General features: G+C 40.4%; 1 protein-coding gene across 1 annotated transcript; it reads right to left on the bottom strand.

Annotated features, from left to right (window-relative positions):
• Positions 1-35,647: 35,647 nt before the first annotated feature.
• LOC124613058 (39S ribosomal protein L16, mitochondrial) lies at positions 35,648-66,655 on the bottom strand. Its single transcript, XM_047141644.1, has 6 exons — positions 66,495-66,655; positions 66,317-66,388; positions 57,709-57,866; positions 57,481-57,612; positions 57,267-57,377; positions 35,648-35,918 (listed from the first exon to the last, which is right to left on the bottom strand). The coding sequence occupies exons 1-6, from the start codon at positions 66,526-66,528 to the stop codon at positions 35,703-35,705; spliced, it is 723 nt and encodes a 240-aa protein (XP_046997600.1). The 5' UTR covers positions 66,529-66,655; the 3' UTR covers positions 35,648-35,702.
• Between the last annotated feature and the right edge of the window lie 5,434 nt (positions 66,656-72,089).

Genomic DNA, 72,089 nt, shown 5'->3' with positions numbered 1-72,089 from the left:
AAATGGGAGCTCTGATACATCCGGCTAAAAGTGGAATATGATGGTTTGTCAGCTGTATTTACTACGCGGAATTTCTTATTCTTGTAGGAACAACGATAGCCCACACTATTTTTGATTGAGAACGAAATTGCTGTCACTACATTATTTCGCTAATGCATTAGTATACCTTAATAACGATCTCGTTCCTTGTATCAACAGTAGTTCCAACAGCTTCAATAGCTCATCAGTTTATCAGGATCTTTTGTTAAGAATAACTAATGCAATGCATGGCGACTTCATTCCAGTACAAAATTTTAATACAGCTGTAACTTTAGTGGCTAGTTTCGTGACAGCAACAATGTTTAATCCTTCTCATGTTTCTCCCTGGATCAGACACTGCATGTCGTTTAATATAAATGCCGACCATTAGAAGGCCACTCAGTAATTACATTTCCACGTGACCAACTGAGGGCTCTGTTACCCATCCTCGTAACTCTTTTTAAGTTTCCAAATACGTTCAGTCACTATTAGCACGAGAATTTGACCACTGGAACTACTAAAAGAAAAAATTAAACTGTCCTAAGTGTCCAAATATATGTTGTGTGAATTTCGCAGCTGAGCAGCCGACCCAGGCGGAGACCTGCTCCTGCATTTGGCGTAACTGCCTGATGATAGCTCTATGGAGTGGCCGCAAATAAGAAGAAACTGGCGTGGAACGCCACGAAAAATCCCACGCTCCAGAACGCTTCCCCGCAATACGCAGCAAGAGTTCCAGTTCAACTTCCTGCAATCCCGAATTCACGAACTCCCTAGCATGACTCTCCCGTTCTTTAGTGCGGTACCTCAGTGCCAGGGGCCCACATACATCGGATAACCCCACGCACTAAAGGCTATTCTCTTCCTTCCATGCTCTCTTACACCGCTTATTACACTTCGCGCTGATAGGCTGTCGGGACCACCACCAACCTCCTTCTTATGTAGGCACACAAAAAATTGTGTTTGCACAAAAAGGAAAAAATGCTTTTTCAGAAGAAGTAAAATTGTCGATCGACTCAGAACCTGTTCCACATAAAGTATCCTTATGCAGGGAAGATGGCCAGTCCTTCCCGCATGTCCCCTCCAGTGACTCACACCAAAGCTACAGCACAAGAGGCGGGGATGCCAACTGTTCCCGTAGTCATCATCATCCCACTCGCCACCCATAAATAAGAGATGACTCGGCTCGAAAAAGGCGTCACTGCGTTGGGAGGTGGGAGACGAGGTACTGCGGAATTAAAGCTGTGAGGACGGGTTCTGAATCGTGCTGGGCTAGCTCAGATGGTAGAGCACTTGCCCGTGAAAGGCAAAGATCCCGAGTTCGAGTCTCGGTCCGGCACACAGTTTTAATCTGCCAGGAAGTTTCATATCAGCGCACACTCCGCTGCAGGGTGAAAATTTCATTCTGGAATCCTAGAATTAACTGATAAAACCTAAGACTTACCATCACTGTGTGGTAAAAGTTCGAAATTTTTTATTGTGTCCATAGATTTCGAATTTTAACCAAGAGACCTTTGTAAATATTGGGATGTACCTATACCGACCGGTAAAAATGTATTCATTAAAAGAAATCAGCTTAGAAATTCATTGAAAGAGTTTCTATTTATTTTAAATCTATGTATTTTAAACATTGTTGCATTCCAATGTGATTATAATGAGCAATATTCCATATTAGTGAAAAATGTTGTAAAAATGTTACCTCGTGAATGTTAATTTTTGTTACAACAAGACTGACTACTGTGGCATTTCGAATTACATAACATGAAAAATGATTTACACAAGCATTTTTTTAGTTGAGCACTTTTTTAAGCAATTGCACTATGTGAACCCTTGCCCTCCAACAAAATATTGTTTGGCAACCACTTCCCATAGACTAATTTCTTCTCTTGCTACTTCTTCAACATTGTTAAAATTTTCCTTGCACAATGCAAATTGGTTCCTAGTGTACAATGACTTCAGTTTACCAGCTTTGGAACCAAGTTGATAAAATTCATCATCCTGAATGGTTATCACTACTGCTATTATAGATTTTGCATCAATTTTTGCCCTGTCTGCATCTGATACTTTAATTCTCACATTCTGTCCAACTGAAGGTTTTGGAATTTTGTTACATGAGGCTGCTTTCATTTTCTTTGCCTGCAATTGAAGTCCTTCTTCGGCAGCTTCTCAGATTGGTCTCACTTTATTAACACTGTTGGAACTTGTCAGCATCTAGTCACAACCATCAGCTGGTGCCGGTGTCTTGTTGTTAACTGTCGTCAAATCCTGTGTGTCTGGTGCTTCCTCACCTGCTGCAACCGCACTTTCTACCTCCGTTCCTTCTGTTCCATTATTTCATTCACTGGCATCAATTCCTGAGCCGTAATTTTCAATTTCTTGTGAGTCAGTGGAAGTGGTATTCGACATTGTTCCCAATCCTTCTTCAGTGTTTATATTTATTATTAAATTACGTGTAACAACTGAGGGTGCAATGCCCAATTTTATTGGAACCCCAAACATGGCTTCATATGGTGAACATCTGATCCCTTCATGATAAGCCCTATTTTTCATTGCTTGCACAAACCTCAGCCCTTCGGATCATTTTCAAGTTTCCTTTGTTTCCACCAAGCCGACAACATATTTTCGATATCTTGATTGGCTCTTTCGACTGATCCCTGACACTACCTGTGCCTCAGCTCCCAAGGACTATCTTCATATCACTCCACAACTGACAAACTTTGAATGAGTTGGTTACCAAACTCTCGGCCATTATCAGAATGAAGGATATTAGGGCACCAAAGGTGGTAAAAATGTCCAATACATGGTATTCTACTTCATTAGCCCTTTTCGAAGTTAGTGTGCGGAAGGTAACAAATTTTATCAAATGATCTTCTTACACAATTATGAACTTCGTTGTCTGAGTTTGTGTGCATGTCAATTAAGTCAATTTGGCATTGTGAATTCAGTTCACTGTGAATGATAGGTTTCACTACAACACCTATTTTCAGTGTTTTTTGCTTTTTCTGATATGCCTAACATAATCTCAAATAAGTAATGATTGATGCAACAGTCACATTTTTGTACTTATGATTCTGTTCCAGAATCATGTGCGTTCGGCCGCCATGGCCTGTAGCAATGTGGGTCTCATGTAGTACGTTAAACAGTTCATAAAAATGAGCGTAATAATGAATTTCTTCTTTTCCAGCAGACTCTGATGCTATGAGTTTCTCTTCACCTCTGATGTTGAGAACACCATATCGCTTCAAATGTATGCAGTGAACAGATTTTTTTACTGGCAAAGATTTGTGTATTTTTCACATCACTTAACAGAATATTATATTGCTCAGCATTTACATAAAAATTGTCCTCCTTCTTATTCACTTCAAAGTTCATAAAATCTGTTACGCATAACATCACTCCTCTGATGCAAAGCTGCAGAAGAAACACCACTTACATGAGTCGCAAAGATGATGTACGCACAATGCTTGACGCTGACTGAAACTATGTAGTGTTGGGCAGACTGAGAACTCATAATCGCCAACAAGGAAACTTATCTGAACACAAAATTGGCAACAGTGAAACTTGTCCGAAACTGCACGATGGAGGCGGGAGTTTTCGATCCAGCTATTGCCATTTTAAATTGCTAAATACTGACAGAAAAGTGTGACGAGATACAGAAATTACAGAAAGGAGGAAAATATGATTTGATGTATAAAGAAGCGTTGCATTTGACATTCAGGGAAAAGAGAAACAACAATGTATTAAAGGAAGTAGAGGCCGCAGAAGGTACAATGGTGAGTGAACACAAAGAAATAATGAGAAGATGGAAAGAATGACTATACGCTGCAGACAGCCCACAGAGTGAAGAAGACCTTGGGATCGGAGAAGAAGGTAAAGTTGCAGATGATGACAGAGGAAATGCAATACTAACTAGTGAGATGCAAGAATCTATGAAGGAGATAAAAAATGGAAAGGCAATGGAAATTGATGAGATTCCTGCAGAACTGGAGAAGGAAGGGAAAGGGAGGGAGTTGATTGAATGGTCTAATCAAATATACATGACAGGAAAATGGCCAAAGGACTTTACAGAAAGTATCTTAATACCTATAGAAAAGAAACAGAACAGCAAAAAGTGTGAGGAATGTAGAACAGTGAGCCTGATATCGCATTCAGCCAAAGTCTTGCTGAGGACGCTCAACAGAACACTACATGGAAAGCTGAATTGCGTAACAGGAGATGAACAATTTGATTTCAGGTGAAGAATATGAACTAGAGATGTCTTTGTGCTTCTGAGAGTGATAGGAGAGAGGTACATGTAGAAGAAAAGGAAGGAGCATGTTGTGTTCATTGATCTTGAGAAGGCTTTTGACTGTGGTAGATGGGACAAACTGATGGAAATCCTAAGGAACATGACGTTGACTGGAGGTGAGATGAGTGAAGAAATTGAACTGGGAAGTGGTTGTAACGGAACTGATATGATGGTAGGCTGCCAGTAATTTGGAGCCCGCACGTCGGAAACGGGCGCGCTGGTATGAGACTACCAGAGTGCACAACCTGATGCCATCTATTGGCGAAACCAGGAATTAGCGCGAGTTGACATCAGCGGGAACTAGCGGAAACGCACCACCACGCTATCTGTCAGACAATGCACCAAGTTCTCGAACTCAAATGTATTCTTTTTCTTGTTAATTGTAAGTTATTACTGTATAATTTAAGGTTGTTAGCCGCTAGTAGTAAATCATTATGACTGGTATGAATTCCAGGGTAATAAATGCAAAATTTCTTAAACACTAAATGATTTCGATAAAAATCTGGTAGGGGAAGGCCCCCACTCTTGGTGATACGAGCGTCGCTCGTGGTAGCTGGAGACACAGGGACTGAACAATACAATGGCCTGGGTAGTGTTGACGTGATCGGTCGTGTGTAAATGTGCTCACGCAAAAGTGATTATGCAACGGCGAAGAGGCGAATATCGTCGCCGTTTGTGGAGTAAAACGTGACGAATGTTTATCGAAGTCGCGTCTATGCCACTGGGGCTGATTGTAAGAGCTCCTGCACCCAGATTTTATGGCGAACGTGCAGTAGCTTATATGAGTGCTACGGCTCGTAGTTCCAGCCGCCATTAAGGGCATGAGGCGTGAAGAGTTGCATTATGCACATACATCTCACCACCAGCACCGGCACGTCTACCCAAGGCAAGACTGCTTGTAATTGTTCATTCGAACTTCATTGAAATGTAAAAGGAGAATACCAGTTGTTCTTTTTATGCAAGTACAGAGGACAGAATACAGTTACGAGTAAAATTACAACGCATGTTGTTCATTGTAAAGTGTAGTAACCTCAAACATAGTACAGTGAAATCAGACTGAGGCCACCGTCGCCTCTTTCATTTACAATTCTTTTTGTTGTAGAATACTTTAGCGTATAAGAATGTTGAAAAGAGCAATGGTAACACCAGACTGAATCGCCATTTTATAGTTAACTTAAATTTTTCTGATTAACTTTTTAAGTAACGTCACTTAAGTAATTCTATATCAATTGTTCAAAGAGTAATATCCAAAATCATTAAATAAAGTTGGATAGAATTTTGTTAAAACAAGTTGCATAAATAGTCTTGGTAGTAATTACCAAGTCAACACACAGAAACTGAAAGAGTATTTGCTTTGTTGAATCACCTTGAATGATCAGTAATAGTAATATTCAAAATTAAGTTTAAATTCAACTCAAGCCATTTCACTTTGAATCGAGCCAAAAATTGATTTATTCTTTTGCTCCTTCAGAGCTGGCGACTGTAGTTATAAGTATTTCAGGAGGATTCGGCGGTAAGTCTGCTGCTCTCGTCGTGCTGATAGGATTATCCACTGCTGCTAGCAGTGATGATTGGATACATAAGGTCACAAGCAAGTTAAGTGGGTCAGGTAGGCAGTGTTACCGTGTGAACTGTAGGTCACTGTAGGCCGTGGATCGAACCAGTTTAATCATCACAGCTGTTTGGGGAATAGTGCGGTTAGTAGTGTGCTTTAATCATTAGGTAATACTGTTGAGTAACGGTCAAAATGTACACGCAAGTGAATTTAATAGCTTAGAAGGGTCCAAGTAGCTAATAGTTAATGTTGTGCAATGACGAGGGTAGGAGCGGAGTAAAAGCGAACTCAGCGTGTGGCAGCTGTGCTGTATTCAAATATTAACAACTTTAATTCACTACTACCTCTTATCATTAGGACTGAGCTATTTACTGTTAAAATACGTAGCAGTAAGCGCAAAGGTGTGACAGCTACTAGTCCGTATTGGTGATATACATAGGGAATTAGGAAGTAGGTCATTCCATCAGGGGAGGGGGTTAAAACAACCGAGTCAGTTGAGAACATACCCCATTTACTGACGGAAGGATTTGGCGGTTCGGTCGCAAGGTGTAAGACATGGTTGTTGTTTATCACCAACACTGTTCAATATATATCTGGAGGAAATTATTAGTGAAAGTTTTGATGGAAGGAGAGGAGTTAGTACAGGGCATTGGAGAGTGGAGTGCATAAGTTTTGCGGATGACATGGTTGTGATGGCAGAGTGTGCAAGAGGGATGGAACAAATGTTAGACGATCTAAACACAAAATTAGAAGAATGTGGAATGAAGATTAACAAGAAGAAAACGAAAAACATGGTAATTGCAAGAAAGGGGAGAAAATACTGTATGAAAATAGGGGGAGAGGCAATAGAGAAAGTAAATAACTCGAATTACTTGGGAAGTGTAATAATGGATGGATGATGTGCGTTGCTCAACAGAAAGTACGAAAAGAAGTGCAATGGCAAAAGAAGGATTCAAAAGGAAACAGAAATTACTTTGTGGACCACTAAACAAAGATCTGAGGAAAAGACTTGGCAAATTTTACATCTGGAGCGTTGCACTATATGGTGCGGAGACCTGGACTTAAGGAAGGAAGATGAAAGAAGAATGGAGGTACTAGAAATGTGGATGTGGAGAAGAACGGAAAAAGTGAAATGGCAAGAGTGAGTAAGAAATGAAGAAGTACTAAGAAGAGTTGGAGAAGAAAGAAACATGCTGAAAGTTATCAGAAAGAGAAAACGGAACTGGATTGGACACTGTTTGAGGAGAGACTGTTTATTGAAGGAAGGAATAGAAGGAATGGTGGAAGGAAAAGAGTGAAAACAGGAAGAAGAAAAAGAAGATATCAGATGCTGGACAATATCAGAGGAGGCAAATATTCAGAAATAAAGAGACTGGCTATGGACAGACAAAAGTGGAAGTGGCTTAAACGATGACATGACTTGCCATAAGGTAGAATACCATACTACTACTACTACTACTACTACTACTACTACTGGTAAATCCTAAGATTTACCAATGTCTCTTGGTAAAAGTTCAAAATCTATACATATAATGAGAAATTTCGGACTTTTTACCACACCGTGATGGTAAATCTTAGGTTTCACCAGTTAATTCTATGATTTACCAATTATCTTATTTTTACAGTAACACATACATTGACAAAGAATTGAAAAAATGAAGGTACTCACTCACTGTAAAGTCAAGCCACTGAGCAGCGACAGGGTCAAATAGCTACCAAACTTTCGGACATTCATTCCGTGGAGCTAACAAAGACTTTTAAGCATGGGTTAAAGATGGAGCATAGAACTACCCCAATCACTGACCTGAATATTGCTGAAAATGTCGAACTATTTTTTTTTTTTTCAACTGAAAATTCATTCCTGTGGCAGCTATCACTCATATTACCAACCAAAAGTGAGAATGATGTACTCATAGGCGTTTCTGTTTAGTAGGAAGGCATTATACTTCCATGAGTTTTCTGATATCTGTATGGTTAACAGGAGGTCGTTAGATCAAAGGTAGAGAAATGTTTTGCAGCTTCAAATGGGGCAAGCAGATCTTTGACCATTTCAGGCATTCAGTCTCTGTCATGGAGATATTATTCATGTGGTTCATATTCTGCCATCTGCCAACCCTATTGACAGAATTGCTTTGTCACACTCACTGGTGGCCTGGATTATTACTTCCCATTCCCTTGTCTGGTCAATCTCCATTTGTGCTGCTCTCCTCTTCACTTCCTTGAAGTAAAAGCATTCATGTAGTATCATTTTCCTGTGGCACATGTAATTCATTAGTCACTGTGGCATTCCTTAACTACTGCAATAAAATTCCTGTCACCTGATCCTGTTGTTCTTTGCTTAAGTAGCTCCCGACTAGGGTCTTCTCATAGACCAGATCATTGACCTCTTACCTGTTGCATCCGTATGGATATCTCCCTAATGACAACTCCTGTCAGGATCCCCATCACCAACAACATAAGCCTTTCACAGAAAGGCAGCGGCACCTTACTTCCTTTACTTGCCACATGAACAGCCCTGCCTCACTGTTGATAACACATCAGATCGTATCGCCAGTCTGTGCTGAGAATCTGCATCACTCTCAGACCTGAGACCACTAGTGGCGGTTGGTGCCATTCAAGCTGATTGGGTATGAAGTGTAAAAGGACTAGTTTTATGTCGGGTAATGACCTTCCTCTGTTCGCTTTTTGAACTCTTTAACTTCAGTTAATGATTTTTCCTAACTGCAGTGATGATAAAATAAAAATGAGATTTATCCTCTCCTGTAGGTGGGTATAATAATACTTGGTCACTGGGCCGGAACAACTGCTCCTGTGTTGGTCATATTCTCTGTTGGCTCCCCAAAACACCATCAGAATACAAGGACATTTGCATACCCTCCCTTTAATTTTATCTTCCAAAGCCAGAGGCTCTTCTAATGGATTTGTGCACAGTTTATTTCTCTTCCTTGCATGGTGGAGATTGGTCGAAGGCAAAGATCTTGGTTGATAGAGTGAGAAGCTGTAGTTTATGTTTCTGCTGATTGAAATCTGTGTTCACCATGGGTCGTGTGTTCCAAGTTTTATGCTTGGAGCTTGGCCTATTGAATCACAACAACCATTTAGATCTGTGATTTAACTTCAGTTGCCATCTGTATCGGTATGAACCTGAACTTCACGGGCCATGGACTCCTTAACAAGACATCTTTTAGCTATGCTACATTCCAAACCACATGGAACTCATCTGTTGCCCACAGAAGTTCCAACACATGACTGATCACTCTAAATGGATGCCACACCGAATCTGGCATGCATCTGTTTACAAAGGATGTTCGAAAAATATTGAACCTCTTTCATTCCTGCATAAACCAATGAAGTGAGGGAGTAATGTGATGAGAGTAATACTTTCCCACCAGCAGAAAGTGTCAGTTGTCTTGTGAGTGAGAACATGAAGTGCAGAATGCTCATAGGATTCTAATAGGTTGTAAAATGACACAACAAATTGAGCGGTGCTGCTCTAACAAATTTCCCCAAAGACTTGGCAATATTCAAGTGGAAACAATTTGCAAGATTCAACAAGTTGATGCCATTAGCAACTCACATATGAGAGAGTGGTACAACACAACAAAGATGGCTGCACATCAATGGACATGACATATGTCATGGACCAAGTGCAGACTGTGGTCATGGAAGACAGTTGTATCTCTGTACGAGAACTTATGAATGAGATAGGTGTGAGCATTGAATCAGCGCTTTCAATTTTGACTAACGATTTGTGCATAAGAAGCAAGTCCATGAAATTTGTGACAATGATGCAGAAATAATGTAACCTGGAAATTTTGCAGGATGTGCTGCACCACGCAAACAGTAACTCCAACTTTCTGAACACCATGATCACAGGCAATCATTCCCAGAGGCCTAAAAAGTCACAGCAGGCCTGCTGCAATCTCCAGGTCATATTGACAGTTCCTTCAACTGATGGGGTAGTACACTGCAAGTATGCACAAGGCCAAACCATCACAAGATAATGCTACCAGGTCTTTTCTTGTTTTTGTGATGCTGTACAGCAAAATTTTGGCAGCCCCATCATGATTATGTACTGACTCATTCTGCACATATGATTCAGAGTACCCTCACCAAATACAACATTAATCAGGTCCCTGCCCCCCCCCCCCCCCTCAATTGGACTAGTGTGACTTTTGGTCAGTTCCCAAAAAGACTACATTGAAACGGTTTTGGGGTCCTGCACCTTCAAATCGGGAAATGTATATCTGCCAACCAAAGTGTCAGTTCTTTGAACACCACTTATATTATGGACACTAAATTCTTCTGTGCCATTTGGGTTTTATGTTGATGGGGAGCAGATATTTCTAATTTGAAAAATCTTTGCAGTGTTCCAAACTTCAGATGTTTAAGGGGCACAGGCGTTTAGATAAAGTTTCACTGTTACACTGTGCTCCAGTATTGTGACAAAAAATCAATATACAATGCTCTATGTGTCCAACAACATTGTCTAATAACCGTAGCTTTCCCCCTGATAAGAGGTGCCAGCCAAATAAGCCGATTTGTTGGGCCTTGGTTGTCTGAAACAAGGCCAAAAATAATTGACAAAATCTGTCGTGTGAATCTGTGAACTGAAACCTCTGTCTTTCTCACATGGGGGGTTATATTTACACTTAGTGCTGAAAACACTTGAATGGATATGCCAGCATGTATTGTAATAGTCATTCTCTCATCATTTGGCATTTGGCCAGAGGGCTTACTACTGCCATCAGCTTACTTCACTGTGCAAGTGCGCCTTCTTCTCTGGCATTGGCACACAAAATCATTTAGTCAGCCTACCTGTTATGTGGTTGTAACCATCACCTGTTTGAATTTCAGCCAGTGTGACCTCCTCTTCAACCTGTTGAGCAATGCTGCCGTCTAAAGACTCAGCAGGAAACTGACTTGATGCTGCTTGTACTGTTATCTACACTTTGCAAAATTGACACAGAAGGTTCTAACTGTCCCTGAAGAGCAGTCTCTAGTATAGAAAATTATGTGCGTACTAAGGACATGCTGTTCCTTGATTCTCAATAATCTTATTGTGTACATCACTTTCTACTGAAACGACTGCACTTTCTGTTTTTATTTGTGGTGATGCTAGTTGGCTGTCAGTTTCAAAAGATATTAACTTTTCTACTTGACACACAGTCTGACTGCACATCTCCCAGCTGACTGATTAGTAAAACAAAAGGAGACTCCTGGGCTGCTGTGGGGTAATCCCACTTGTACACCATGTTGTGTTGACCATTTGAGCGACAGTGTGGAAGCATCAGTTTGTGAGATGTGTATACTAGACACATGACTCCTTTTGGGAACCCAGCATCATTGAGTTTGTGAATGAGACCGTTGTGCCACAGACTATTGAAGGCCTTTCAGATGTCCAGGAACACAACCCGTGTTGCTTTGATGTTTTGTAGCTGTGTGTGATACCTTCCACTACACGAAGGAGTTGTGTTGTTGAGTTGTGATTCCTGATCTGAATCGCTCTGGCCTCAGCGTGTTTTTGGTGGTTCGGCGTCTAGTGAGATGTTTAAGAATTACCTTGTCAACAATCTTGCTGAGAGAGTATAGCAGGCTGATGGATCGGTAATTTTGTGTGAGGAAGTGGTCTTTCCCTGGCTTCCTGAACGTGAAATCCTTGGCCACCTTCCAATAACCAGGGAAGTTTTGGTGTCACAGGATGACATTCACACTGTGTTAGGTACTCAATAGCTTTATTCATGAACTTTTGGAGGACACGGTTTTGAATGCCATTGGGACCAGCAGTTTTTCTTGCTGTGGTATGCAAATAGTTCGTGAGACGGTTTCTCCTTGAGATCAGCCGCAGGATTTCTGGGGGTGAGGCCGCTGAGAATTGTTGTGGTGTGATTGCTAGAATGGGTTCAGCTATTGTGCCTAACTGCTAAGGTGAGGGCTTCAAGAGCTTCATAAATTTGTGTCGTTTGTATAATTTAGTATGTCTCTGGGATATGACTGTCAAGTGTTTCCTTGAACAGTGCCCAATTTACATGCTTGTAGTTCAGTGTGCTGCGTTGTTCATTGTACTGAACTGTGTCTTCCATGTGAAGCGTAACAGGTGTCTAGTTTGAGTCCAGTGTATTTACAACTTCAGCATTGAGTGTGACTGTGACGCCGTTGATGAGGGCCATATCTGTCACATGTTGTCTGTGTGCCCTCTGATAGAATATGAGCATCGGCTCGGCTGGTGATTATGTGACATAGGTTTGGCCTAGTGCGTGTCAATACAGTTTTCTGCCGTTGGCATTTCGTATGTGCGAGTACAAGTCAGTGTGTTTAGTGTTGACACCGCCAGCAGCTGTTACTTGTGGTGTTGTGTTGAGTATTGTGCTGATGCCAGGAGGATTGAATACCAATATCAGTGTAGTGTTCACTCTATTGAACTTGACCCTGATGGCCATGGCCTCAAATCTTTCAAGTACAGGGAGCTTGCTGTGTATGTGTTTATGTCTTTGTGTATGATGATCTCTGTTTCACCTGCAGCTGCACCATTCGGTTGGTCGGTCGGTCGGTCGGTCGGTCTGTCTGTATGTATGTTTCATTGTTGGTTTGTTTGTTTTGGCGTGGAAGAGTTCCCCTTCTTGTTGTTCGTTTTCCTTTTTCTTCCTTTCCTTCGATTTTTTTGCTCCTGTGTGTGAGCATCTTCTGTAATTGCGCGAGTCCCCCCTGTGGGTCCGGGGGTTAGAATAGGCCCACGATAGTCCTGCCTCTCGTAAGGGGTGACTAAAAGGTGTCTCAGATATTTTGGCCTTAATGTATAGGGTTTAGCCTTCATATTTCAAAATTTTCCTGAGGAGTGGGCCAACTGGAGAAGGACGCCTTACATAGTGCCTTGTGTCCATCGTGCGCTGAGATCTTTAGCCCCCTTTCTCATCGTCACATTGCAGTCCTGCTCATTCTCCATCTCTTGGGCGAGGATACATTCCTGGGTGTGATTTCCGCCATGCACTATGCAGTGTCGCTTTCTGCGCCAACTACGACCATGGACTTCTTTGCACCTGATATTCATCACTGTAGCCAGTTGGACTGTCCAACAAAATGTGGACCACCGTCAAAGCTGAACCACAGCTGCAGAGAGGTGGGTCCTCATGGCGCAATAAATAACCATGCGTCAGCCAGGTGTGGCCAATGTGTAGCCGGCAGAGTACAACAGAGTCCTTGTGACAGTCCTGCAAGGAGGAACGCCACACACCAGTAGTCTCCTTGACGACCTGAAGTGTGTTGCATGAAGTCAGGGTGTGCCATTCATCACTCCAAGTACCAAGTACCTTCTGCCACAAAACTGACTGGAGGTCACACTCCAAAAGGCCAATCTCCAGGCCCTGGGCACTGATAGCTTGTTTGGCCAGCCTGTCAACACGTTCATTACCCGGGATACCATGACCCGGGGTCCATACAAAAACCATGGAGCAACCGCAATGGGTAAGAGTATGGATGGACTCCTGGATAGCCATCACCAGACAAGAGCAAGGAAAACACTGGTTGACAGCTCGTAAACAACTCAGGGAGTCACTACAGATGAAGGACTAACCTGAGCAGGAGCGGATATACTATAGGGCACGAGTGATGGCTACCAGCTCTGCAGTGAAAACACTGCAGCTAGACGACAACGAGCATTGTTCAGAATGATGCCCAAGAGTAATAGCATAACCAACTTGACCGGCAACCATTGAACTATCGGTATAGAACACGTCAGAGCCGTGAAATGCGGCAGATATGGAAAGAAAATGACGGCGGATGGCCTCACAAGGGACTGTGTCCTTCAGGCCCTGTGCCAAATCCAGCCAAAGGCATGGGCGGGGCACACACCATGGGGGTATATGTATATAGGTCCAGAAAAGAGGTGGGAGAGGGACAAACTCAAGCCCAGAGAGAAAAGCCTGGACGCGAAATGCAATCGTACACCCTGACCAGGACCGCCGTTCTAGAAGATGGACGACCCAGTTGGGGAACGGGACATGGTAATTTGGATGCCCAGGCAAGCTACAAACATGAGCAGCACAAGCGACCAGTAGTCACTGGCATCAGATCCGCAATGGAGGGACACCAGCCTCCACAAGTAGGCTGTTTACAGGGCTTGTGAGGAAACCACCAGTTGTGAGTCGGATCCTGCAGTGAAGTATGGGTCAAGCAACCGCAATGCGGAAGGCGATGCCAAACCATAAGCCAGGCTCCCATAATTGAGACACGACTGAATCAACGCTTGATATAGTCGTAGACGGGTAGACTGATTGGCACCCCAGCTTGTGTGACTCAAGCAACAAAGAGCGTTAAGATGGCGCCAGCACGTTTGTTTAAGCTGCCAAATATGAGGGAGCCAAATGAACTGGGTATAAAAACGCAAGCCCAAAAACCGATGTGTCTCCACCACGGCAAGATGTTTGCCGTCAAGATAAAGCTGCAGCTCAGGGTGAACAGAGCGACATCGGCAGAAATGCATGATGCAAGTCTTGGCAGCTGAGAACTGGTAGCCGTGTGCGACGGCCCAAGACTGTGGCCTGTGGGTAGCACCCTTTAGTTGCCATTCAACAACTGCAATGCCAGTGGAGCTACAGCACAGGCAAAAGTCATCAGCATACAAAGATACTGATACAGTCATTCCCATAGCTGCAGCTAGTCCATTGGTAGCAACTAAAAGGAGGCAGACACTCAAGACAGACTGTTGTGGGACCCCAGTCTCCTGGACTCGGGAGGAATATTGGGAGGAACCAACTTGCATGCGGAAGGAACGAAGCCATAGAAAATTTTGAATAAAAATCGGAAGCTGGCCCCTAAGACTCCACCCATGAAGCATGGTGAGGATGTGATGTCGCCATTCCATATTGTACACCTTCTACAAGTCAAAAAAGACGGCAACCAGATGCTGACAGCAGGCAAAAGCCGTACAGATGGCAGACTCCAGGCAGACCATAGTATCGGTGGCATTGTGGCTCTTACAGAAACCACCCTGACATGGAGCCAGAAGGCCCTGAGACTCATCAAGTAGCCAACTGAACCTCTGGCTCACCATACGTTTGAGCAACTTGCACAGAACGTTGATGAGGCTAATGGGGTGGTAGCTGTCCTCCTCCAGTGGATTCTTGGCAGGCTTCAACACTGGTATGATAATGCTTTCCTGCCAGTGAGACGGGAACTCACCCTCAACCCAGATATGGTTGAAAAGGTCTAGGGGGTGTCACTGGCAGTCCACCGAGAGGTGTGTGAGCATCTGATAGTGGATGCGATCCGGCCTGGGAGCTGTATCAGGGCAAGCGACTAGGGCACTTTGGAATTTTCACTCACTGAATGGAACATTGTACAATTCGGGGTGGGGCATATGGAATGAAAGGTTCCGACATTCCAACCACTCTTTCAGGGATTAGAAGGCCAGCAGATAATGTGTGGAAGCAGAACTATGAGCATAATGCTCCGCTAAGAGTTCTGCAACCATGTCGTCAGTACAGACTGCTCTATTAAGAGAAATACCAGGTACACTGACGGGGGTCTGGCGCCCCTACTTTTCTTTCAGACACAACTCACACCTATTCCCATTTAGACCTCTCTCTATGTACTACCCAATTTGCACGTCGGTTTGAGTGGTACGCTCTTTAAGTTATGTATTCGAGTGACCACTTCCCTTGTGTTATCCATCTCCTGCATCATACTCCATCTCCATGCTCAACTAGTTGGAACATCTCCAAAGCAGACTGGGGGCTCTTCTCTTCCAGGGCGACATTTCAGGATCAAAACTTCGCAAGCTGCGATAGTCAGGTCGCACACCTCACGGAAGTCAGTCTCACTGCTGCTGAATATTCCATTCCTCATACTACTTCTTCTCCATGTTGCGTACCGGTCCCCTAGTGGACCGCAGCATGTAGACACACTATACGTGCTTGGCGATGTGCTTTACGCAGTTTAAACACCACCCTACGATGGCGAATTGTATTAATTATAAACGATTATGTGCGCAGTGTCGTCGTGTTATTAAAGAAAGCAAGAAAGCCAGCTGGGCTGCTTTCACAAGCTCCTTCAACAGTTTTACTCCTTCTTCTGTTGTCTGGGGTAGCCTGCGTCGGCTATCTGGCACTAAGGTTCACCCACCAGTTTCTATCTTGACAGTCGTGAATGATGTCCTTGTGGCCCCTGAGGATGTCTCTAATGCCTTCGGCCGATTTTTCGCTTTCGAGCTCCGCTCATTACCACCCTGCCTTCCTCCCCCAAAAACAGGCAGAGGAGGCAAGGCCACCTAACTTCCGCTCCTCGAATCATGAAAGTTATAATGCCTCATTCACCATGTGGGAACCTGACCGGTCACGGTCCTCCGCTCTGGGGCCTGATTCTATTCATATTCAGATGCTGAAGAATCTTTCTCCTGCGGGTAAAGGTTTTCTTCTTCGTACTTATAATCGCATCTGGATTGAGGGTCATGTTCCCACATACTGGCACGAATCTATTGTTGTCCTGATTCCTAAGCCGGGGAAGGACAAGCACTTGCCTTCCAGTTATCGACCCATTTCCCTTACCAGCTGTGTCTGTAAGGTGATGGAACGAATGGTTAACTCTCGTTTGGTTTGGCTGCTCGAATCTCGACACCTATTTACCAATGTACAATGTGGATTTCGTAGGCGCCGCTCTGCTGTTGACCATCTGGTTACCTTGTCGACCTCCATTATGAATAACTTCTTGCGGAAGCACAGTGGCTGTGTTGTTTGATTTGGAGAGTGCTTATGACACCTGTTGGAGGGTGGCCATTCTCCGCACCCTGCATACATGAGGCCTTCACGGTCACCTCCCTCTTTCTATTCGTGCATTTTTAATGGATCGAAAGTTCAGGGTATGTGTGGGTTCTGTCCTGTCCGACGCCTTTCACCAGAAGAATGCGGTGCCACAGGGCTCAGTTTTGAGCGTCGCTCTCTTTGCCATAGCGATCAATCCAGTAATGGATTGCCTCCCAGCTGATGTATCAGGCTCCCTTTTCGTGGACGATTTTACCATCTACTGCAGCGCACATCATACATGTTTCCTAGAGTGCTGTCTGCAGTGTTGTCTTGACGGTCTTTACTCCTGGAGTGTCGCCAATGGCTTCCGTTTTTCTGCCGAGAAGACGGTCTGTATTAACTTCTGACGCTACAAAGAGTTTTTACCACCGTCCTTACATCTCAGTCCCATTGCTCTCCCAATCGTGGAGACAACAAAATTTTTAGGTCTTACATTTGACAGGAAACTTAGCTGATCTCCACATGTCATATTTGGCTGCCCATTGTACCTGTTCCCTAAATGGCCTCCGTGTTCTCAGCGGTACGTCGTGGGGAGCGGATCGAACCGTCCTACTTCGCCTATATCGGTCGATCATCCGCTCAAAGCTGGGTTATGGGAGCTTTGTGTACTCCTCTGCACAGCCATCCATCTTACACCGCCTCAACTCTATACAACGTCGGGGGTTATGTCTTGCAATCGGAGCGTTCTATACTAGTCCCGTCGAGAGTCTTCATGCTGAAGCTGGTGAATTGCCACTAATCTACTGGCGCGATATACTGCTTTGTCAGTATGCCTGTCAGCTATTATTAATGCCCGACCACCCGTCTTATCGCTCCTTTTTTGACAACTCTCTCGACCATCAATACGGGTTGTATGTATCTGCCCTGCTACCCCCTGGAGTTTTCTTTCGTCGCCTCCTTCAGCAACTTGATTTTCCACTCCCTGCAACCTTTACAGTGGGCGAGAACCAAACGCCACCTTGGCTTCAGGCTCAGGTTCGCGTTCACCTACACCTCAGCTCACTCCCACAGGAGGTTACCCTAGCTTTGGTATACCGCTCGCAGTTTGTAGAACTTCGTTCGAAGTTCATTAATACACTCTTCATTTATACAGATGGCTCTAAGACCAATGACGGTGTCGGGTGTTCCTTTTTTATAAGGGCACACAGTTCCAAATACCGACTCCATGGCCATTGTTCGGTCTTCACAGCTGAGTATTTCCCCTCTATCAGGCTGTTCTTTACATCCGCTGGCACCGACATTCTGCTTGTGTCATCTGCTCTGATTCCCTGAGTGCCATCCAGAGCCTCCATGATCCGTAGACAGTTCACCCTTTCGTGCACCGGATCCAACGCTCTTTTCAGCAGCTGGCGGACGACAGTTCTCCGGTTACCTTTATGTGGGTTCCTGGCCATGTCGGTATCCCTGGGAACGAAGCTGCAGATGCTGCGGCCAAGGCTGCGGTCCTCCAGCCTCAGACAGCTTCTTGTTGTGGGCCTTCATCTGATTTTAGCAGGGTCATTTGTCAGCGCATTTTATCACTGTGGCATGCCAGTTGGTCTACACTTACTGAAAACAAGCTTCTGGCCTTGAAACCTCTCTCCACGGTTTGGACGACCTCTTCACGCCCTTCTCGGCAGGAGGAGGACGTTTCGGCCCGGTTACGGATTGGACACTGCCGGTTCAGCCACCACCATCTGCTGACGGTTGCGCCGGCGCCATTCTGCCCTTGTGAGCAATTACTGACGGTACGCCACATTTTAACGTCCTGTCCAAATTTTAATACACTGTACATTGATCTTGGCCTGCCATGTACTCTGGATGAAATTTTAGCGGATGACCCAGGAGCAGTTGCTCGCGTTCGTTTTATCCACTTGACAAACCTGTCTAAGAACATTTGATTATGCTGTTTTCTTTTAATCCCTTGCCTGTTAATGTGCCTTTTATAGTGTTGTCCTTTTTAGTTGCTGTTTTGCTGGAGAGCAATGCAGAAGAAAGGGTGAAGGCTGAGAAGTTGTCAGGTCTCGGCAAGGTGGTGGAAGAAACTGCTGCAATTCCACTGCAGGATAATAGGATCGTGAGGCTGGGAAAGCCTAGAACATTCAATGAGGCGGTTTACACCTCAGGGTCACCTGCTGCAACCGACTTATTGCCTGAGCAGTCTGTATTCATAATTTAGTCTGGGCGCTAATGACCACTGTAGTTGTGTGCCCTAAAACCACAAAAAAAACTACCGCACAAGTCATCATGCATGCCAGTGGATGGATGGTAGAAGGCCAGGGCTGCAGAATGAAAGGTCGATGGCTGAGTACATGCCATGTGCCAGATTGAAATGTGTGGAGGCACCGTTATTTAAGAGAGAAATGTCGAGGTGTGGCAACACTTCCTCAATGACAGTGCCTCGGCCTGTTGCCACCAATCCACCCCCATAACCCTATGAGCGTCAAAGTCGCCCAGTAACAGAAAAGGTGGCAGCAGTTGGGCTATTAGCGCATCCAATACATGCTGTGGGACATCACCATCTGGTGGAAGATAGAGACTGCAGACAGTAACAGCCTGAGTCATCCACACCCTAACAGCAACAGCCTCTAAATGTGTTTGAAGAGGGACACGCTGTAAAGAAAGTTAAGGGCATAGATGCAGACTCCACCAGATACCCTCTCATAAGCTGCCCAATTCTTATAATAACCCCAATAGCCACAGAGGAGGGTGGTTCATATCGCCAGAAACCAAGTTTTCTGGAGAGCAATGCAGAAGAAAGGGTGAAGGCTGAGAAGTTGTCAGGTCTCGGCAAGGTGGTGGAAGAAACTGCTGCAATTCCACTGCAGGATAATAGGATCGTGAGGCTGGGAAAGCCTAGAACATTCAATGAGGCGGTTTACACCTCAGGGTCACCTGCTGCAACCGACTTATTGCCTGAGCAGTCTGTATTTATTATGTCTGAGGTTCTGGTGAGATCTAAGTCCTCGGCGGATGCCAGAATCTTCACCTCATCCTCAGATGCAGAGCTTGTATGGAATGGTGGTGTGGGTGCCACGGCAGTGCCTTGGCTCTTGGGGTTCTTTAGCTTTTTTGGTTTCTCTCACTGCCCCTTAGGTTTGTCCCACTGGGAGGTCTTCACTGATTCAGTCTCAGGGACTGAGGAGGACAATGAAGCCCTACAACCAGCTACCTGTGGTTGCTTCAGGCACTGGTGGGTGTCAGCTGTACCACTGGTAAGAAACTGGGAAGGGAGTGACCCAAGGGACCCCTTCCTAGTGAGAGCAGCCGAAGAAGTAGTACGCTTCCTCAGCTTAGAAGTGGGGATGGGGTCCCCAATGATTACGGGGTCACTGCTCCTGAAGTAGGTGGTGCAGGAGCAACAGGGAGGTAAGTGTCCCCCACGGTCAAGGGGACAGGTGTAGCCTTACAGCTCAAAGAGCCGACTGGAATTTGCTGAACTGATGGGGCTATCACTGTTGTCGTAGCAGTGGTGTAAGAGGAAGACATTCACACAGGATGGAGTCGTTCGAATTTCCTCTTAGCCTCAGTGTAGGTCAGTCGGTCCAGAGTCTTGTACTCCTGATTTTTCTTAGTTTCTGTTAAATCCTGCAGTCTGGCTAACAACGTGAATGATGCTCTCCGCAGTTGACACAGATGGGAGGTGGGGCACATGGAGTATTGAGATGTGATGGGCGTCCGCAATCTCGACATGTGAGGCCGGAAGTACAGCGGCAAGACATATGGCGAAACTTCCAGCGCTTAAAGCACCACACCGAGGGGAGGGATATAGGGCTTGACGTCACAGCAGTAAACCATCATCTTGATCTTCTCAGGCAATGTATCACCCTCGAAGGCCAAGATAAGGCACTGGTGGCAACCTGATTATCCCTCGGACCCCGATGAACGCGCTGGATGTAATGAACACCTCACCACTCCAAAATGGCATGCAGCTCGTCATCAGACTGCAAAAGAAGGTCCCTGTGGAATATAATGCCCTGGACCATATTTTAGCTTTTATGGGGCGTGATGGTAACAGAAAAATCCCCCAACCTGTCACAAGCGAGTAATGCCCATGACTGGGCAGAGGATGCTGTTTTTATCAAAACTGCCCCAGAGCGCATTTTGGACGAGCCCTCCACCTCCACAAACTTGTCCTCTAAATGCTCTACAAAAAACTGAGGCTTCATCGTCATGAAAGACTCCCCATCAGCTCTCGTACAAACCACTCCCAATCAGCTCTCGTACGAACCAGGTACAGGGGCGAATAAGTCTCGCTGCCATCCTTAGCCTTTTGCTCATCCCGTGGTGTTGCCAGGGAGGGGACTGATTTCAGGTCGTACTTCTGTGCGTTGCATGGAGCCCAGGAACGCATAGAGGCTGCTGGTGGCTGGCCACCAGCAAGAGACGATTTACCACACTTCATTGCATGTCATCCGCCCTGATGCCACCGACTTTGACCAAGGGCTCTCCCCACGGGTGCCACCCAGCCTCAGCAAGGGCCACCTGGCAAGATGGCCATTGCCGGGAGTCCCGATGCCCCAGGGTGACAGGCACCTACTCCTTGGCATACATGGGGAGTTAATGGCGCAGGCATAAGCAGAGCGATCCCTGTGTTGTCAGGGGGCTACAACCAACAGGGTACATGGTGGGCCCACCACAACAGACTGGCTACAGTGCTGAATATCAGGTGCAAAGAAGCCCATGGTCGTCGTTGGCGCAGAAAGTGACACTGCATAGTGCATGGTGGAAATCACACCCAGGAATGTATCCTTGCCCAAGAGATGGAGAATGAGCGGGACTGCAATGTAACAACAAGAAAGGGAGCTAAAGATCTCAATGCACTACAGACACAATGCAGTATGTAAGGCGCCCTTCCCCAGTTGGCTCGCTCTTCAGGAAAATTTTGAAATATGGAGGTCAAACCCTACAGGGGACCATCACATTAAGGCCAAAACATGTAAGACTCCTTTTAATCACCTCTTACGAGAGGCAGGAATATCGCGGGCCTATTCTAACCCCCAGACCCGCAGGGGGGACTCACGCAATTACAGAAGATGCACCCACAAAGGGGCAAAAATTCGGAGGAAAGGAAGCAAAGAAAAACGAACAACAAGAAGGGGAACTCTTCCACATCGAAACAAACAAACCAACAATGAAACATACAGACAGACAGACAGACAGACAGACAGACAGACCGACCGACCGATCATCGTACACAAAGACATAAACACATAAACATCGAGCTCCCTGTACTTGAAAGATTAGAGACCGCGGCCAACAGGTTCAAGTTCAGTGGAGTGAACACTACACTGATATTGGTATACAATCCTCCTGGCAACATCATAACATGATATCAGCACAATACTCAACACAGCACCATAAGTAATAGCTGCTGGTGGTGTCAACACCAAACACATTGACTTGTACTCACACATACAAAATGCCAACAGCAGAAAACTGTATCGACACGCACTAGGCCAAAACTACGTCCCACTAGCACCAGCCGAGCCAATGCTCATATTCTATCAGAGGGCACACAGACCACATGTGACAGATGTGACCCTCATCAAGGGCATCACATTCACACTCAATGCTGAAGTTGTAAACACGCTGGTCTCAAACCACGCACCTGATACACTTCACATGGAAGAGACAATTCAGTACAATGAACAACACAGCACACTGAACTACAAGCATGTAAATTGGGCACTGTTCAAGGAAACACTTGACAGTCATATCCCAGAGACTCACTAATTATGCAAACGACACAAATTTATGAAGCTCTTGAAGCCCTCACCTTAGCAGTTAGACACAATAGCTGAAGCCATTCTAGCAATCACACCACAACAATTCTCAGCAGCCTCACCCCCAGAAATCCTGGGGCTGATCTCAAGGAGAAACCGTCTCACGAACTATTTGCATACCACAGCAAGAAAAGCTGCTGGTCCCAATGGCATTCAAAACCGTGTCCTCCAAAAGTTCATGAATAAAGCTATTGAGTACCTAACACAGTGCGAATGTCATCCTGTGACACCAAAACTTCCCTGGTTGTTGGAAGGTGGCCAAGGATTTCACGTTCAGGAAGCCAGGGAAAGACCACTTCCTCACACAAAATTACCGATCCATCAGCCTGCTATACTCTCTCAGCAAGGTTGTTGACAAGGTAATTCTTAAACGTCTCACTAGACACCGAATCACCAAAAACACGCTGAGGCCAGAGCAATTTTGATTCAGGAATCACCACTCAACAACACAACTCCTTTGTGTAGTGGAACATATCACACACAGATACAAAACCATCAAAGCAACACGGGTTGTGTTCCTGGACATCTGAAAGGCCTTCAATAGTCTGTGGCACAACGGTCAACACAACATGGTATACAAGTGGGATTACCCCACAGCAGCCCAGGAGTCTCCTTTTGGTTTACTAATCAGTCAGCTGGGAGATGTGCAGTCAGACTGTGTGTCAAGTAGAAAAGTTAATATCTTTTGAAACTGACAGCCAACTAGCATCACCACAAATAAAAACAGAAAGTGCAGTCATTTCATCAGTAAGTGATGTACACAATAAGATTATTGAGAATTTAGGAACAGCATGTCCTTAGTACGCACATAATTTTCTATACTAGAGACTGCTCTTCAGGGACAGTTAGAACCTTCTGTGTCAATTTTGCAAAGTGTAGATAACAGTACAAGCAGCGTCAAGTCAGTTTCCTGCTGAGTCTTTAGACGGTAGCATTGCTCAACAGGTTGAAGAGGAGGTCACACTGGCTGAAATTCAAACAGGTGATGGTTACAACCACATAACAGGTAGGCTGACTAAATGATTTTGTGTGCCAATGCCAGAGAAGAAGGCGCACTTGCACAGTGAAGTAAGTTGAAGGCAGTAGTGAGCCCTCTGGCCAAATGGCAAATGATGTGAGAATGACTATTACAATACATACTGGCATATCCAGCACTAAGTGTAAATATAACCCCACATGTGAGAAAGACAGAGGTTTCAGTTCACAGATTCACACAACAGATTTTGTCAATTATTTTTGGCCTTGTTTCAGACAACCAAGCTGAATAAGGCCTAACAAATCGGCTTATTTGGCTGGCACCTCTTATCAGAGGGCTACTGTTATTGGACAATTTTGTTGGACACATAGAGCATTGTATATTGATTTTTTTGTCACAATACTGGAGCACAGTGTAACAGTGAAACTTTATCTAAACACCCAAGCCCCTTAAACATATGAAGTTTGGAACACTGCAAGGATTTTTCAAATCAGAAATATCTGCTCCCCATCAACATAAAACCCAAATGGCACAAAAGAATTTAGTGTCCATAATATAGTTATACAAGTACGATTGAGGGTTGGGGGGGGGGGGGGGGTGGGGGGTGGAGGGTGGGGGGCAGGGACCTGATTAATGTTGTATTTGGTGAGGGTACTCTGAATCATATGTGCAGAATGAGTCAGTACATAATCATGATGGGGCTGCCAAAATTTTGCTGTACAGCATCACAAAAACAAGAAAAGACCTGGTAGCATTATCTTGTGATGGTTTGGCCTTGTGCATACTTGCAGTGTACTACCCCATCAGTTGAAGGAACTGTCAATATGACCTGGAGATTGCAGCAGGCCTGCTGTGACTTTTTAGGCCTCTGGGAATGATTGCCTGTGATCATGGTGTTCAGAAAGTTGGAGTTACTGTTTGCGTGGTGCAGCACATCCTGCAAAATTTCCAGGTTACATTATTTCTGCATCATTGTCACAAATTTCATGGACTTGCTCCTTATGCACAAATCGTTAGTCAAAATTGAAAGCGCTGATTCAATGCTCACACCTATCTCATTCATAAGTTCTCGTACAGAGATACAACTGTCTTCCATGACCACAGTCTGCACTTGGTCCATGACATATGTCATGTCCATTGATGTGCAGCCATCTTTGTTGTGTTGTACCACTCTCTCATATGTGAGTTGCTAATGGCATCAACTTGTTGAATCTTGCAAATTGTTTCCACTTGAATATTGCCAAGTCTTTGGGGAAATTTGTTAGAGCAGCACTGCTCAATTTGTTGTGTCATTTTACAACCTATTAGAATCCTATGAGCATTCTGCACTTCATGTTCTCACTCACAAGACAACTGACACTTTCTGCTGGTGGGAAAGTATTACTCTCATCACATTACTCCCTCACTTCATTGGTTTATGCAGGAAAGAAAGAGGTTCAATATTTTTCGAACACCCTTTGTAAACAGATGCATGCCAGATTGGGTATGGCATCCATTTAGAGTGATTAGTCATGTGTTGGAACTTCTGTGGGCAACAGATGAGTTCCATGTGGTTTGGAATGTAGCATAGGGAAAAGATGTCTTGTTAAGGAGTCCATGGCCCGTGAAGTTCAGGTTCATACCGATACAGATGGCAACTGAAGTTAAATCACAGATCTAAATGGTTGTTGTGATTCAACAGGCCAAGCTCCAAGCATAAAACTTGGAACACACGACCCATAGTGAACACTAGTCCTTTTACACTTCATACCCAATCAGCTTGAATGGCACCAACCGCCACTAGTGGTCTCAGGTCTGAGAGTGATGCAGATTCTCAGCACAGACTGGCGATACGATCTGATGTGTTATCAACAGTGAGGCAGGGCTGTTCATGTGGCAAGCAAAGGAAGTAAGGTGCTGCTGCCTTTCTGTAAAAGGCTCATGTTGTTGGTGATGGGGATCCTGACAGGAGTTGTCATTAGGGAGATATCCATATGGATGCAATAGGTAAGAGGTCAATGATCTGGTCTATGAGAAGACCTCAGATGGGAGCTACTTAAGCAAAGAACAACAGGATCAGGTGACAGGAATTTTATTGCAGTAATTAAGGAACACCACACTGACTAATGAATTACATGTGCCACAGGAAAATGATACTACATGAATGCTTTTACTTCAAGGAAGCGAAGAGGAAAGCAGCACAAATGGAGATTGACCAGATAAGGGAATGGGAAGTAATAATCCAGGCCACCAGTGAGTGTGACAATGCAATTCTGTCAGTAGGGTTGGCAGAATATGAACCACATGAATAATATCTCCATGACAGAGACTGAATGCCTGAAATGGTCAAATATCTGCTTGCCCCATTTGAAGCTGCAAAACATTTCTCTACCTTTGATCTAATGACCTCCTGTTAACCATACAGCTATCAGAAAAATCATGGAAGTATAATGCCTTCCTACTAAACAGAAACGCCTATGAGTACATCATTCTCACTTTTGGTTGGTAATATGAGTGATAGCTGCCACAGGAATGAATTTTCAGTTGAAAAAAAAAAATAGTTCGACGTTTTCAGCAATATTCAGGTCAGTGATTGGGGTAGTTCTATGCTCCATCTTTAACCCATGCTTAAAAGTCTTTGTTAGCTCCACGGAATGAATGTCCGAAAGTTTGGTAGCTATTTGACCTTGTCGCTGCTCAGTGCCTTGACTTTACAGTGAGTGAGTACCTTCAACTTTTCAATTGTTTGTCAATGTATGTGTTACCATTAAAATAAGATAATTGGTAAATCATAGAATTAACTGACGAAACCTAAGATTTACCATCACGGTGTGGTAAAAAGTCCAAAATTTCTCATTATATGTATAGATTTTGAACTTTTACCAAGAGACATTAGTAAATCTTAGGATTTACCAGTAGTAGTAGTAGTAGTAGTAGTATGGTATTCTACCTTACGGCAAGTCATGTCATCGTTTAAGCCACTTCCACTTTTGTCTGTCCATAGCCAGTCTCTTTATTTCTGAATATTTGTCTCCTCTGATATTGTCCAGCATCTGATATCTTCTTTTTCTTCTTCCTGTTTTCACTCTTTTCCTTCCACCATTCCTTCTATTCCTTCCTTCAATAAACAGTCTCTCCTCAAACAGTGTCCAATCCAGTTCCGTTTTCTCTTTCTGATAACTTTCAGCATGTTTCTTTCTTCTCCAACTCTTCTTAGTACTTCTTCATTCCTTACTCACTCTTGCCATTTCACTTTTTCCATTCTTGTCCACATCCACATTTCTAGTACCTCCATTCTTCTTTCATCTTCCTTCCTTAAGTCCAGGTCTCCGCACCATATAGTGCAACACTCCAGATGTAAAATTTGCCAAGTCTTTTCCTCAGATCTTTGTTTAGTGGTCCACAAAGTAATTTCTGTTTCCTTTTGAATCCTTCTTTTGTCATTGCACTTCTTTTCGTACTTTCTGTTGAGCAACGCACATCATCCATCCATTATTACACTTCCCAAGTAAATGGAGTTATTTACTTTCTGTATTTCCTCTCCCCCTATTTTCATACAGCATTTTCTCCCCTTTCTTGCAATTACCATGCTTTTCGTTTTCTTCTTGTTAATCTTCATTCCACATTCTTCTAATTTTGTGTTTAGATCATCTAACATTTGTTCCATCCCTCTTGCACACTCTGCCATCACAACCATGTCGTCTGCAAATCTTATACACTCCACTCTCCAACGCCCTATACAAACTCCTCTCCTTCCATCAAAACTTTCACTAATAATTTCCTCCAGATATATATTGAACAGTGTTGGTGATAAACAACAACCTTGTCTTACACCTCTTCCCAGTTCAATTTCTTCACTCATCTCACCTCCTATTCTTACTCTTACTCTCTGGTTCAAATATAAATTTCTAATTAGCCGTCTGTCCCTCCAGTCAACTCCATGTTTCCTTAGGATTTCCATCAGTTTGTCCCATCTGACACAGTCGAAAGCCTTCTCAAGATCAATGAACACAACATACACCTTCCTTTTCTTCTACATGTACCTCTCCCCGATCACTCTCAGTAGCCCAATGAAATCTCTAGTTCCATTCCTCACCTGAAATCAAATTGTTCATCTCCTGTTACGCAATTCAGCTTTCCATGTAGTGTTCTGTTGAGCGTCCTCAGCAAGACTTTGGCTGAATGCGATATCAGGCTCACTGTTCTACATTCCTCACACTTTTTGCTGTTCTGTTTCTTTTCTATAGGTATTAAGATACTTTCTGTAAAGTCCTTTGGCCATTTTCCTGTCATGTATATTTGATTAGACCATTCAATCAACTCCCTCCCTTTCCCTTCCTTCTCCAGTTCTGCAGGAATCTCATCAATTTCCATTGCCTTTCCATTTTTTATCTCCTTCATAGATTCTTGCATCTCACTAGTTAGTATTGCATTTCCTCTGTCATCATCTGCAACTTTACCTTCTTCTCCGATCCCAAGGTCTTCTTCACTCTGTGGGCTGTCTGCAGCGTATAGTCATTCTTTCCATCTTCTCATTATTTCTTTGTGTTCACTCACCATTGTACCTTCTGCGGCCTCTACTTCCTTTAGTACATTGTTGTTTCTCTTTTCCCTGAATGTCAAATGCATCGCTTCTTTATACATCAAATCATATTTTCCTCCTTTCTGTAATTTCTGTATCTCGTCACACTTTTCTGTCAGTATTTAGCAATTTAAAATGGCAATAGCTGGATCGAAAACTCCCGCCTCCATCGTGCAGTTTCGGACAAGTTTCACTGTTGCCAATTTTGTGTTCAGATAAGTTTCCTTGTTGGCGATTATGAGTTCTCAGTCTGCCCAACACTACATAGTTTCAGTCAGCGTCAAGCATTGTGCGTACATCATCTTTGCGACTCATGTAAGTGGTGTTTCTTCTGCAGCTTTGCATCAGAAGAGTGATGTTATGCGTAACAGATTTTATGAACTTTGAAGTGAATAAGGAGGAGGACAATTTTTATGTAAATGCTGAGCAATATAATATTCTGTTAAGTGATGTGAAAAATACACAAATCTTTGCCAATAAAAAAATCTGTTCACTGCTTACATTTGAAGCGATATGGTGTTCTCAACATCAGAGGTGAAGAGAAACTCATAGCATCAGAGTCTGCTGGAAAAGAAGAAATTCATTATTACGCTCATTTTTATGAACTGTTTAACGTACTACATGAGACCCACATTGCTACAGGCCATGGCGGCCGAACGCACATGATTCTGGAACAGAATCATAAGTACAAAAATGTGACTGTTGCATCAATCATTACTTATTTGAGATTATGTTAGGCATATCAGAAAAAGCAAAAAACACTGAAAATAGGTGTTGTAGTGAAACCTATCATTCACAGTGAACTGAATTCACAATGCCAAATTGACTTAATTGACATGCACACAAACTCAGACAACGAAGTTCATAATTGTGTAAGAAGATCATTTGATAAAATTTGTTACCTTCCGCACACTAACTTCGAAAAGGGCTAATGAAGTAGAATACCATGTATTGGACATTTTTACCACCTTTGGTGCCCTAATATCCTTCATTCTGATAATGGCCGAGAGTTTGGTAACCAACTCATTCAAAGTTTGTCAGTTGTGGAGTGATATGAAGATAGTCCTTGGGAGCTGAGGCACAGGTAGTGTCAGGGATCAGTCGAAAGAGCCAATCAAGATATCGAAAATATGTTGTCGGCTTGGTGGAAACAAAGGAAACTTGAAAATGATCCGAAGGGCTGAGGTTTGTGCAAGCAATGAAAAATAGGGCTTATCATGAAGGGATCAGATGTTCACCGTATGAAGCCATGTTTGGGGTTCCAATAAAATTGGGCATTGCACCCTCAGTTGTTACACGTAATTTAATAAAAAATATAAACACTGAAGAAGGATTGGGAACAATGTCAAATACCACTTCCACTGACTCACAAGAAATTGAAAATTACGGCTCAGGAATTGATGCCAGTGAATGAAATAATGGAACAGAAGGAACGGAGGTAGAAAGTGCGGCTGCAGCAGGTGAGGAAGCACCAGACACACAGGATTTGACGACAGTTAACAACAAGACACCGGCACCAGCTGATGGTTGTGACTAGATGCTGACAAGTTCCAACAGTGTTAATAAAGTGAGACCAATCTGAGAAGCTGCCGAAGAAGGTCTTCAATTGCAGGCAAAGAAAATGAAAGCAGCCTCATGTAACAAAATTCCAAAACCTTCAGTTGGACAGAATGTGAGAATTAAAGTATCAGATGCAGACAGGGCAAAAATTGATGCAAAATCTATAATAGCAGTAGTGATAACCATTCAGGATGATGAATTTTATCAACTTGGTTCCAAAGCTGGTAAACTGAAGTCATTGTACACTAGGAACCAATTTGCATTGTGCAAGGAAAATTTTAACAATGTTGAAGAAGTAGCAAGAGAAGAAATTAGTCTATGGGAAGTGGTTGCCAAACAATATTTTGTTGGAGGGCAAGGGTTCACATAATGCAATTGCTTAAAAAAGTGCTCAACTAAAAAAATGCTTGTGTAAATCATTTTTCATGTTATGTAATTCGAAATGCCACAGTAGTCAGTCTTGTTGTAACAAAAATTAACATTCACGAGGTAACATTTTTACAACATTTTTCACTAATGTGGAATATTGCTCATTATAATCACATTGGAATGCAACAATGTTTAAAATACATAGATTCAAAATAAATAGAAACTCTTTCAATGAATTTCTAAGCTGATTTCTTTTAATGAATACATTTTTACCGGTCGGTATGGGTACATCCTAATATTTACAAACGTCTCTTGGTAAAAATTCGAAATCTATGCACGAAATAAAAAAATTCAGACTTTTAACACACAGTGATGGTAAGTCTTAGGTTTCATCAGTTAATTCTAGGATTCCAGAATGAAATTTTCACCCTGCAGCGGAGTGCGCGCTGATACGAAACTTCCTGGCAGATTAAAACTGTGTGCCGGACCGAGACTCGAACTCGGGACCTTTGCCTTTCACGGGCAAGTGCTCTACCATCTGAGCTAGCCCAGCATGGCTCACAACCCATCCTCACAGTTTTAATTCCGCCAGTACCTCGTCTCCCACCTTCCAAACTTCACAGAAGGTCTCCTGCGAATCTTGCAGAACTAGCACTCCTGGAAGAAAGGTCCCAAGTTCGAGTCTCGGTCCAGCACACAGTTTTAACCTGCAAGGAAATTTCATATCGGCGCACACTCTGCTGCAGAGTTACAATTTCATTCTGGAAATATCCCCCAGGCTGTGGGAAAGCAATGTCTCCGCAGTATCCTTTCTTCCAGGAGTGCTAGCTCTGCAAGTTTACGCAGGAGAGCTTCTGTGAAATTTGCAAGGTAGGAGGCAAGGTCCCGCACACAGTTTTAATCTGCCAGGAAGTTTCAATTCTAGGATTTACTGGTCATCTTACTTTTACAGTAACATATGTTTCTATAGACGTTTCTATATCCGACTGTTGAGAATAGCATCTCTGACTAAATTTTCAATGTACCTTCTCACATAAAGGCATTCCTGAAAACCTTTCAGTGCATTTTGTCACACACTCATTATTCTATGCTTGAAATACTCACCCTCTCTTCAATTGCTCACTTGCTCTATTTGAAATTTTCTCTTTTTCAGTTTCTTTGAACTTGCATTATGTTTTGCTATGGTCTTCAGTCCAAAGACTAGTTTAATGCAGCTCTCCATGCTACTCTGTCTTGTGAGAGCCTCTTAATCTCTTGGTCTCCCTCTTAAGATTTTCACCCCTCACACTTCCCTTCAATACTAAATTGGTGACCCTTGATGGCTTAGAACGCATTCTATCAACCGATCCCTTCTTTTGGTCAAGTTGTGCCACAAATTTCTTGTCTCCCCAATTCTATTCAGTACTTTCTCACTAGTACGAGATCTACCCATCTAATCTTTGGCGTACTACGGTAGCACCACATTTCAAAAGCTTCTATTCTTTTTGTCCAAACTGTTTATATTTACTGTTACCAAGTCTGTCTTCTTCATAAATGTTTTTCTAGTCATTGCCATTCTACCTTTTATATCCTCTCTACTTTGACCATCATCAGTTATTTTGCTGACCAAATAGCAGAAGTCATTTACTATTTTAAGTTTCTTGTTTCCTAATCTAATTCACTTAGCATCACCTGATTTAATTTGACTACATTCCATTAGCCTTGTTTCGCTTTTGCTGATGTTGATATTATATCCAACTTTCAGGACACTGTCCATTCCATTCAACTCCTCTTCCGAATCCTTTGCTGTCTCTGACAGAAGTACAACATCACTGGCGAACTTCAAAGTATTTTATTTTTTCTCCCTAAACTTTAATCCCTATTCCAGATTTTTCTTTGGTTTCCTGTACTGCTTGTTCAATATATACAGTGAATAACATAGGGGACAGTTACAACCATGTCTCACCACCTTCTCAACCACAGTTTCCCTTTCATGCCCCACGACTCACACAAACTGCCATCTAGTTTCTGTACAAGTTGTAAATAGGCTTGCACACTCTGTATTTTACCTCTTATACCTTCAAAGAGTATTCCAGTTAACGCTATCTTAAGGTTTCTCTAAGTCTACAGATGCTATAAATGTAGGTTTGCCTTTACTTAATCTGTCTTCTAAGATAAATCGTAGGTCAGTATTGCTTTGGTTGTTCCTACATTTCTCTGAAATCCAAAATGATCTTCCCCAAGGTCAGCTATACAGAATTTGTGCTAGTATTTTGCAACCATGACTCACTAAACTGATAGGCAGGTAACTTTCACAACTGTTAGCAACTGCTTTCTATGGAATTGGAATTATTACATTCTTCTTAAAGTACAAGGCTATAGACCCTCTTTAACTGCAACTTTCACTACTTTGCTTAGGTCTGGTTACCCATCTGAGCTCTTGATATTCATACAGTTGCTTCTTTTTTCCCCAAGGACGTCTTTGATTTTCCTGTAAGTGATATCTATATTTACCTAGTGAAATACACTTCTAAATCGTTACACTTGTCCTCTAATCATTTCTGCTTTGCCATTTTGCACTTCCCGATTTTCTAAACATCTTTATTCCCTTTCACCAGCTTCATTTACTGCATTTTTTTTTATATTTTCTTCCTTCATCAATTAAAATCAGTGTAAGGATTTCTACTAGGCCTCTCCTTTTTACCTGTTTGATCCTCTTCTGCCTTCACTGTTTCATCTCTCAGGAGCCACATGTTTGTCTGGCCTTTGTTTTGCTGAGGCATGTAGGCCACCCCACCAATGGCAAGGTCCTTGGTTCAAACTGCAAATACATGGATGGTTTGAAAAGTTCTCGGAATCACCATGAGAGACCAACGCTAGTGCAACGAGTTTTTCATGAGATGTTCATTGGACTGTCACCTGTAAACACATGCCACGTCAGTGCTATTTGAAAAGAGCTGTGGTGGTGACTTGGCTCTGTTGCTGTTCTCGCGTAGCGATTTGCAAAGATGGAAAAAATCGAGATTCCAGCAGTGATTAAGTACTTCGTAAAGAAAGGTATGAAAGCAAAGGACATTGATGCCAATCTCCAGAATACACTGGGTGACTCTGGTCCTTCATATTAAACTGTTGCCCAGAGGATAAATGAATTTAAATTTAATCAGGAGAGCTTAGATGATGATCTGTGCAGTGATCGGCCAAGATATGTCACTACTCCAGAAATTATTACAAAAGGCACAAGATCTTCCAGGAGGACGCCGATTAAAAGTGCGCGAAATTGCTCACACTTGCCAGATGTCATCTGAGAGGGTATATCACATAAGCATTAGAAATGAAAGACTTATCTGCAAGATGAGTGCTGCAGCTCTACACACTGGATCAAAAACGCATGAGAATGGACATATCAGAACAATTTTTGGCCCATTTTAGAAGAAACGAACAAGATTTTTGCTCTGGTTTGTGACCATAAATTCAACTTGGGTGCACTACTATACCCCAGAGACAAAACAACAGTCAAAAGTAGTGGAAACATGCTGATTCTCCGCCACCAAAGAAAGCAAACACAATTCTTTCAGCGGGAAAGGTCATGGCATCAGTGCTCTGACATGCAAAGGGGATTCTGTTTGTAGATTATCTCCCCACTGGGCAAACAATTACTGGAGAATACTATGCTAATCTCCTGGACAAATTGCAATGAAAGATACGCAAAAAAGGCCAGGTTTAGCAAGGAAGAAAGTCATCTTCCATCAAGACAATGCGCGCCCGCACACATGTGCCATCACCATGGCTAAATTACACGAACTAAGGAGTGAATTGTTGCCACACCCACCTTATTCACCTGATATGGGTCCGTCAGACTTCCATCTCTTACCAGAACTGAAAATCTTTCACGGTGGATGAAGATTCACCTCAAACGAAGAATTGATAGCCGGAGTTGACAACTGTTTTGCAGGCCTGGATGAAACTCATTTTCAAGATGGGATCAAGGCACAGGAACATCATTGGACAAAGAGCATTACTCTACAAGGAGACTACACTGGAAAAATAAAAAAAGTTTCAGTAATGTAAGTACTTTTTCCCTACACCATTCCAAGATCTTTTCAAACCACCCTCATACCTGCCAAAACATCACAGAAAATGCAGCTGACAACTCTTAGGTGAGATGCTGTCTCCCCCCCCCCTCCCCCCCCCCCTCCCCCCCCCCCTCTCTCTCTCTCTCTCTCTCTCTCTCTCTCTCTCTCTCTCTCTCTGTGTGTGTGTGTGTGTGTGTGTGTGTGTGTGTGTGTGTGTGTGTGTTTACCCCAGATCATATTTTTATATCCTAAGTTTCTGCAACTCACTGTCCCAAAATAAATATCAACAGAAACAGTAGGTTCCTAACATCCATTTTACTGTCCTTCTAACCTAATCTGAAATACAAAGTTTGGGGGCAGAAGAAACTGGCCAAACCCCATGGCCTGAAGCTATTGCTCGAGCTCTCTCAGCCCACCATTCCCATTATCCTTTCTCTGAGACCAGAATACTAATTCCTAGGAACTCTAACCTTGTGGTAGGGTCAACAACCATACCCATGTACAACAGCCTGCAACAGCAAAAAGAATTTAATGGGCTCTGTGAATAGTGCTAAACTTCAGCACAGTTGTATTAACAGCAGTCTCAGCCCAGGTCTGGGTGCAGTACCAGGAATAATCATCACCAGTTTACATGCTGATCATGCCAGTGATGACTGTGTCAAAATTGTCATTTATAAGTAAGTCTTAATGTCACCTGTAGCACACAGGTCAGCAAAAATGGCTCTGAGCACTATGGGGCTTAACATCTATGGTCATCAGTCCCCTCAAAGGTTAGCAAATCGATTCCTTATGTCTGCAATGTCAGCTGGTGAACAGACTATCCATATTTGTTTCCCGCAGAGCTATCCATCAAGACTGATATCTTTTGGGTAATATAGTCTGATTCACAAACAATGGATGTTTGCACAAGTCAGGAAATGGAAAGGGATTACAGTGTTGCCAGTTGCAAGCAACAGCTGCAGCATGTGTATACAAGTGCTCTATGCTTGAAGAAAGCACATATCCTGGAAATCATCTCTCTCACTTGCTTATGTACAATTTGTCACTTAGCATCGCCATCACTGATGAGAACTCACAACAAGTGGAATAAAAATTCAGTAAATAACTCGCTACAATCGTGTTTAATGCTCACATTGACTACGACATTCACAGCAGAGCTCTCAGAACACTACTGAACACTCAGAGAATGTGTGACATAGGAGTCCAGAACAAGTATAAACTCTACCACCATCGTTCATGACTCAAACTATAATAGCTGCACAGGCTCAACATCTGGACTGGATACTGTGATATACCCTTGTTCATCCATAAATCCTCAGTAAGCTGTGATTAAGGGCTATCTGTCCAGTTCTTGGCACTCACCGATGTCAACTTTTACACTGGAATTTGTCAGTTAAAAGGCTTGTTTCCTTCACTGGCATGTGGACCATCTACATGAATCAATAAATGTACAAGTCTAATATTGAAGCACCAAATACAGTGAGAAGTAAATAAAATTATGTAGGTAAAACTGAATCAGTTACACTGTTTGATACAGTTCCTAACAACACCAAAAGTAAAACAAAGAAGACGAAAAAAAGATAAAAACGGCATGAGAAATTGGTATAAAAGTTAATCAAGTTTGAGTATGTGTATACAGAATATGTTTTATGTAGAACACGTGTAAATTGTGTAAAGAAACAGGGCAGTAAGAAACCAATATTCCAGAATATTTTTCATAATTATTTTAATATAAAAACAATATACTACAGACACTGCACCAGAATTACACATACTTTCCATACCACTTATAATCAGCTTTTGACAACCACTTTCTATATCCACCCATATTGTTCTGTATAACATATTTAAATGTGTATGGGTTCATATTCTCCTTTTCTCTTCTTTCTTCATCTTCTTTCATTTTCTGAAGCATTTCATGGCTGACCACTTTAGCCTTAAATGGCAACTTTTGAGCTATCATTTCCAGAAATCCTTTAACCTGGAATTTATTTAAGAAACTCACAGTTCAGAAAATTGAGAAAAATATGTACAGTTTTTTTAACAAAAAGTACCTACTGCTATATTTATTAATTTTGTCATTCAAAATGGATAAATTACAATTTTTCTAAGGACTCAAAGTTTCTGAAAGATATTTTAAAAGAATCTGATCCAAATTATAATTATAGTAGCGTATACACCCACACTTTCATAATATCAATGAAAAGGATAGTTTGTGCCACCTTCCTGCTCCTGATCTTTCTCTTCAAGGTGTTATATTCTTAATGTTCTCCATGCAGACTACAGAGAAAGTTTCACCTTTCAGAACAGGTCAACCAAGATGCACTACACAAGGATTGCTCAGACATCTCAAGACAAGATATAGCTTGCACATTTCAAGGGCTGGAATTTGTTGGTATAGCCTCAGAATTACTTGCAAACTTACGGCACTTTATGGCAAACATGCCTCTCAGATTTCAGTAAAAACAAAAATGAGCTTCTATTCAATGGCTGATTATGGACTTACACCAAATGAAAAGACAAGACTCTACATGGAAGATTCAAATAAAACCCAACAGTTGAACTTTATCAAATATACAGAAAACTAGAATAAAGTGAAGCAAAATGTACACAACGCCAAAATCCAGCATGCCCACTAAGTTGTATGCAGGAAGTCGAATCCTGCAGCTCTGTGGAAAAAGATTGCAGCTTTGATATAGCAAAAGCAAAGTCAAATATTATTTTCATGCCTCTGCACGTGAACCTTTCATGCTACAATACACTATCAGCCGAAAGACAGCACTCTTATGAAGAATGAGTTTTCCTTCAGCCATCTTTTGACATAAACAGCTTATAAAACCATATGAAGAATCTCTTCTGAAGTAGTAAGTAATGATGGAGTGAGCACAGATATGATTGAAAATGATCTGAAATTATTATTCCAGTTCATACTGACATTTCCAGTTTCTCTCTCGTTCAGGTTACTTACACTGCTGACTGAAAATAAAGCTTAATTTGACCACTAACAAAGAATAACAACTCAAAATCAAGCTAATAAGCATATAACCTGCAGTAACCAAATTCATGCAATTCACTGATCATAAAAAGTAACAGCCCAACTTAAAACTTACAATAAGTACTACAAATATCATTCAGGCATCTGGAAACATCACAGCACAACCATTTCTGTAATAAAAGTGACTGAGGACATTTAACTTGTCACATATAGATCATTTTAACACTGTGTGGTTTCAGGAAAGCTTTTAATACTGTTGATTTTGAGATATTACTTACGAAAATGAAACTGCCGAATTTCTGACACAGTGCATTATTACTGTGGTTCAGCAGCTACCTTGAAACCTGATGTTAATGAGCTGTCAATGAACTAGTGGAGTCATGCTGGAAATCTCAGGGTTTCCCCATGGTAAAAGGGTGCAGTCCTAAGTACAGTGTTTACCTCCATGTACATCAACTACATTTTATATATGTTATATATTCTCGTAACTATCACTTATATCTTGAAAATGTCCGGCTGTATCTCAGCACCAGTCCCAAAGATCATTGCTTTTGCCATACCGTATGAACGATGACCTTTGTTCATTATTAAGATAGGCACAAAACCTAGATCTTAAGCTACATCCTAAGAAGTCACAGGTGATCTTTCTATTCAACAAAAGTTTCTCAGTAAAAAGTTTCACAAAACAGTTCCTCCTATTATCCAGCTACCCTATTAAAAAAGTAAGGTATTGGCATAATCTCAGGTAAGTATCCAAGAAAACAAGAACAACAGGATGCAGAAAATCTCTGTTGCCGGACAGAATTCAAAAATTTAGAATACATTTCTACCTACAACATAACACCTACCACATATTTTTCTCATTCTTCCCCCACACCAGTTAATTCCAGATTTTATTCCTTTTGTTATCATGTGAATGCTTCCCCTTGCCAGGAATGCTATGCCATGAAAAAATTACTTAACACAATGTTAATAAGACTGATAACTGACTATTTTCCTATTTTTTATTATTAATACTATTATTAACTCATGTACTTCGCATATTGCACATTACCTCTCGAAGAAAGTCTGGTTGGACATAAAAAAGAGGACCTCAAGGCATTAGTTTTGCTGCATGAAATGAATGCAAGCATAAATAAATAGTGCAGTGTGTCTCTTTCTCACTAATTTTTAATCCTTTAGTATAATTTTTCATTGCTCGGTGCTCAGTAAGTCCTAGGATTTGTCTCTCACTCCACTGCTACATTTTCTTACTTCTTTTCAGCTTTCAAGTGCCTTGCTTATCTTGATTACCTCATCTTTACCAGGTCTCAAAGGAGGAATAATCAACATTGAGGGATATGACAGGAATGATCATTCGAAGCAAAAAAGTCAATAAACTTGGGCTTTAAAATGGGTGCCTTACAAGCTACAAGCATTGTACAATAGAAGAGATGTGTTTCATAGCAGCAAAGATTAACTAGTACTCATAGTTCTTCAGGTAGCAGTTTAGAGCCCATGTTCACTAGACTTTCTTGTTTGAAAGTCTAGTGAACATGGGCTCTATCGCTCCCATCATAGTCCTGAATGCTGACCATTCCTCCATGGACACCGCGTATAATCTTCAGCTGTATGTTCATTTTCCACTTAACTCATTTTACTTTTTTATTTTCTATACCTATAATATAACTGCACTTTATTGTAACTACTAAGTGGCCACTATCAATGTCAAACTTGGGTAGGAATGACTACACTGATGTCCAAAATTAAATCAACAAACTACTATTTCCCTGTCCTGTGCAAATTCATGATATAATCATAAAAACTGTCAACAGATGTCATTACAAATGTGTTCTGCATGGAGGATGACATTCCAATTTCCAATCAACGGAGTACCATTCCAGCAATGTCAGGACACCTATCAAGTAGGGTAGTGTCTGCAGGGTAGTCCCACACCCAAAATCACTGTGTACACAGTCACAGACAGTATGGCACAGAGAAGACACCTACAGACACACTGCTGTGGAGGGCCATAGGAACAATGGAAGCAGAAGAGTCAAAAACTGATGTGGGCTAATGGCTTAATGTGAATTGTTCTGTTGTTTCTCAGATGAGGTGACAGTTTACAGAGACCAAAACAGTATCCCGAAGACCATGACAGGGCTGACCACATGTGATATCAGAAAGAGAGAACCATTATTTGACTGTAAGGTCACAACAGTACTGCCTTATTACTGCACTGCAAGTGGCATCTGACCTCGCAGCATCCCCTGGACATGTTGTATCAAGGCAAACGTTGTACACAAGGCTTCAGCAGAGTGGCCTTTATTGGTGGAGACCTACTGTCTGTTTATCTCTGCCATGTCTTCACATAAGAGAACGTCTAGAGTGGAGCCATCAAAATCCCACCTGGGCAGTCGAACGGTGGGCCAATGTTCTTTTCACACCAGTCCCATTTGGACTGAAGAGTGATTCTGAATGGATTCGCAACTGGAGGGCACACGAAACACGATTTCGGGACCCAAACATTGTAGAAAGAGACAAATTTTGAGGAGGATCCCTAATGATGCGGGCAGGAATTATGTTGATCTCTCGAACACCTCTTCATGAAATTGTACAGGTGAATCAGGAGGATTTAACTGCTGTCAGGTACCGTGAGGAGATCTTGGGATCTCAAGTGCAGTTGTTGCAAGTTGCTGCAGGCCCAGACTTCGTGTTGATGGATGATAATACTCAACTCATAAATCACGGGTAGTTGATGTTTTTTTGGATATGGAAGATATTGTGCGCACGGCGTGGCCTGCTCACTTTCCTGATTTGAATCCCATACAGCATGTCTGGGATGCATTAGGGAGACTGTTTGCATGATGTCAGCATCCACAAACCACTCTCAAAGACTTGTGAACAGCTCTGCATGAAGAATGGGCGTTATTGCCGTAACATGAGATTGATCACATCATTCGCAGCACGTCCAATCGTTGTCAGGCCTGTTTTGGTGCCAGAGGTGGTCACACCCCCACACTGAGCACATTAACCAGTTGTCAGAATGTGTGCGCAAATCTGTCAAGTTGGAAAAAAAAAAAAAAAAGAACGTTTTTGGCTATCATTATGAATGTTGCAGCTGAGTATGTTCGGTATTCTTTACATTGTTTCTACTTTACTATCACCTGTTTATACTGTTTTGTGGCAAAGTAAACACAATCTTACAATATTTCAAATTATTGCTTTAATGTTGGACACCAGTGTAGATTTAATTTGATTTCAGTGTTATAATCCTCACTTCAGGGCCAACAATATTTACTGAACTCAAATGAACTTCCCATAATAACTGATTAAAATTTCTATCAGTGCACAAAACCAAACAATAATAGTTCTAGCTGGAAATTAATATGCAGTAGATCCTGACTGAATTTGATGTCAGTCCAAGCACTACTGCTTTGTTATAAGCACATTTTTAAATTATAATAGTACAAATAGGTCCTGGTAAACAGCAGCACCAGTTTCAGTTCACTTGTAGAGGTGAAGCTGAACTTAAAATACATCCAGCAGGGTTACTAAATTCTATATCTTTGCTCAACTAAAGTTATTTTCAATCTAGAATTCCCTCCCAGTACTTTCAAGAGCTTTTCCCTTCCAATCTGGACTTTTTGTAAGGAAAATTTCACAGTGGTCATAAAATTTCAATAGCCTTTCATCTCTAGTATTTATTCTTTCTAATATCCCCGACTAACCCATTCTGGAGACTGTCTACAAAGGAATTAATATCTCATATAAACATGAAATTATCATATTTCTTTTTTCTTCTGAGTAATTCTACTATTTGATTTCTTGTATCTTCTATTTCTTCACCTTCCTTCACTGTTGTTGGGAAGTAGGCTTGTATTATGCATCTACTTACTGGAGAAATCTCTAGATGATGATGATGATGATGATGAATTTGGGGTGCTCAACAGCATGATCATCAGTGACCTCAATGGGTGTTTGCACGAAAATCTAGTGTGTGTGTGTGTGTGTGTGTGTGTGTTGCGGAGGGGAGGAGGGAGGAGGGGGGGTCTATCCTCACAAGGTAAATTGCTTATATCAACTGTAAAAACCATTTTTAGATGCACAACACTGACAGCCAATGAATAAAAATGCTGAACTGCCTTGTCAGGTCATCCACTCAAGAGCACTTTGTACATCCTTAGCACTTCTGGGATGAGGCCTGACATTTCACAGAATTTTACAACACATGTGACAACGTTGTTGTCAACAAGGACAAGTGACAGGTCTGACTAATCAGAGGGCTGCACTTACGTCAGCATATAAAATACATGTAGTTATTAGGCCTACAACTTTGCTTCCGCCGTTTTGCAATAGACGGCAGTAGGGCAAGTGGGCTTCGGGTGGTTGGTTGTATGTGTAATACAATAAGCTTAGGCACCTGTAAACATAATGCCATAAAAATATTAGTCGATTTGTGATTGCATCATAAGGTTATGCTCGATTAAGTACATCAACTTACGTCCCCATTTCTCGCCATTTGCGGGCAGTTTTAATTTTCTGTTTTAATGTGAAGAAATCTGTGGCTATGGCTCTTAAAATGCTGGGTAAGACCAATGGTGAGGGAACTATTAGTGGAAGAACGTGCAGAGAATGTTTTCAATGCCTTACGAACGGTGATTTTGATGTTGAAGACCGGCATGGCAGTGTAAGATAGAACGTTTTCGTAGCTACTAAAACAGATCAAGACAGTCACAGGACATCATTATAGAAAGTAATTGATGTGTTCGAGCCCAACACTGAAACACAAACGGCCGCAATACAGCGGTAGACACATAAAAGTAATTTTGCAGCAGGTTAGTGCTCGACCCCATGTCGTAAAATCCAGCAAAATATAAGTGGAATCATTGAAATGAGAAGTCCTATCCCTCCCGCTGTATTCCCCATACGTTGCTCTCTCTGACTTCCACCTTTTTCGATCAGTGGCATACAGTCTGGCTGACCAGCACTTCCGATCATACGAACAAGTGCAAAATTGAATCGATTCATGGATCCCCACAAAAGACGCCCAGTTCTTCTGCCACGGGATTCGTACGCTATCCGAAAGATGGGAGAATGTAGTAGCCAGCGATGGGCAATACTATGAATCATAATTTTTTTGTAAGTTTTTCACAATAAAGCCCCAAACTTCGAGAAAAAATGGCGGAAGCAAAGTTGTAGACCTAGTAAAACAAACTGTACCAAAAGTGGCATATTATAAGCTTCTCCCACCAGATGACACCACCATATGTCAATAGAAAGTGTTATTTCTAGTCTGGTGAGCATTACTTCCTTCCACTGGTGTGGTTGGGATGAGGTCTGCCAATGCTTCTGTCGTTGATTTAAATGACCACAGCTTCCTATGTACAACTTCCAGCTGTTCTTTTCTCATTGACATATGAATCTTCTGTCAGTAATGAGGTGATTTCATGTTGAAAGGTGGTACACTAAACTACTGCACTTCTACATACTTCTTTGACTGCTTCATCAGGTGTAGTATTTCCCTATATCCTTGCATGTTCTGAAACAAAGCAAAAAACCACCCCTTTGCCTGGTTTTCAATTTCCTGTAAGGCATCATGGATGGTCTGAAATCATTTTTTCTACTGGATACATCTGCTGTACCACTTGATGGCCACCGAGTGTGTCAGAGCAGGTGAGAAACTGTGATGCCTTCGATCTGCCTGCTGTGATGCCTTCGATCTGCTCCAGTGATTTCCCTACTCTATATACCTCCGCATCATGATTCGTTAACTGTTCCTGTAGGCAATCTCTTGAAAACCTATCAGGAAAAATTGCTGAACAGCCATGTGCATTCCCTTGTTTAAATCCATCTGCACATGTAGCAATATATGTGTAAGTATAAAATCTTTGTACAGTCTTAAAAATAATTAAAACAAACTTTTACAAATGTAACCTGAAGTACAAGATTTCTTGCACTCTGGCAAGTTTACAATAACTTTGGGCCTCTGAAGATACCAAGGCAGCAGTTTGCTCTATCCCTGGCTTCTTATTTGATGGTCCGATACATCCAGATCCAAGAAACATTCTGTAGGACATATTCTTAATGACTTGGTCACATGTGGCCAATTTCTGGCCTCTCACTCAGTTTGAATGCTCCACCACACCAAATGCATACGACTCAGGCACTGCCAATATTTTCGGGGGTTATTTTTGCATATGGAGGTGCCACCAAATTTTGCACACAGACTCTGAACTGGATTGGTCCGAGAGGCTCCAATTGATACCCTAATACCCTACTGGTGGAGATCATCTAACATCTTGAGGTAGGATCCATAACGGTTGCCGTAATCTTGTCCACATCTGACAATTGCTCTATAAAACTGTAGGAGATGGGAGCTGTTGGCAAATCACATTTTCTGCTGACATTTCAAAACATTCAACAATTTTATGCTCTTTGTTTGTATATCTTTTAAGTGCAGCAGCCAGGTTAATTTCACATTACATTAGGCCCAGAAAGTCCATAAATTTCTTAAAATTTAAAATATTGTCCACAGTTTAAGCTCTGATTGATTAAAACTTTGACATGCATGGTTATAAATTACACAATGTCTTCTCCAATGAGAATCTCTAGTTTTATTAGCTCATTTTTCTAGCCTGCTGGTGGTCGGCCATAGTTACCTCATGACCATTGCGAGATCAGATGAAGAGCAGAAAATTGTGAGAGCAGAAAATTGTGCATCCACAAACAATGAACTTTTAACAGGGCTTCTGACTGCAGAAAGGGTGCCATTGATAGCTATTGTGAAGTGTTGCACTGCCCTGATCGACTTTATTCTCTTGAATATAGTGGAGCGATTTCACCTCAAATCATACAGGTCAAGGGTGAATGTGTCACATCACTATTTCAAACTTTGCTGAAACAAATATATGTTGAAGTTCCACATGATACCTGTCAAAAATTACAATAATTTGATTTTCTGATGATTTGTTAAAATGCTACAGACCTCTCTAAATGAGAGTATTTGTGAAATGTCGTGACAAAAGGGAAAACAGAAAAATTGTAATAAAGAAACCAAAAGTGATACAGATCTGAATTTATTTTCAATAAATACTTTGTTCTCAATACTATAAAACCTCATTAATACATACACACTTCTAAGATGGATTTTTTTAAATAATTAACTATGAAAATTTCTAACTTCTTGTGAATTTCAATATCACGTTTTGAAAATATGAATAGTCACAGAATGTTATCTGTCTTCACGAATGATGAAGTGCAAGGACTGCTAACTGTCAGTTATGACAATAATGCACAAAATTCTTAAACTGTCAAAATATTTGTACATAAAGATGAAAGAATCTGAAATTTTTTGGTTATTTAGAAATTATTTTCTCCAAAACCTCCATCCTAAATGTTCTAAAAAATTCATGGTACGTTAGTTGGTCATTGTACATAGGTAATGTCCAATCAGAGGGGACGATATTTGTCTGTACAAAATGTGAGAAATTTTTTAGGCAGACCTAGCTCTACCCTCAAGGTCAAAATATCATGGACACTTAAATATTTCAATTGATCACTGATTTTAAGTAAATGTCATGAACAACTGGTATTTCTGAACAAAATAATAACTTTACAACATTAAAAGTGAGTGGGAAAATAATTTATAATTTTGTTCGAAAGCTTCTTATAACAAAGACGAGATACACGATATTTATACCCATTTTTCTGTTTATGATATTATTAATGTCTTCGGTTATGATTTTACTACTTCATGACTTTCCATGAATTAAAATTGTCTACAATGTAACAATCAACACGACCCTGTTGAAAAGAGTTCATTTGGTTTTTTCATCTGCTTCTCATTGAGCTTGTATAACCGAGCAGAATTTGCACACAGACAAGGATGATCCAACAAAAGCAGTACTTGGGAAATGCGAACTGCACACTGATCTTTTTTAGATGAAGGCAATTTGAAAGCATTATCCGCACCAAAAGATGCCATAAAGGAGTCAGTTACATCTTGCAGCTCAAGAGACACACTTATTTTCTGTCCCACCCACCACTGATTGTCATATGCACAAGCAATGAAATGCCTCACTACAAGGTCTTCTAATGTATACTGTGGTCTCTGCATTTCACACACAGTAACGGGCTGCATTTCATGCAAAACCATTCTTGCAATGTATTTGCCCCTTAGTCACTTGATTGAATTTCTACCACAGACTTCATAGCAGACCACTCTTCTCTCTTTTTTAAATGGAATTCCCTTAATGTACTTTCATTTAGAATTAAGTGTTTCATGATTGTAACTGATATGATGTGTACAAGTCCCATAGCATCTCTTATAGCATCAACAACTTCATGCTGGAGATTAAATCTTGTTGCAAGGTGTTTACAAAGACCTCCTACCACATCACATGCACTTTTCCTATGACCCGTTGCTGAAAATATGCATTTTTTTGTCTTAATTCCTGTGCTACAGTGCTGACCAAGCTCATAAAGCTGAAAGTGGTTTTCAAAATGAGATGCTGCACCATCAGTTACATACACACATTTAGGAACTACATGGTCTCTAAATGCCATGTCATCAATTATTATGTTGACAGTGTAGCATGCATGTGCATTGTCATTAATGAGATAATCACTGACAATAACAAAACAGTGTGATGTTCCAAGGAAGTGAGCAACACATGTGAATACTGATAGCTTTGATGTGTGCCAGTGGTAGCTTTGAATTTCATTCTGCAAAGCAACAGACCAGTTTTCAGCAAAGTCAAAATGAAGAACTAATGTGTCAGTATTCTGGGATGTGGCTGATTTTATTTCTGTTATGGCCTGTCTCTGAATCCTCTGGATATGATGGTGAGCTATTCCTTTCATAACACAAAGCCTAACCTCTGTAACAAACTTCTCTGGCTGTACTGTCTTCTTTGTCATATCTCCTCCATCCCACAATGAATAGGTTATGTCATTGTCAATATCCGGAAGGTGTAATGCTTCAACAGTCATCACTTCAGCTTCAACAGTCATCACTTCAGCAGTAGGACATATTGCACAACCAACAGTTATCTTGTGACTCTTGACATACAAACAAAAGCATCAGGCCCATCTCTGTGTACTTCTTTCCTGTGACACTGTATATTGCAAAACAAACAAGTTTCGAATTAGTGCAGTACATACACACGCATAAATCCTTCACTGGCTGGCATTTTACCCAGTTTGGTCATAAGGAGTAGAATTTTGAGAGACCAATTTTTGAATTTGGGTTCTCCTTTTCCATTAGGAATTATGCTTCTCTTATAGATCTTGTCATATATATTTTTGCCTCTATAATTTTTTCACCATTTTCACTAACAGAGATAACATTAGCCTGGTTAGGACTTTTCCTGCTGCAATCTTTGTCATCACTTAGGTAATATTCCACAGCAACAGTAAGCATATCATCTTGCAACGGAAGGCCACAGTAACAATCTGGGTATGCCCAAATAAGTTTCCCATTCTTTATTTTACGGGATTTTGAAATCAAATAATGTGAGGAAGTGGGTATGTATTTCTGTTTCTGCTGCTTAGAGTAGCTACCAGGTATCAGTGTCAGTAACTGTACCTTCTCAGTATAGGTTGCTGCTGAGATAGCAGTATTTAAGTTTTGAAACCACACATCACATTTTGTGCACATATCACTACAAAGTGTACATTATATACTTCACAAAGTTTTGTAGATGTTTGCTTGTGTAAAAATTGTTTCAATTTCTTCCATTTTTCTTTTTAAATACTGTTTTCTTCTTGTGCTTTTCACCTTTCCTGGACATTTAAGGGGGGATATAGTAGAGGCTATAGAAGAAATCCTATCATTCAACACATCCGCACTGTCTTCTTAAGTTTCACATTCATGTGATGGTGATCGTTCAGGTCGGTTGTCACTAAATTTCTTCTTGTAGTGAGTGCAGCAATTCCTGCACAATGGATGTGATGCTAATACCTTTACTTGAGGACCGAAATATTTCTGCAATACCTCTGACAAATTTCCAACAACTGTGAAGTGTTTTTCACTTTTCTTGAACACCACCTTCATGTGTATTTTTTTCATAGTCCACACACCTCACTCTTTCACTACTGTTTTTCCTCACTGACATTGTATCTAACAAAAAGTTCAAACCAAATACAAAACTCAATGCAGACTGGTTTATGTGCAAGTTTTCACTCGTTTGTTACAAACAGAAGTGCACTGAAAAAGTGTTGCCAACATGCACATTTTACAGTAGAAATTCAGTGATGCGAAATATGCAGAATGTTGAAAAATTTATAACACTTTACACAGCAAAATATTGCCCACTGTGTTTGCACTGACTATTAACATATTAACCAAACAATATTTTGTGTATTTCTTATAAGTTTTTGGATGAGGTTTTTCAAGTAAATAATTCATAAAAATACATTTTTTTTACATTTTTAGTAATAAATATTTACATAATACAGATAGCTGGAGTGGAGAAAATGCGGTTTAAAATTACATCAGCAGTAACTGGTAATATGACGGAAAAGATAGCGTTCTGTGACTTTCCAAATCAGAAAAAAAAATTAATGGAAAAATTAACTTAAATTTCATATTTTCATCTTAGATTTGTTAAAGGAAGCCCAAAACTGTGTGGGTGTCAACTAAATTTCAACACACTACAAGGGAGCTTTAACGCAAAACATCTGCTAGGCCTCCTGTACTTGTGGTGTATTATATATATCGAAAAGAATCATTCGATTTGGCATTTCTATATTTCTGACACTAATAAACATATACAATGTATTTTGTTTTTTTTTTATGCCTTTTCATATGTGATCAATATGGCCCCCCTTGAGAAGCACAGCATATGTCACTGCAGTATTCAAATTGTTCTCGTACTGCAGGGAGCTTATCTTGAGATACAGCTTCCATAGTTGCTGTTATGAGACGTCTCAGTTCATTCATTGCTTCTGGTAATGGAGACACATTAACAGAGTCTTTCTATAAACCCCCACAAAGAAATAATCACACACAACCAGGTATTAAGTCTGAATCATTTGGTACAGTGTGACCAATAAATGATTCAGTAACCCTTTGATTTAAAAATTCCCGCACTTCCAGATGCCCGTGTGGCAGTGCCCCATCCTGTTGCTAAATGAAGTCTTTCAAGTCAGTCTCCAACTGTGGGAAAACAAAGTTACAAGCACACCGAGATACGTGCTTCCTGTAACATTCTCGGCAAAGAAATATGGATCATACACCTTTTCCCGTGAAACTGCACACAACACAATAAATTTTGGAGATACCTTCTCATGTTGTACAACTTTACATTGTTGTTCCATAACCCATATTCTTACACTATGATGGTCCACCTTTCCATTTAAATGGAATGTTGCTCACTAAATACTGAACACTAAGCGTGAAAGAAAACTGTCATCCTTCATCTTGCCAAGAACAAAATTACAGATCTCCACACATTGTTGTTTGTAACCTCCACGAAGAGCTTGCAGTAGCCAAATTTTGTATAGTTTTATGTGTAGACATTGGTGTAGCACATGCCAGATGGACACTGGGGACATGTTGAGCTGTTGAGCTGCATGGCGACAGGATTCCTGTAGATTCCTAGTGAAAATATGGCAGATGCATTCGACGTCTGTGTCAGACACTCCGCGATGGCCCAGCGATTTGCCTTTACACAAACAATCTGTTTCTCGGAGCTGCTCATGCCATCATCTAATGCTCTGTGCTGCAGGAGGATCCACACCATACCTGGTACGAAAACCTTGCTGAACGTTATTACTGACCCGCACTGTGCAAAATGTAGAACACAAAACGCTTTCTATCGTCCCAACACCATTTTTACTAGAACTGAAGTGTGGCCATCACTCCTGCTACCTAGCGGGAACTTTTTTTTTTTTTTTTCCCTGAGAAATTCATGACCACGAGTTGACATGACCAGTGGAAGCACATGTTATCAAAGGAGGACTGATTAGGAACTGGCAGATTTGTTCCCAAAGTCACATTAATTAAGCTGCCAAACAATATTGTATCTATAAGTGGTGTCACATACTTTTTCAAGGTAAAAACCGCACTGACTTAAAGAATTAAGTCATCTAGGGTGGAAGTGCTTCATCTGATACTGCAATGGGAGCAGCACAGTAGATTTTGAATTTGAGGAACCACACAAAATGGCAGTGCACCATTTGCTATAGAGTCTTCCCATACAGTTGATAAGATCTAATCTGGTAACTGTTAGCAATGATCTGATTCTTGCATGATTTATACAAAGGATTTAATATTCCTCCTCTCCATGTTGGTCCATCAAACCAGTTCTTATTGAAACTAGATACGCATTTGTCTTTGTCTCCCGACAGATATCACAACACGCTATAATGAATCAGATCCAAACCTGGGGCAGTTTCTCTTGCTGCAGACAGATATGATTCCATTTCTCACATGGAGTATGTATTGTTGTAAGTTTCCTCATATATGAGAAGGAACTTCGCCTGATCTCTTCAGTTTTGTGGAATGCCATGAAGAGTTTGTCTGATTGATGGGGTGATATTAAAAAAGTGTTAAGCCATAGTTTGAGCCAAATCTCAAGATGAGTCCACAAAGAATCTATCCACAATGTGCCCGAAGAGGATGTGCATTGCCCTTGCCTGTAATTCTTCTTATTGGCTCTGAAACTTGCATGGTCAATGTGGATCGATAACTGGAATTCACTAATTCCTTCCAGAAGTTTCTCTTCCTTTATTTAACCACTTACCACACTTTCAATCCCACAGTCCTGAAGTTGCCAAGATGATCTGCTGTCGGATTACATTTGAATTTCCACAGAGCTTCACACCTGGAACTGATTCTCAAGTTGTATTTCTTATTGCACACAGAGCAGGTTGTCTTCTGAGATGGTTGCCAGACTTTGATATCGATTTTTCAGCAGCTTGGTGGATCACACATGTAATATGATCCTCCATCTTCTGAACACTTTCTTTTTGTCTGAATTCTGGAGAAACGTCTAGTTTTATCAGAAATAGTCTGTTATTAACATGGAAGGTATTAACTATATTGTTGGTCTATTATATCTTTAACAACAGACACTGGTTGATTTTCTTTTTTACCCTTGATTGACTTGAAAACTAAAATGTAGGTGAAACTACTCACAACACAAAGACACTTTCTTTTGTGTGTTTTCAAGATACATGTCTTCATCATCAGAAATATCTTCATATAACAATATGCACTGCATGGAAAGCACTGACAAACTTTATCCACTAAAACTCCTCAAAACAGTATCATTATTGCATAATGGTTCAAAGGAAAATAATTCACATCAAAATCAATAAAATTTTTGCAGTCAATTTCCTTGCATCCACGTACTCTTCTCAAAATGTGGCTCACCAGTAACTGTACTTCTGGAAAAAACTAAGCATATGCTGACCATGAACACTGGTAGCATCATACAGGCAGCAATTCATGGATGAGGCTTCATCTTCTTACAAGAAAGAACATAATGTAAAGCTGACACAAAAGCTGAAGATCGGGTTGAACACCACAGTGTTTTCCTAGGCATTGTCCTATTGGAGTGCTATGCCCTTGACTTTCCCTGATCTTTGAAGTGACTTAGTCATTTTAATGTGGAATCAGAACCACAAAGCAATCAACCTTTTTGACATTAACATTGCCAGAGGAGACTGAACTGATAAGTGACTGATAAAAACCTTACAACTGATCACAGATCAAACCCAAGCCCTTTGGATTTGTAGTCTGTCACTTCACTACAGAGCCACAGTGCCACAATATACAAAACACATATGCAGCAACAGTCTGATTTTCCTTTCCCACAAGGAAATATTTCTGAAGTCATCTGACATGATATCTCCCACTTTTTTTCTATTTAATGACTTGAATTTTCCATCAGCGCTTGGCAGAACATGATAATAATATGAAAAAGAATTACTTCCTAATGTTCTGATAAGTAACATTTATTCACTCATGAACCGGCTTTTGGTTTCTTAGGGCATCTTTACGAGACAACTGAATGTCACAAACAGTAATAAAATGATATTTGACTTACACAAATATTATTTACACAGAAGATATATCACTCATAAATAATTACATTAATTAAAAAAGGAAAAGTTTTTTGTGCAAGTACATTTACCAACTGATGAAAAAAATTAAGAATTTACTATTTCGGTCTATTATTTGTAACTAAACTAAAATTAAAAGAGGGAAAAAGGAAATAAAGTTTGATTATTTAATACTAAATGACATTCTGTGTCATACATTTGTTAACTTCCAGTAGGTTCATTTTCAGCTTTTCTTTACAGAATGTAATACTGCATACTACATAAAATGACTGGTTTTTTGTTATTAGCCATTTGGTGAAAGTTAAGTCTTTCTTTCTTTCTTTCTTAATCTCCGGCTTCTCTCACATTCAGGTAACCTAATTGCAGCAGCTCTGCCTAACTGACCAATAGATACTTTCCCACAGTGCTTGCAAGTGATTTTATATGCACCACTTTGTACCAAGGTTTGCAATTTGGCTTTACTACTCAATAAAAATTTTGATATACTGTTGGTATTATAAAATGTACTTCTGTAGTTGTGAGACTTCTACTTTTTAAAGGGGTTATCTGAAATCTTGCCAGTAACTGGGATGATAATCAGATTTTGCAACTACTGAATGGTTCCTGTTGGCCAGCATACAGAAATGGTGTACTTTTACACATTTTTAGTATATTACCAATCAAAGCAGAGCTGTAGCCATAAATTAAAGCAATATTAGTATATTTAATATTATACCATTCTGTATGTAGGCCAATAGGAACCAGTCAGTAGTTATGGAAACAGACGCATCACCCCGCATATGGGCAAATATCAGATAACCTCAGCAGAAAGTTGAAGTCTGGCAACTACAGACATGGATTTTATAATATCAACAGTGCACCATAATTTTTATTCTGTAATAAAGACATGCAGCTCTTGGCACAGAGTGGTTTACATAAAATCATATGCACAACTGTGGGAAAGTATATATTGGTCACTCAGGCAGATCTATGGCAATTAGGTTATCTGAACGCAAGAGAAGCTGGAGATTAAGAAAGATTCAACCTTTGCCTACAATCTAATAACAGACAACCACTAATATGATGCTGAATGTGAAGTATTACATTCTGTAACAAAAAATGGAAAGATGACCATGCTGGATGTACTGGAAATCAACAAACATAAGACAGAATGCCAATTTAGTATCAAATGATCAAACTCAATTTCTTTTTTCCCTCTCCTTCAAATTATATTTGTTACAAATCATAGAGTAAAATTTCAAAGTCCAAATTATTTTCCATCAGCTGTTAAATGTATCTCTACAAAGAAAAAACTTTGTTTCCTTTTATACTGAACGTAATTATTTCTGTATGACAAAAAATATCTTTTTTGCATCTTCTGTGGAAATAATATCTTTGTAAGTTACACGTCGTTTTATGTGTGTTTGAGACATACAGCTGTCACCTGAAGACAGCCTAAGAAGCCAAAAACCAGTTTGTGACTGAATAAATACAATTTTGGAGAACTTTAGGATGTGTTCCCTTTTTTATATTATTTTTCTGTCTAGTTTCTGGTACATCAAACATATCTAATCAGCCTCTTTCCTGATTTTTTTTTTTAGAATTTTTTCAGTTTTCAGTAGTGTTCTCTTATCCCATATTGCAATTTCAATTTCCTATCTCACTTTTTTTCACCTAGCATTTCGCTGAAGATCTGAGAAGTCTCACATAGTTCCTTCCACTACCAGACCCTGGGCTCAGATTCCCTTTTTTTCTTCTGACTATTTATTCCTGGTAACAAAACTTGAGAGATTCTTAAGGCTCTGTAACATGGTGGGTTCTCTTTGCCTTCTACTCTCTCTTGCCACTGATCTTCAATGAGATTCCTCTGCCTTGAGGTAAATTTTTCAACCTATTGAGAACAGGCTGACCTAACATACTCAAGGTGGTCTTGAATAAAGAGACCACTTGTACTCATATTACGTCACTTCCCCCCAATGTTTCACAATTAAAATGTCGAACTCATTAAGCAGATACTATATGATTTACTGATTATGCATAAAAATCAATTAAAATTCAGCATGTGCAAAGATACAGTTCCATATGCCGCGCATTAAAAAAGTCCTGCACATTCATAAAACTGTGCAGATCAAGATCTCTCACTGTAGTATGGTCTCGAGAGCAGCACACATAACAAACAAAATAGTTTTTCTTTCTGTTTTTCCCAACCTCAGCAGGTGTAGATACTAATGCCTTTACTGACAAGAATATCCAATGTTTCAAATGTGTCAGCAGTCTTTGGCATTTATGCCACATTGCAGAGTGTGTGTGTGTGTGTGGGGGGGGGGGGGGGTTAACATTAACAAAACCGACAAACTGCAGGGACAGATTCCTGACTACAAATAAAGGAAAAAAGGTCCTACAAATATGTGTCCGAAATGCATTATTACCACAGTAGATGACACTGATGAATGACAGTTCTCTGACCACTTGACACCTGTCTCTTGTGTGTCTCAGGCTGTGTGACTGACAGCATACTGCAAGCAAGAAAATGGTCCAGTATTCATGTCAGGAACAAGCCAAGATTGTGCCTGCGTACAGCCAAGCAGATGGAGGTGATTGAGAGTCAGCAAGGCTATACCAAAACAAGTACCCTTACAGACAGACACCAACCACGTCATATAACATTTCAAGCCCTTTTTTAGTGTGTGCACAACCATGGATCCTTTCAGACAGACGAACATGCAGGGATGCAGAGGACAGTGTGTACAACAGATTTGGAGAACCAGGTTCTACAGGATATTCAGACAAACCCTAGCACAAGCTCAGGCAAGTGGCCCCTCAGCATGGTATACATGGTGTGACCCAAAGTACGATTACGTGTATCCTGCATGACAACCACTATTACTCCTATTAGCTGCAATCCCATGGAGGCCACACCAAACATCTGTTGTGATGTGGATGTGATTCAGTTCTGTACTGTGTTTTGGAACAATTCATTGTCATTGCATGCTTACTGTCCATTTTTGGACAAATGTTAATAGGATCTTTTCCCCTCCATTTCCAGTCAGGAATCCATGCCTGCAGTTTGTCAGTTTTATTAATGTTCACTCTGTACATATATTTTATATGTATAGAATTGTATTTGCCGATTCACTGCTGTCACCAAGTACGCTGATAGAGACACAGGTTACTCACTCCAGATGGTCATGACAAATGAACCCACAGTGTGGTATAGCTCTTACAATGAGCTGCTTTGAAGTTTGACTTATTAAAAATCAATTCAACAATCCTGAAGTCTTCGCCTATGTTAATGCTTTATAATTACAGTTTCATTTATTAAAAATTAGATTACTCTTAGTCTTGGATCAGTCATCGGTTGGCCACTATGACACGAACGTCCAAGTCAGTTATCAGTCATACCTGGTGATATGAACGACTCACTTTTGACAGAATGGGCAAGTTATTTCCATATAAGTAATATAAAAGATTATTTTGTTTCATGAAATGTTAATTTAACCTTACAAGACTAGGGCGAAAGGATAATGAAATAACGTTCATTACTCGCAGTGCTAGAAATAATGCTGTATGATTATAACTGTGATCCTAACACTAGTTTATGAACTTCATTTGGCTCTCACACAGGACTGATTTTGTTACATCACCAGATGTGAGTCATTTCACTTTGATAAATAAATAAGATGGCATTCCTCTTCTTAAAGTAATGACTTTGGACATTATTGCAGAAACAATAGTAGTAATACCAACCGCCACACTAAATTTCACTGTTACAAATTGCAACTAGAAAGCGCAATCTAACGGAGAAGAATTCCAATGGAGACAACACGACAGCCTCAGAAGAGGTAAGGGGGCTTCTTCTCAAACAAGCAATCAAATAGGAAGCACAAACTGCAGGATTTACTTCAACAGTTCATCCAACATAGTCCTCCATATGCAATTTCCAGTAAAGGACAACTTACTGTGTTAGCATTTATAGATGCAGAGTTACGTATATGTTGATCATTTTCAATAGCTGACATTGGGAAAACCACTTTGTGACATATGCTAGCACAGACAGTGTGTTTTTTATTCCCCACCCCCACTCTACCTGTTGTTTTAAATTTTCCATGAGGCTGATGTAAAGGGTATTTGATATATCCCTGGAAAACTTAAACGATAATGCACAAATGTAAAATTCTGGGAGCCGCATCCTAGATAATTAGTTAGAGAGATGCAAATCTGTAGGAATGAAACACAAGAACAGAAGACAGTGGATGATAGAATAGTAGTAGTCCACACCATACGTAGCAGAGATGCTATGAGAATCTCTGGAGAGGAAAAAAAGAAATACACTGAATGTAGACTTAAGCAATATTCTCTAAAATTTATTGACAAGTGCCACATATCTGTGATCCAATCATTATAAATTATGTATTGGAAGCAGACTTGCCTATTCCAATAGACATTAGTAACAAACAGAGCAGCAATTCCTTTAATAATTTACAACTATTTCCTGTTCTAATAAATTAACAGGACCAAGTCAGAGCGAAATAATGAGCAAAATTCCTGTCATTGGAACATGTGTGCTTCAATTCAAGCCACAATCCTATCCTTTCTCAACAGGTAGAAGCTGTGGCGTACATTTAAAGTTTACAGAATTTGTCTCCAAAGTGATTTGGAACTAATATATAGTAAAACACATTTCATAATTTATAGAATTCCCATATGAGGACACTTGAAGGATAGTCAGTAGCAAATACACTGAATGTATTAGGGAACTATTATGTGGGACTAATGATGTTAATTATGTTGATCCATTGTGGACATGGGACAGTCGCTGGTCAAATATTTAACATGAAATTCATCAAACAGTCGTGCAGTGCCTCCTTTGAAGACTTGAGAGCAACTATTATTGGAGTTGCAGTCAAGTTTTCAAAGGAAGCATGTGAGAATTCACGGCATCCAGAAACAAATGGCCCCATTATGCCAATATCGATTATTTTTTGAGAGTTGCATACGCGAGGTGAAGACAGCATAATGAATTGCCGAAACTGGTCATGAAAATAAAATAACTTCTCAATTGCATGGCTGTTTGGAGAATTTCATTGTCAAAAACTGATGTTAACATTTCTTGCTCACATATATTTTTATTGGCGCAGCAGCTGTTAACAATTACTTCGTTCCAAATAGCCCAAAGAACTTCCTAGGCTATGGCTATGTCAGTATGTAGTAGGAGTGTGCATCTCCTCTGGTTTCCTATTGAAGGGCTGGCACAGCTATCAGTTAACAAGTTATGTGGGCTACTGAGAATGAAATAACTGTTAATCAATAAATAATATATGAGAACACTTACTGGTAATCTCAGTATTCAAATTTAGTGTTCTCACTGGTGCGCCATGCCATCAGCAGGACCAATGTAAACATATTATGGGAAATCCGGTATATTAATAGCATGAGCTAAAATTGTTACTCCTAAATACTATCACAGACATGTTTTGCAGTCAGCCTCATACATAATTAAAATCCATGATTCATCCAAAATGACGTATTTTCTTATTTGTGCACAAAGTTTCAAACTTTCACGCAAGACAGAAATTGGTTTGATACTAAAAAGAAATACCAGGTTCTACATATTGCTATTTCCTCAAAACTACTTATTGGATTTTGGAGATCGAAATGTAGTTGAATCCATTTCTTTTGGAAGAAATTACTATACTTCCAACTGAAAAAAAATAATAATAAAATAAAATAAAAATGAAGTCGGGTGACGTTCTCAAATGAGTCTGTGATCAAGGAGTGAATTTCTATCATCAAGGAATGGCAATTGGTATAATGTTTTAGCAACTTACAGAAACTTAATGACTTTGTTGATAGTGTTGCATTTGCATCATTTGGAAGTGTAGTACAGCATTCAATAAAATTACCTGGCCTCCCACAATAACTTGTAACTTAATTTTTAAACTTTCCTCATACTGCCATTTCATACGTACATGGGCTGAAACAAACACTTTTCTTTCATCCAAATACATTTTGTGAATGCACCAGTTTTTAGTTTCTTTTCCCCGCAGATAACTGTGAGGCACACACAATTATTCTCTGTGTAACATATGAGGTGACACAATTGCTATTCTCAAAGCTTCTGACTCAGCCTCTGCTTCTTCACAGTTTGACACCATTACAACTGCTACACTTCTTGGCAGTTCAGACACCATCACAACTGCTAATACTTTAGTAGAAGCTATCAAGTATGTACCTTATTGCATTAAACACAGTACAGTAATTAATTCTGCTGATATTTGTGTACATAAAAAATGGCTAACTTACTTCCGCAAATTCACACTTTCCTCCAACTTCAACAATCACACGTCCTGCTTTCACAGGTGTCACGTAATGATCTATTGGACCTTTCCCACCTCCCATTCGTTGTCCTTGACCCTGCAATGGATTAAAATGGTTATGCAAAATCCAAATGATAAGCCTAAAAATGTGCAAAAAAATGGGAAGAAGCCTAAAAATGTGCAAAAAATGGGAAGCATACCTTTTTCGTAACAGACTGCCATGGCGCATCAATCCTCCATATGGCAAACATTCTTGAATCATCCATCTTCCGCAGAATTCCTAGACGTATCATTTCAAAGTGACCCCATTTCAGACGGCCACCTCCTGTAGCCTAGCCACAAAATGAAGCACTGAAACAGGGCTTCCACAAGTAATAAAAGTCAGAAAGTAGTTTCAAATTTCAACTTATGAACTTTAAGAGACTTACTATAATCCCATACTGTCTATGAAGAAGTTCATTATGCACAAGTTCTGGACCCCGCATAAGAAGCAGCCGTTTCATCATTTTTGGCGGTCGAACACTTGGTGGATACTGAGGAACTTTATCCATGAACCGCAACCTTGCTCTTTCAGGAAACTCGATGTCTGGAAAAAAATAAAAACTGATACTGCTCAATGTTGTTGAAAAAGTACAACACAGAAAATTAAGATTTTTTCCTTATATAAAAATAAAAGGTCATACAGGTCAAGTATTTTGGCACTGTAAGCTGGGAGATCCTGAGTACGAGGTTCAGTTTCCTAATTTGAAATGTTTTATTTCTTTGTGTACACTAGCACTTGACCTACATAATTATACCATGAGTATTGTCTCTTATGTGCATCTATTGAATGTATATAACTTTGATGTGTGTATATAGACATTAGGGGAGAAAGATAGGGGAGGTGGGGGGGGGAGGGGGGGGAGGGGAAGTAGGGGCATATAGTCTACTACTGTAAAATAGCACTAACAGTGCCACTGGGTGTTTTAAACATCTGGGCTGTGAGATAAGTTATGATTATGATGATCATATTGATGAAAAGCTGCACAAATTTAAAGTAATATGTGAAAAATAACAACATCTAGCCTAACTACAAAACCTGAAAAGATACAAAAATTAAATTTCACAAAACTGTGGCAATATCCTTGCTGAGAGTAAGATAAAAAAAAAAAAAAACATTACGAATGATGACGAGGGCCACTGGGCTTAACATTATCTTTCAACTAGCTGATCATATTAACACTGGCACATGTAACTTTTACTGATTACGCAATACGCAGTCAACTTCCCACAGTTTAAGTGATAACGTTTTGGTATGAGATCAAGGAGAAGCTACTTCTGTTACAAATATAACTGACAACCTTGCAAATCAGGGGTAACAATATATTGTCTTACCAGGTGGGATGGCTCTGGTAAGAGCTCTATTTCTATAAGCTACAGGAAGAAAAGTTATTGTTAACAAGGGAACTCTTATTTTGCATATCACTGTATAATAACAATAACAATAATTATAATAATAATAACACATACCAAAAGAAAACTTTTACGTAGCAGTCACATTAATAATGTTATAACATGGGCCTCTACCACTGTCACTAGTTCAGAAACTGACAAACACCTTCATAACAGAACATAAAGCTCAATGCATTACATCAGAGGTTTTAAGAGTAGTAGGTGAAGTAGCACTTCACCAATATTTTTATAAAAGTTTATTTATCTTACCACATATGCTGGTTTTTACTCCAAATGTATTTCCCTGTTTTGTTTGGTACTCCACAGAACTGTCTTGTAACAGCAAGCGCATGATTTTACCCAGGCAAAATGGCTTTCCCCTTTCCCACAGCTCAAGCTCATTGGTGCAGCCACAGGCCAAGCATAGCTATATGGCTGCTACATGCTCGAGTTTGCCTGTGAAAGGGGCATGCAGTGAAGTAGATATGGAGCTTTTATTGTCAGCTACTCAGTTCAAAACAGCAGGCTATAAAGCAGTGAAGGTTGCATGCATGGAGCATGCTTCCATCTGAAGTGCATTTAGTGGTGTATGTTTCAAATATGAATTCTGCATATAATCCAGGGTGTATCTTATTACAAACACCCTTTTCACATTCTATCAAGCCTTTTATTCCAAAACTTTGGGTCACATTTTGATGGGAATGAATGAGAGGTTTTGTTTGCTTTGCCAATACCACAATGTCTGAAGAAACGTGCATGTTTTCCTTCTTGTGCACTTGAAAACATGCAAAATTTCTTTGGGGTTGTATTCTCCAAGATACAACACTCAAGAAGCAAAACTCCCTATTCTGTTTCCCCATGAGACGTGCAGGAATATATCCATTGGAAAGACATTAGAAATGCTTAATGAGAATAGGACACTTTTCAGATACTTATACTGTTCTCCTTTATTCTGTCCATCTCTTCTCTACAGCAACTGTGAAATGAAGCTTTTCTTGCCTGAAGCATAAAAACATACCTGAGTAAATGCAACTGCGGAAAAGAGACTTTCTTCTTAGAGAATATTTCAATTCAGAAAAAACTTCTAGCACAGTTAATAAAAACACAGCCATTCTAGGAAGATATCATCAACAATTTTGCAGCCTTAAAGGACCAAAGAATTGATTTGTTGCACAAGTTCAATTATTAAGGCAAGCTTGTGTAAATATAGGTATATTTTCCTTTCCTGCTGTCTCTTCACCTAACTTCTCAGCCATGAGCCATCACTGCATTACATGGTAGCCTACATTAACCAAAAAACCTGGTACTGCTGTCGTTAACCCTCAGTTGTTGCTCCCCAATAGCCAATGACAGTACACAACTCACTGTCGGACATCTGCAACATGCCCAGCCATTTTATCAACAAACTGTACCTTACAACCAACAGGCAACCCGTAACTGCATTGTTCCTATTGCAGTGGAAGGTAATATGACTGCACTGAAGACGACAACATGATTTGTTGCTCCTGACTACGATCCATCACGGTAAACAGACAGATATCAAGAAACTGAAGTCTTCGGTAGGCTTGGAAAACAAGCCTTTCGCATGTTACAATACCTGCCAAGGATAATGAAGTAGTGCCCATATCATCTGTTTTCACACTCCAGCGCAAAGGAAACTGCACTTCCCAGGTCAATAGCAAAGATTCACTGCTGATTTCAGAAGGCTGAGCAACAAGCCAAATATGTCACCATGAAGGAGATGCTCTGGGATGAACAATGTCTCTACTGAACATCATGTCAATCTCAACTTGAAAAACATAATATTTTCCATTGAACTATTATTTTCCTCAGTGAACTATTGTTCCATGCATGCACACAACATGCAAGAAATCTATTCTGATTCCAAAAATATCCTCAAATCATCACAGTAGCCGTGCTTCTGGACAGTGTGGAGCTGGGCTTCGAATTCTTCACAGAATAGTTTGTTGACTTTGTACAGCACAATATATATAAACTATGTAGAATATATAATCACCTCAGTAAGACAACTATATCAATAATCAGTAACATCAGGCTCCAATAAACACTTCAGCAATAGCATGCAAAAGAGAACAGAATTGTTCTTTTTAGCTGGCCGCATCTTTCATCCAAAACAAAAAGGTGATCACAAAAAGAAGTGTCTGAGAAAACCAGTCCGAGCCTGGGACAAGAACCAGAGGTAACCATCAGAACATTAATGGAGCTACTTCAGAGAACTGGCACAAAATAAGCAATTTACTGGTCACTTTACAGACTCCCATTTTCACAATATGCAAATGGCCCTTGATACCTAAGGCCTCTGAAGAAAATATGAAGCATGAAGAAGCTACGCACTGTATGCTTTCCATTTTATTTATCTTGTACTTTCTATAGACCAAACATAAAAAACCCAAAAGCACGTAAAATGTGATTTTATCAAGCAGTTCGTTTGGGCAGCTCTGTTTCCCATATCGCTATGACACCATGACACTACACTTGCATCTCAAACTTAGCTTGCTAATATTATGTACCTTACTCTGCATTACACTATAACATTAATTGCCTTTTCCAGGTCTGTAATCTCAGGGATCAAACATTGCAATGTGTAGATTATACTCAATAACGGAACAGTCACAGAGTTCAACTGCCTCCCTCCCCCTTCACCCCAGGGAGTATCCTTCAAGCTGAATGTCAAGGTAGTGGAAGATGTTCAATAACATGCACAATTATAAGCATTACTTATTTTTACTGTGCTGTAATGTGACTGGCTAATATGTAACAGGATTGGCACCTCAAACTTCAGCTCTCAGACATGCATTATTGTACAGCGATCAAAATAAAGGTTGCATATTGCTGAAACTTTAATTCTGAATGTTGTGACCTAGAACTTCATTATGATGTCAATACAATGATTTGTTTGTAATGTAATTGTAGTGGAAACAGCCCATGAGGGGGCAGTATGTGCAGTCTATGGCCACCATGCCACCTGTAAATATTGTAATATTGATACTGTGTTGATTCAGGATGGTCTGGACAACAATAACGTACAATCAGAAACTCCATATAAGTCACTCTGATGAAGCATGGAATGAGGCATTTGGACATTGTAGCGAATGTCACTGTGAGTCTTGAATTTGGAACAAGTTTTTAGCAACAGGATTAGTTGAGGATCATCAAATAAGTAGCCAAGGAGAAATAAAACAGGCGTGCAGGACCAATATCTGTGTATAACAGCAGTACACAATAGTATATGTCTATGGCAGTAGTTGCAAGTAGTCACAGGAGTGCAGGTGTCAACAGAAAGCATACATAGTAAGCTTCATGAGCAGGGATTACATGCCAGGAGACCTCTCAAGGCTCCTGCACTAACGTGGCTCACATGAGCAAGAAACCACGTTTTTGGACTTGGCAGTAGTGGGACGACACTCTTTTCTGATGAGACCCACATTAATACTGGTATTTGTGTTGGGAGGCAACGAGGACAATTTTTACATCCTAAATGTATCACAGACTATGTCAGCCTTATCAAGGTGCATGTTTTGGGGTGGAATCATGTATGGTTGCAGGACACCTCTTGTGCCAATACATAGGATGATGACTTCTGTAAAACATCAGAATGACACCCTTGCATGCATTGAGGCTCCATTTGCTGAACATACTCAAGTAGGAATCACACTGATAGACTACAATGCACACCCCCAATGTCACAATCTTGTGAGCACCTTCTAGTGGAGTGAAGAATCAGTCAAACAGAATGGCTTACATATCAACCAGTCAAATGGAATGACTTCAGATATCAATTGCACAAAGAATGCACGGCCCATACTAAAACAAGCAACTGTCATTCGACCTGCTCCACCAGAAACCTTATAGGGCATCAAAAGGGGCTGCTGTGAATGAATGGGACAATATCCAACAGGCTTATACTTATCTGGGCAACCTGGTAACGAGTATGCCTAACAACATTCAAAAGAGTCTACATTTATAAGGAAGGTCAATGGGTTCATAAAAAATGTGATATGCAAGATGACAGTGAGAAGAAACTGTAATATTTTCAGTAGAATCATTTGTATGGCTTCATTTTGTTTGTTTGCATTTATCACGTGGAATTATGTTTATCTTCTTTATTTTTTTTTTCTTACAGCTACAGCTGACATGTCTAATAATGACAATAAAGCAATATGCAATACTTATTCTAACCCACCATAGTAGTGGCATGTGGAACTTAATTATTAAAACAGTTGGTACGGTGTTTGATATCCAGTTCTCTCCCTTTGTACTCCACAAATCACTATACAGAGCATACATAGTGTGCCAGTATATCAGGGAAATTGTAAGGAAACTGTTCTATGAACTGACAATCCACAAGTCATGTAGACAAGCTTAAGTATTTATGGAGTAGTACCACCCAACCTCTATTATGTAGATCACATGAGAAAGAAATGAAGCTGAAATTAAAGTTCTGTAAACCTGTGCTGATTCAGGTGGCAGATACATTTTGAGGCAGCAATGTACACATCGGCAATGGTAGACCTTTAGGGAATATTGTGCATAAGCTGGGTATAACATTGCCCTCATGATTAGAATAAATGTTTAGATACTAGAGTCAATTAGCAAATAGAGCCAAGCAATACTAGTCATGTGTGACCTTACACAGACAAAGAGCACGTTTTTCAGATGCGAGGTAGCAGTTGCCTTAATTCCTCAGTAATAATTATTAGCATTCAACAGCCTTAATAGTTACTTGACACAATTCAACTACTCATTTCAATCAACAATGCTCTCATAAAGGAAATAATTATTACTGACAACAGCAGTGTGTGCCGCTTTGCTAAGGAGTTACGTTGATATTGTATAGCAGGGGTTATGCTTTCGTGTTAGATACTATTAGTGCCGTGTGTTTCTTATGGTCCGAAATGATGCACAAGCTTACTAGTCATTTGTCACTGATTACCTTGGAGGATGATATGATGTACACAACCAAGTTTCTGTAGGCTTTTAGCTTGACTGTGGTACATATGGAGTTGGCCAAAGATCCTGCTGTTTGGACCAGGAACCTTTATATGTGATGGTGTTGCTGTGATAACGTATGGCAATCCATACATAGAGAGATCAGTCTGAGAAATTTAGGTTGGCCATCCAAGAGATTGTTTTAATTACTTATTATTACTGTTCTTTCATTTATTTCTGTGCACATGAGACTGGAGTGAGTGCTTTATATGTTTTAGATTGATATCCATATTGTAGAGAAGTGTTATCTGAATTTGTTAAATACAGAGAAAAATTTGGGAAGGCGGGGGGGGGGGGGGGGGGGGGGGTAGCGCTGGAAATAATAAGTCATAGTTCAGGAAAAGGAAAGTACACGAGGGGTGTTCCTCATGCAGCTTTGTGGTTATGGGGAGCTGTTATATCAGGTAGGGGTTTCAGATGATGTTTTCAGGGTGCTTCAGAACAGAACTAAAAGGGTTTTAGTGGGCTTGATTGAAGAATACATTGAGGAGAGGACTACTGTAGTTTCTGATGGTTTTTCATCATATAAGGGTTTGTCAAACTGGGATATGATAATTCTGCTGTCAATCACAATGCTGAGTTTAAAGATTACAGTACTGAGGCATGTTCCAATACAATAGAGGGGTTTTGGGGGCTTATTAAATCAGTTGTAGAGATTGGGAAAAGGTGCTCTTCCACCCTGCAGTCATCCTTGGACAAATACTGCAGGTAAAAGATTGTCCCTTATGATTCTTGTGCAATTCGTTGTTTTCTGAGGGCAGTGGGGAAAACGGATAGGCCGAGGGTTGTGAACTGAGTAGGTCGGGTAGGGGCGAGGATGTTCATGATTTGGTTTGTGGGGGATGGGGCATGTTTTGGTGGCAGTTAGGGTAAGTTGAGGAATTATTTAGTTTTGTTTCCTGATGGCTCAGGTTTTTTGTTTTGAATGCAGTTAATTTTTCTGTATTTTGATTTGGGTATTGTGTTAAGCAGTAAGCAGTGCAGTGGTTGTGGCAGAGAGAGAGAGAGAGAGAGAGAGAGAGAGAGAGAGAGAGAGAGAGAGAGAGAGAGAGAGAGAGAGGGAGAGAGAGAGAGAAAGAATCATGTAGGAAGCACCAGACACTGTGACAGTGCACTGCACTTAAACTTAGAGAATGTACATTTTCATCATGGCAAACGAAAGAGGGCTGCTCTTTATTGAATGTGACTTACAGAAACTACTCAGAATGGGATGCAGCTTTAAATCAATTTAATTTAAATAGAAATAAATACCACAGTTCACTATTCTGTTGAGTACATTGTGATAGTTATGTCTGTCCATTGCTTTTCATTGTATGTTCTTTGTTAGTTCAAAGCATGTTTCTTCTCTCAAGCATGAGATTTAACCCTACATCCATAGAAAGAAATCCTCAAGTTCATAATACTGATAGGTCTGCCTCTGAACTAACACTTCAGAAGAATGAGTGTGTTAATACTACTGTGACAGGTGGCACTGTGAAATTTAGTAATCATGTTCAATGTTCATTTTATCCGCATGTTGCCACAGAAATTGAGATGTTTTTCTTCTACTTCATTCATTCACATTATGTTCATTTAAAAGCTGAAAGAAGTTTCCTTCACACTGTTAGTTTCGGTCTGGGTATTAATAATGAGAAATGAATGACTTTATTAAAGCATAATATCTTGTTCCATTTAAATGCATGTACTAAAGCAAGGCATCAGATTCGGATTATCCCTTGTAGCTCTAACTTGCTCAGGTACCTTTGAAAAGGAAATGCTTGGAACATTCCTGTTTCATCCTTGTTTAATCCAATACGACTCACCATCGACAAGCCTTTAAACCCTCATTATGTTTCCAAAGTAACAGTTTAAATTAAGATTACCTTACATGAAAGTGTGTATATGCCATCAAATAAGCAAGAATTGAATAATTACTGAGCTGTGTAGTCCCACATCATTTCTTGCTTTCTTTAAAGTGTAACACAATAAACATAACATTTCTTGCCTCCCTCAACTGTTCTCTCATTTGTCCGAGACCCAAACAGATTCTCGTGGAAAATACATCATGGCACCATACATATTCAGTGGCAAGAGCTTTTAAAGTCTTCATACGATAACAGAACATGTAACAGCTTTCTAATTCTCATGAACGCACAAAATGACATTTACCAATTCGCTCACAGCAGTCCCTTATCAAAACGAAAAGCTAAAGGTTCCTCTCAATGTCCACACACAAAAATGAGATGAAACCATTAAAACTGTGGTACAAGCTTCCACAAGTAAAAGCATAATTATAACCTGTGAACAGGAGGAACGAATGACTGTTACTCGGAGTTGATAGTCAAACAATAAACAGTAACTCAACATCCGTTGTTAACAAAACAAGAGAGAATCTCTTTCTCACACGAAAGTAATTTTTACCAAATAATAGTGATTTGCACTTTATACCTATAGTTTGTGTGAATCACACACACTTTAACAGTTCGAGCAAAATAGGATGACATTTACGAAAGAAAAACTTAATTGGGGGTTGACGATGAACGACATTCTCCTAACAACTTTAAAATGTCTCTGGCACATACAGCAACAGAGAAACAAAATTAATATCCTGCTTACCATCGTATTTTGGAGGTGGAGGAAAATGTTTCATGCCTGCTGTCTGTTCTGCGCAAATCTTTGAAAATGAGCCTGTTAAACAAAGGAAACTATTAAAGCTGTTATATTCATTTAGGTTTCCCATTTGATAAATACAAATTACACTTGGATAAGGTGTTACAGAAAAAAATGCACATACTGTTTAAAATTTTAACCAAGTTCGATCGCATCATTTTGCTTCTTCTATCGCTCGCAGAACATTAAATGTTATTTTTAATAACTGTTATATTAAACAACACACAACACTCTCTACCACTACCACTATAACAACAACTTCGTAGTACAAAACAAAACAGTGCTTAAACCCCAGAGCAGCCAACATACACACGATAAAAGGTGCAAAAATTTCACGCACGCCGAACGGAACAAAGCGTCATTTATCTTCAGGCAGGAAGTTGAAACACTGACATTGGTGAGGGGATGCTGCTGTTTGAGTGCTGTTATCCGTTAAGTTCTACATCAATATCTACACTCCGTAAATCAATTTATTTTTTTCTTTATTGTATTTTGATTCCCCTAGAGGGGTGCGGACTGGCAGCAGCGTAATACATCGCTCTGCAGCCTACAGATAAAGTTAAAAAACATAATGAGGAGATATAACAATAAAAAGAGGTGATAAAAGGGGTAATGTTTAAAACTGGTACATGGCGAAAAAGTTGTGAAGAAAAACCGGAGTCAGTGCTGTTGATTAAAGAACACGGTGACAGTCTGGTTTCTGTTCGCAAAACACCAAAAAGGGGACGTTCGCAAACCAATGTGTCGTCTAGTTTACATTGGGCTTCCAAAACCGGAATTCGTAAATCGATTTTCGAGTTTATATAACGAAGTCGCCTCCGACCGATACATATCGAGCGTGCGGCTCTCAAGGCGGCAAGTGTGGATACAGTTTGCAGATCTGACAAGAGCGGCAACAAGTGATGAATTTTTTCAAAGTTAAAGTTATTCTCAAAGGAAACTAGTAATTTCATTACATCGGTGGTCTTCTTACAGAGTGTCACAGCAGCCTCCCATAGCAGTCGACGCAATTCCTCACATCCTGTTTGGCAATAACCCATACTCCCAACAAAACTCTAAACAACTGTCTAATAGAGGTGGCACAAAATAAATTAACAGATAGAAATAGCCGGTTACTGAGAAGTAGTGGTTACTGTTATTGCCGCTCATCTGACACCACCCGTTATTTTAATAACTGCCAATAGCGCATCACGCCATCTGTTTGCAGACGATCGTACCAGGCTTTAGCGTCATCCGAGTTCTGGCAACAAAGGAGAAGGAAAGACCCTTTAGAAGGTTTCTATAGTTCTTGCAAATAACTGTGAGACTGCGATTTATTTTATAAATGTGTGTACAACGCTTTCGTGTGCTCTCACTACGGTCGGCGCAAACAAAGTTGATGTGATTTTATATTCCTAGTTTTACACCACAAATGGTATCTCGAAACCTCTCTGTCGCGGTTCGGTAATTGGTTAAGCGAAGTTACGCGTTGGCGTTCAGTCTAGTGTGTACCACCACGTTTTGGCGCCTAGTCACCTTCCGTCCTGTTCTGCTGAACTGAACATAGGGCCAGTGGTAAAATCTCAGGATACATCCAGAGCTAGCTAACCAAGGAACAGGTTAACGACTTGTTAACTTGGAATACGCGTTGTATGTCGCTATTTTATTCCTCGGTTAGTCATTTCCAGAACAGAGTTCATGTCGAGTTAAGTTGGCAATGCCAGCACGAGTGGCAGAGCGGTTCTAGGCGCTTCAGTCCGGAACCGCGTGACCGCTACGGTCGCAGGTTCGAATCCTTCCTCGGGCATGGATGTGTGTGATGTCCTTAGGTTAGTTTGGTTCAAGTAGTTCTAAGTTCTAGGGGACTGATGACCTCAGCAGTTAAGTCCCATAGTGCTCAGAGCCATTTGAGTCATTTTTGAAGTTAGCAACAACTGAAGAGCACTCTGGGTCATTCAGTGATCTCAGTATAGAGATCTCTGGGGTCAGTGATTCAAAAACTTCAGGTCGCGACTCGCTAGTCGGCCGCGAGACTTATTCAGGTGGGTCACCAAACAATTTTTAAAATAACTAAGTAAAATATCTTTCCGAATGAAAATATGAAATGTTATTTCAAAAGGAAAGTTTTATAATCTGAAAAATTATATACAAAATCATTCTAAGCAAGCCACTATTGTGGCTTAATAACGTGCTCTGGCGAAACGAGAACAGCACAGGCGCATGACTCATCGGTAATTGCAATAATGCAACACCACCTTCCCTTCTACTAGGGGTCTTGGGACAGTGTGACTCATGACTGTGAGAGCATGCTTTGCTTGTTTCTTGGTATAGTGCGTGCATGCGTGTTTATTGAAGTGGCTTGCATCATTTAATTTCACTATGGACGTGTAGATTAAAACTGGATCGTGCCTTAAAATACAGACTTCATGTAAGTACAATGAGCCTTCCACATCCAGTACCAGTGCATCACATAATACAACTAAAGGTGACTGTGTTAGTGAAGTTAGTGAACTGAACTCCATCCAGAAGAAGGCAAAATATTGCTTTCGCAAATTACAATGATGGCTATTTGAAATTTGGGTTTGTGTTTGCTGGCACATTTCAAGAGCCACTTCCTCAGTGTGTTGTGTGCTTTGAAGTACTTGCTAATGAGAATATGACACCCTCAAAACTGAAACTACATTTATTGAAGAAACATCCAGAATATGCAAGTAAGTCAATCGATTTTTTCCAAAACAGAAAACGAGAATTTTTAAAGTCAAACTGTGTGATAACAATATCGACTTCTGGGGAACAAAATAAGCAAGCTACAATAGCTTTATATCGATTTTCATTATTGATAGCCAAAAAGGGGGCAGCTCACATCGTAGGAGAGGATATTATTTTACCAGCGGCCAGAATAAGATATGATTCTTTATTTAGTGGAAAAGCACACAAGACTAATTGATGAAATAGTCCTATCAAACACAATAATGAAGAGAAGGATCGATGAAATGTCAGAATTTGTAAAACAATCCATGATCACAGTTTTCAAGCAAAGTGACTACTTTTCGCTTCAGCTTGATGAAAGCACACATATAGCTGGCGAGGCTATTCTTTTGGCTTTTGTTAAATTTGAATTTGATGGGAGTATAGAGGAAGAAATGCCCTTTTGTAAATGTTTGAGAATGACAGCAACAGGGGAGGAAATTTTTAAATGTCTTGGTGGCTTTATGATAGAAAATATAATGGAGTGGACAAAATATGTTGCAATGATGACTGATGGTGCCATTGCTAGGTCTGGCTTATATTCAGGTATGATTGCCAAAGTTAGGGCAGTTGCCCATTCTACTCAGTGGACTCACTGTAGCCTGCACCGAGAGGCCCTTGTAGATAAAAGTCTGTCTGAAAGCCTAAAGATAATCATTAATGACTCAGTGAAAAATATTGGTTTTATGAAATCTAGACCTAAAAATTCAAGATTGTTTGCCATTCTGTGCAATGAGATGGGCAGTGAGCACAAAACGCTTCTCCTGCAATGTGAAGTACGATGGTTGTCAAGAGGGAAAATGCTATCAAGATTGTATGAACTTCGAGGTGAGCTGAGAATCTTCCTGTTGGAGCACAAAAATTATACGAAATCTGTGAGCAGTTTCTTGGACGTGTTAAATGACGAAAACTGTATAATACATCTGTCACATTTGAGTGACATATTCAGTGCCCTTAATAGCCTCCATTTATCAACGCAAGGGAAGGATGTCCACAAGTTCTATGTTCAAGATAAAATAGAAGCAAGTATTAAAAAAACTTGAAAGATAGTCCAGTAAAGTGAAAGAGAGCTATTTTGATGCATTCCCATTCTTCAATGCTTTCTTAGAAACATACGGAATCGAAGTTAACAAGGAAACAGCAGCTGCCATGAAGGAACATCTTGAAGCACTGGCTTGAAGTTTCAGGTACTTGTTCTGAAATAATTTTTCTAGTTAGCACTTAAATTTGAAGATTCCTTATTAAATATGTTTATAATTTTCATGTTATTGTTTTTCTCCCAATATAGAAATGTATCAATTAATTTCCACCTCCTCCATTTTCAAAATGATAGTTAGGCCGTCCCCACATAGCGAACTCAAGAGAATCTCATAGTTTCACGTTAATCCTACTGACAGGTGTTTGGTTATTTAATATTGTTGCTTAATACTGATTTCTTGTTGTAGGTATTACTTTCAAAGAATTCATGATGAACTGCTATGGATAAGAAATCCGTTTGAAGAGGAAAATCTTAAAAAGTAAAAACTGATGGCATCTGCAGAGGACTCCCTGATAGAACTATCGAGTGATTCTTCTTTCAAAACTTTATTTCAAGAATTAAGCCTAATCCCGTTTTGGATCAAATTAAAGGGAGAGTATCCAGTGTTTGCAAACATAGCTTTGAAGAAACTGATGGGTTTCACAACTACTTACTTATGTGAATGTGCTTTTTCTAGCTTGGTTGCTTTAAAAAACAAATATAAAAACAAACTTTGCGGGAAAACGATTTATGACAAAAGCTAACAAGCTCTAATCCAGATATAGAAAGTTTCATTAACACCAAGACTCAACAACACCACAAATTTCATTAAGTTCACCATTTAATTCGAATGAAATAAAGTTCGTGTAGGCCAAGATATTGCTTCTTTTCTTTCATTATGTTCCCTTCACCATTTTCAAAGTTACTATTCAGCAAAGCATTTTTTCGTACAGTACTATGTTCAGTTTCATATTATGTATATTTTTACAGTACTATTAACTATTGTATAGTGGTTGTAGTGGTTGAGTTAACATCTGTATATATTGGGGCGCGAAAATGTTTCCAGAGGAATAGTGGGTTGCGTTACAAAAAAGTTTGGGAACCACTGCTGTGGGTATTTTCGCCTGCATCGTATCATATTTTCATAGTCGTCGTCTGTGTCAAACATGGATGATAAATGTTCCATATTCTAATAATTTCCGGGTATGCAGCCGGATCCCGTCGACATAGTGGCAGAATGCCGACGGGATCCGGCTGCATACCCGGAAATTATTAGAAGACGAAATACGCCAGGAAAATTTCAGAAGTCACAATGTTCCATATATTAAAACTTTTCGCTTGAAGATTCTTTGAGGCTGGTAGATACTATGAATGAGTTCAAGAGTATAGTAGAAAACACAGCAAATGTTGCTGTCTCATTCAGCGAAAATATTAGTGCAAAACATTTAACTAAACTGGTAGGCTACATGTATGTATAACTTCCTAACTTGAATAGAGTTAAATGATTAGGTAAATGTTATTTGACCTGTAAGAAATCTTTCTAGATTTCAGAATAAAGTATACAAAAAATATAGACATATGATTAATGTTATTGTTATTTAAAAGAAGAAAGGCGTTAATATTAAGCACAGGAAAGGCAACAGAGGCTACAGATTGGTGGCGCCCCATATGTGAAATGTAACTTCCAGATTGTGTACAATCAAATACAGGATTTGATAATGTTGTCTACAGAAGGACGCCACAGACAGTTCGATTGAGATGCATCATTTCTACACAATAGTATCCCATCAAATGTACCTGTAGGGTAGAAGCTGAATTGAATCATAAGTAGGCACATAAATAGAAGCAACTGTGAAATGTGGTCTGCTTTGTGATTCAGTTGGTCTTTACAGTCGCCCCAACAAACTGTCACACCATAGACATCATGGAGATTAATTTGACCGAAAATTGTGAAAGGTGTTACTGACTAGTTTG

This window comes from Schistocerca americana, chromosome 1 (assembly GCF_021461395.2).
Source record: "Schistocerca americana isolate TAMUIC-IGC-003095 chromosome 1, iqSchAmer2.1, whole genome shotgun sequence".
NCBI lineage: Eukaryota > Metazoa > Arthropoda > Insecta > Orthoptera > Acrididae > Schistocerca > Schistocerca americana.
The sequence above is the reverse complement of the archived record's forward strand: the minus strand, read 5'-3'. Positions and strand labels throughout refer to the sequence as shown.

Excerpts from the sequence above, each read along its gene's own strand:
- LOC124613058 (XM_047141644.1), bottom strand. The coding sequence starts at position 66,528 with ATGATGCGATCGAACTTGGTTAAAATTTTAAACA. Across the intron at positions 57,867-66,316 it reads TCCACCTCCAAAATACGATG|ACATCGAGTTTCCTGAAAGA; the intron begins GTAAGCAGGATA and ends ATTTTTTTCCAG. Across the intron at positions 35,919-57,266 it reads GAAAGTGTGAATTTGCGGAA|GTTAAAGGATTTCTGGAAAT; the intron begins GTAAGTTAGCCA and ends AATAAATTCCAG.